The sequence below is a fragment of the Ovis canadensis genome, chromosome 4 (genome assembly GCF_042477335.2).
Source record: "Ovis canadensis isolate MfBH-ARS-UI-01 breed Bighorn chromosome 4, ARS-UI_OviCan_v2, whole genome shotgun sequence".
NCBI lineage: Eukaryota > Metazoa > Chordata > Mammalia > Artiodactyla > Bovidae > Ovis > Ovis canadensis.
In genome coordinates, this window is record NC_091248.1 from 32589073 (window position 1) to 32661161 (window position 72089).

Sequence of the window (72089 nt, forward strand, 5' to 3'; positions counted from 1 at the left end):
CAGGGTGACAGTATACAGCCTTGACATACTCCTTTTCCTATTTGGAACCAGTCTGTTGTTGCATGTCCAGTTCTAACTGTTGCTTCCTGACCTGCACATAGTTCTTATGAAAAAAGTATCATTTGATATCTCCACCTTCTATCTAAAGGAATTTTAGATGGATCAAAATGTCAGTGTTTTAAAAAACCTGTAAAACCTTTAAATCAAATATAATCAAATATTTGTCATATTGTAGCATAGGGGACGGAGAAGGCAATGACACCCCACTCCAGTGCTCTTGCCTGGAAGATTCCATTGATGGAAGAGCCTGGTAGGCTGCCGTCCATGGGTTCGCAAAGAGTCGGACACGGCTCTCATGCATTGGAGAAGGAAATGGCAACCCACTCCAATGTTCTTGCCTGGAGAATCCCAGGGATGGGGGAGCCTTGTGAGCGGCCATCTATGGGGTCGCACAGAGTCGGACATGACTGAAGCGACTTAGCAGCAGCAGCAGCAGCAGCAGAGGGGAGAATCTTTTTGTCCAACTGATAGAAGAAATCACAGAGGAAATAATAAATTGTTTTGAAGACAGTTCTTTTAAATCTCTCTGTATCAAAAATACCTAGTTTAAAAAATGAATGGAGTCATAAGGCACAGGACTAAGTAGTTACAAATTACTGTCAAGAAATAAAAACCTTTAAAAAGGTATAGCTCATATGACTTGATAACTATCATAATAAAACTCCAAACAGATTTAATAGGGCTTGCATATTTAATTTACTTAAAAATATATTAAAATGTAAATAAAATATGTGTTGCTTATAAATAAAATATAAATATAATAAGTATATCACATTAATCTAAAATTAAAATCTAATTAACAATGAAACTCCATTTTTATCTATTGTATGTGTGCATACACATGACTACGATAAAATTTGTTAAAATGCATCATCCAGGATTGGTTGAGCATAGCTCCTTCTGGCTATTATATAAGGTTTACTGTTGCCATAGACTGATTTTGTCTCCTCAAAATTTATGTGCTGAAACCTAATCCACAGTGTGATAGTACTTGGAGATGAAATCTTTTGGAGGCAATCAGAGTGGAGCCCTCTTAGATGGGAATAGTGCCCTACAAAAAAAGAGACCTCGGAGATCATGTGGGGATAGAGCAAAAAGATGGTCATCTATCAATCAGGAAGCAAACTCTCACGAGGCATGAAACTGCTGTTTGTTTTTTTTTTCTTTTTGGGTTCTCCCAGCCTCTAAAACATTGAGATAGAAATTTCATTTTAAAAATCACTCAGTCTAAGATATTCTGTCATATGGCAGCCTGAACAGACTAAGACAACTGTTAAAAACATGTCCATGAATGATATTCTCCATGGCAGCGTGGTTGGTAACAGCAAAAGTTACTCACCAAGGGAAGCAGCTGCCTTTGCTACTCTGATGATTATCCTGAACCATTCAGGCTAAGTTAATGGTGGCTACAACACAACTGTGTTGGCTTGTCATAATGCTTGCATTGTTGGCAAGTTTGCGGAGCTGAGGAGATTATCCTGGAAAGTGATCCCAAGCTGGTGAGATCTGTTTATATTTCCATCATTCATATGGTTCTGAGATTCTTTGGTTCACTTTACTGTTTGTGGCATTAGACAGATGCTTGCTGCGGATATCAAGGTGGTGGACAAGAAGGTTGCTGGTACTGGCAAGGTCACAAGGTTGGCCCAGAAAGTTCATGAAAGTGAAATGAATAACACCCGCCTTCCTGTCCCCGCCAGTTTTCATCAACTAGTGGAAGATTGGTTCCAGATTAGTTTCAGTTGGCCATTTAAGTTTCTTAGTGATAAAAATGCAGAATAAAACACTAGAAAGAAAGGGATTCTGCGTAGGCCATTTGTTTTGTCTCTCTTCCTATGTGTACATGTGAGTTTTAAATGATAGACTTTTTTTTTTTAGTTTATTTTTTACATGCGTTCCCAAACATGAACCCCCCCTCCCACCTCCCTCCCCATACCATCTCTGTGGGTCATCCCCATGCACCAGCCCCAAGCATGCTGTATCCTGCGTCAGACATAGACTAGTGATTCAATTCTTACATGACAGTATACATGTTGGAATGCCATTCTCCCAAATCATCCCACCCTCTCCCTCTCCCTCTGAGTCCAAAAGTCCGTTATACACATCAGTGTCTTTTTTCCTGTCTTGCATACAGGGTCGTCATTGCCATCTTTCTAAATTCCATATATATGTGTTAGTATACTGTATTGGTGTTTTTCTTTCTGGCTTACTTCACTCTGTATAATTGGCTCCAGTTTCATCCATCTCATCAGAACTGATTCAAATGAATTCTTTTTAACAGCTGAGTAATATTAAAATCCATAGTTATTTTTATTTTTAAATGGAGGACAATTGCTTTACAAAGTTGTGTTGGTTTCTGCAATACTGACCATGAATTGGCCATGAATATACACATATCCCCTCCTACTTGTACCTCGTTCCCACCCACCCACCCTCAACCTCACGCCTCTAGGTCATCACAGAGCACTAGGATGAACTTCCTGTGCCATTATATACAGTAACTTCCCTCTAGCCATCTATTTTACACATGGTAATGTATATTTCAATGCTACTCTTCATCCACACTTTTTAAATCAAATTAACTTCACAAAAATCTGTCCCACTACCTTAAGATTTATTAAAGAGAAGTTTAATGAGAAAAAATGGGGGGAAAATGATAATGCTCTTTAGAATGTGTTGACTACATTTATAAAATAATTCATCAGCATATTTCAAAATATCTAAAATCATAAATAGAATCTCACCGAGCAATCACATCTTAAGACAATAATGTTATGCAAAAAAATATGATAGTGCAATGAATTTTTTATTAAATATTTCATTTTTAAATAATTGTAGCTTTTCATGTAATTGTAAGAAATAGCACAGAGCAAGAGATTCTGTATAGCATTTACAGAAAGAGTACACAGCTTCCCCCAAAGAAAATGAAAACTGTAGTGTATTATACCAACAAGCATATCAGTATTGATAGAGTGCACTCATCTCACATGCTAGGAAAGAAATGCGCAAAATTCTCCAAGCCAGGCTTCAGCAATACGTGAACCGTGAACTTCCTGATGTTCAAGCTGGTTTTAGAAAAGGCAGAGGAACCAGAGATCAAACTGCCGACATCCACTGGATCATGGAAAAAGCAAGAGAGTTCCAGAAAAACATCTATTTCTGCTTTATTGACTATGCCAAAGCCTTTGACTGTGTGGATCACAATAAACTGTGAAAATTCTGAAAGAGATGGGAATACCAGACCACCTAACCTGCCTCTTGAGAAATCTGTATGCAGGTCAGGAAGCAACAGTTAGAACTGGACATGGAACAACAGACTGGTTCCAAATAAGGAAAAGGAGTACGTCAAGGCTGTATATTGTTACCCTGCTTATTTAACTTATATGCAGAGTACATCATGAGAAACACTGGACTGGAAGAAACACAAGCTGGAATCTAGATTGCCAGGAGAAATATCAATAACCTCAGATTTGCAGATGACACCACCCTTATGGCAGAAAGTGAAGAGCAGCTAAAAAGCCTCTTGATGAAAGTGAAAGAGGAGAGTGAAAAAGTTGGCTTAAAGCTCAACATTCATAAAACGAAGATCATGGCATCTGGTCCCATCATTTAATGGGAAATAGATGGGGAAACAGTGGAAACAGTGTCAGACTTTATTTTGGGGGCTCCAAAATCACTGCAGTTGGTGACTGCAGCCATGAAATTTAAAGACACTTACTCCTTGGAAGAAAAGTTATGACCAACCTAGATAGCATATTCAAAAGCAGGGACATTACTTTGCCGATGAAGGTCCATCTAGTCAAGGCTATGGTTTTTCCTGTGGTCATGTATGGATGTGAGAGTTGGACTGTGAAGAAGGCTGAGCGCCAAAGAATTGATGCGTTTGAACTGTGGTGTTGGAGAAGACTCTTGACAGTCCCTTGGACTGCAAGGAGATCCAACCAGTCCATTCTGAAGGAGATCACCCCTGGGATTTCTTTGGAGGGAATGATGCTGAAGCTGAAACTCCAGTACTTTGGCCACCTCATGCAAAGTGTTGACTCATTGGAAAAGACTCTGATGCTGGGAGGGATTGAGGGCAGGAGGAGAAGGGGACAACCGAGGATGAGATGGCTGGATGGCATCACGGACTCGATGGATGTGAGTCTGAGTGAATTCCGGGAGATGGTGATGAACAGGGAGGCCTGGCATGCTGCGGTTCATGAGGTCGCAAAGAGTAGGACAAGACTGACCGACTGAACTGAACTGAACTGAAATACAGAACACCCAGCTCCAGAAAGAGTCCTTAATTTTGTCCTTTTAAAATCACATCTGCTTCTTTCCCATCTTAACCTCTGTGTTCCTGTGTGCATGCTCAGTGGCTTCAGTTGTGTCCAGCTCTTTGCTACCCCTAAGGACTGTAGCCCACCAGGTTCCTTTGTCCATGGGATTCTCCAGGCAAGAATACTGGAATAGGTTGCCATTTTCTCCTCCAGTGAATCTTCCCAATCCCGGGATTGAATCCACATCTTTTGCTTCTCTTACATTGCCAGAAGATTCTTAACCCACTGAGCCAACTAGGAAACTTCTTCACCTCTGGGAACCATTTATATGTTTTCCATTTCTATAATTAAAAGAAAAATCAATAATACTATATAAAGATTGGATTTTTGTTTTCCATCACTGTTTTTACTTACCATAATTTTCTAGAGTTTCATTCAGATTGTTGCATGGACTGGTCTTTTGTTACTGTTGTTTAGGTCCCTAAGGCTCATTTATTTTGTTCATTTATTTTTCTAGTCTATTTTCTGTCTTTTGCTCCCATTAAACAGTTTTTTATTGTTCTGTCTTCCAGTTCATTATTTTTTCATCTGTCCTCTTCTTCTCCTATGCCATCTATTGAGTTTTAATTTTTATTATTGTATTCTTAGGTCTAAATTTTTTAATTTGGTTCCTCTTTATCTCTTTCTTTCTTTGCCCGGACTTTTTTTTTTTTTTTAATTTGCTTTAAGCATGTTCCTAGTTGCCCATTGAAGTATTTTTTTTTTATGATGGCAGTTTTAAAATTATCATCAAATAATGCTAACATTTCTGTCATTCCAGTGTTGACATCTGTTGACTGCCCATTTCCATTCTGTTTGAGTGTTTCCTGGTTCTTTATATCACAAGTGATTTTTCACCAAAACAGATTTTTTAGTATATGTTATAGCACTCTTGATTTTATTTAATATTGTTTTGGCTGCTTTCCTTTGACACCTCTGGCAGAAAGGGGATGAGGTACTGTCTTGTTGTTGTAGCTGGGGATCGAAGTTCAGGTTCCCACTCAGACTCCATTCACATCGTTATTACTGCTGGGCAGGAGTAGAGTTCTGATTCACCATCAACCTCCTAAAATACCTTTGTGGTTGAAAGTAGTTTTTCTTCATTACTGTTCCCAAGTGGCCTTTATGGACACCATACAGGGCTAATATCATTACTTCTGGGCACTAGTGATAGCCCTGAGTCTTCACCAAGAATCTTCTGATGCCACCCTAGGGGTGAAGGAGAATAGTGTCCTGTTACTCCTACACGAAGGTGTTAATCTTTTTTGTTTTTAAATTTATTTTTAATTAAAGAATAATTGCTGTACAATGTTGCGGTGGTTTCTACCATACATCAACATGAATCAATCATAGGTGTAGATATGTCCCTTCCCTCTTGAACCACTTTCCCACCTCCCACCCCTTCCCACTCCTCTAGGTTGTCACAAAGTACAGGGTTTAATCTGTCTGCATCATACAAGAAATTCCCACTGTTTGCCTAATCTACATAATAAAACTACTATATTACCCAGCAATCCTGTTACTGGAAATTTTCTGAGGAAAACCATAATTGGAAAAGACACAAGTACCCCAATGTTCACTGAAGGTGTTATTCTCACTGGGTTTGAGTTCCTTGTGCCATATAGAAAATTCCTACTGGTTATTTATTGTATATAAAAAATTAGGATACTATCCAACAATCCCATTACTGGACATATACCCTGAGGAAACCATAATCGGAAAAAACACATGTACCCCAGTGTTCATTGGAAGTGTTACTTAGGTGGCCTATGTGGTCTCCACTGGTTCCACAGGGTGAGGGCTCATTATCAGCCAGGAGGAATAAAATGGAATGAAAGTCCTTGGCTCCCTAGTTGGCTTTCTCTTACACCACACCAGCAAGAATATGGGAGTGAATCTGCTTAGCAGAAACAGGGTTTATAATCACTAATCTGAAACAATGATTATTGTCTAGAAGTATCTATCTTGCTAGACTGTTTTTCTTCTGGTAATTTTCACACACATTAGATTAAAATAAGTTCAAACTACTGATAACACAACAAGCTGTCCTGTGGGGAAATAGGATCTTGTACATTGCTGGTAGAAGAATTCTATTAATACAACCACATTTGAAAAGCCATGTGTCAATAACTAGTCAAGTTAATGTGTCATTTTCTAAAACCCAGCAACTCTACATCTGAGTATCTACCACAGAAAGAGGAAGGTGTACAAAGATGTTTATTGTCAGATTAAATATTTTAAAATATTAAAAAAATGGAAAAAGAATCATTCATATATAATGGAATGGTGTATTCTCCCAAAAGAAAATAATATACTAGTTAAAATGAATGAAGTAGGCTTACGCATCAACAACAGGAAGATATTGCAAAAACAATATTGAGTGAAAATAACCATTTATAAAAGATAAATATAATATTTTTGAACTTTTAAGATATACAAAGACTACATGATAATGTGTATATAAAATATATACATATAAGAATGATATATACTAACTTCATATATTCATTACATTTGGAAAAGAAATCAGGAGGAAGGTATGAGGGAGAGGTAGTGTTAAGTCATTCAGTTGTGTCCAACCTTTGTTACCCCATAGACTGTCACCTGCCCATGTCCTTTGTCCATGGGCTTCTCCATGCAACATTACTGGGGTGGGTTGCCATTCTCTTCTCCAGAGGATCTTCCTGACCCAGCGATCTAACCCAGGTCTCCTGCATTGCAGGCAGATTCTTTACCTTCTGAGCCACCAGGGAAGCCCATTCAGGGAAGTATGGGGTGGGAGGTAGGGCCTTGGCAATAGCTGTAACACTTTTTTTCTTAAAAATAAAAACTTTTGAAGAAAATATCAACATGAGAATTACAGTCAGAAGCCTCTTTGTTCAGTGCTAAAGAAATATCAGGCCATTTGTGAAGGAAAAATTCATTAAGGTGGCACAGTAGATGCAGCCTAGTAATACCTCTCTGTGACTTGCCACATCCTAGAGACATCTGCCCTTTGTTGCATTCAACACCCTTTTCAGAATAAGTAACCGTGACACTGCAGCTGGTGACTGCAACCATGAAATTACAAGACACTTGCTCCTTGGTAGAAAAGCTGTTAACAAACCTAGGCAGAATGCTGAAAGGCAGAGACATCACTTTGTTGGCAAAAATTCATCTAGTCAAATCTATAGTTTTTCCAGTATTCACGTATACAGATGTGAGAGTTTGATCATAAAGAAAGATGAGTGCTGAAGAATGTATATTTTTGAACAGTGGTGTTGGAGAAGATTCTTGAGAGTCTCTGGGACTGCAAGGAGATCCAACCAGTCAACCCTGAAGGAAATCAACCCTGAATTTTCAGTGGAAGGACTGATGCTGAAGCTGAAGCTCCAATAGTTTGGCCACCTGATGCAAAGAACTAATTCACTGGAAAAAACACTGATGCTGGGAAACATTAAGGGCAGGAGGACAAGTGGGAGTCAGAGCAATGAGATGGTTGGATGACATAATTGACTCTATGGACATAAGTTTGAGTGAATTTCAGGAGACAGTGAAGGACAGGGAAACCTGGTGTGCTGTAATCCATGGGATCGCAAAGAGTCATACATGACTGAAGGACTGAAAAACAATGATGCTGATGAATCTGAAGTATAGCAACATTGATCCCAAACACCATTTTGTTAAAAATATGTGTTTTGCAGATACAAATTTTAGAATTTTCCACATAAACAATAACTGAAGCTCATTATAATGAAATAAAGTATATGAAATTTTGATATTGAAAATCAGAAAACATTCTGCTAGGAAAACATTAGCAGGAAAGATGTTTTGTTGGGTACACTTTTAGTCCCTTAAGCTTGGACACTTAGATTGCTTCTATTGTTTCATTAATGCCAGTAATACATTAGGGTATATTTGTGGGTAGCCTTTCCTGAATTTTGGATTATTTGTTTAGTATTCTTCAAAGACAAATTATCGTGCTTGTGAGTAAAAAGCATTCTTTCTTAGACTTAAAAAAAAAAAAATCTAAATTTCTTTCCTGAAGCTAGTATAATGAGACATCCTGTGGAGCCTGGCAGGAAAAACTGCCAGTTTCAAAGACATAAGCATTTTCTACCATCTAAAAAGAAGATTGGAATTTACCTTTTCAAGCTAACAGCTTCTTTTTATATGGGGAGAATCATTTTATCAGGTCATTTAATCAATCCGATTTAAGTAAATACCCTCTATTGTCCTTGGAAAGGATTTGAGTTGTTTGAAAGAAATCAAACAAAGAATTTCTAAACGAATACTTTAAAAGTTTTACTTAGTGATGAAAATAGGTGACCATTTATCAGATAATTGTTGTTGTTTAATAGCTAAGTCTGATCCCATTCTTCCACCCCATGGACTGTAGCGCTCTAGGCTTCCCTGTTCTTCACTGTCTCCCTGAGTTTCATCAAACTCATGTCCGTTGAGTCAATGATGCCATCCAACCATCCCATTCTCTGATTCCCACTTGTCCTCCTGCTCTTGATCTTTCCTAGCATCAGTGTCTTTTCCAATGGATTAGCTCTTTAGAGTATTGGAGCTTCAGTCTTCAGCTTCAGTCCTTCCACTGAATATTCAGGGTTGATTTCCTTTTGGATTGACTGGTTTGATTTCCTTGCAGTCCAAGGAACTCTCGAGAGTCTTTTCCAGTACCACAGTTTGAAAGCATCAGTTCTTTGGTGCTCAGCTTTCTTTATGGTCCAACTGAGACATCTGTATATGACTATATACAGATGGGAAAACTATAGCTTTGACGACAGACCGTTGTCAGCAAAATGATGTCTCTGCTTTTTAATATGCTGTCTTGGTTTGTCATAGCTTTCCTTCCAAAGAGCAAATATCTTTTAATTTCATGGCTGTGGTCACTGTCTGCAATGACTTTGGATCTCAAGTAAAGAAAATCTGTCACTGTTTTCAGTTTTTCTCCTTCTATTTGCCATGAAGTGATGGGACCAGATACCATATCTTAGCTTTTTAATGTTGAGTTTTAAGCCAGCTTTTCCACTCTGATCTTTCACCCTTATCAAGAGGCTCTTTAGTTCAACATAATTAAGACTCTTCAGATAATACAAACAAATACCCACAGTTATTGTTGACAATCTGGATTTGAGCTGTCTTATTCTTGAACATTTTTGCTTATTCTTAAGGAATGAGATAATGCTGACAGGAGATTGCAGGGGAACTATCACAGGTAGGGTGGGTCAGGCTGATCAAGAAATTATGGCCAAGGACAAGGGACTATGAATCTATATGAACACAAGATGTGGTTTTACACTGCATACTTGAACTCTTGGAAACTGTACTCTCTGGCTATTGTAATTGTCCATGACAGATCAATAGGTAAACAGTTCCTTTTGAGTAGAGGGTAAGATTTGCCCTGGGGTGAGGGGAGTGGGGGAAGGATATACTTTCTGCTTATGAGCTTAGGGCAGGATCTTAGACTGGGCAAAGTGAGAATGGGGTTTGTTGGGGGAGAAATAAAATTTTTCTTTCTTTAGGATCAGAGGGTGAATATTTTTCTGAAATCCAAGGCTTTGGAACAATGATTAAAGAACCTAAATGTATATCAGAATCATCAGAGAGGAAAAATTTGCAAAACACTTGAGAAATTTATTTTCATATCACAGAGTAAGGCTTTTAGTTAAGGTTATATTTGTATCATTTTACATTATTGTTAAAGTATATTAAGGTACTTATTTTACTTGTCAGATTGTTTGTTTTTGTTCAAAATAGAATAAGACTGTCTATCCAATTTTGGAGTCCAGGCCTATTTCCCATTAATTAGTATGAGAAAAATCATATACTATTTCTCACAAATAAAAAATCAAGATGGAGTATAATACTTGTTTAAAATTAATCAGAGGACTGATAAACTATGAATTTAAAATTATATAGGGCTCAAATTTAATCTATAGATCCCTGAGAACTTATTTTGAAATTATGCCATTTTAAACAGTCTACAGTTTGTGCAGGAGTCATATGGCTCTAGGTTAATAGTGATTGTAGATGTGTCTCTAGAGTCCCATTGTTCTAGTATTGCTGTTTTAGAATATGCAAAATGATGATGAATATTGATGATGGAAATTATCTCTGAATTGCATGGTCTTACACATTATCACTAAGAGATATAGCAAATTAATATTCAATAAAGTTCCAAAATATCATGCTAATGAATTTCTTGATGGAAAAAATAATTTTCCCCTGAAAACATAATATATTTCTTGTGAACGTCTGCTTTTTGATTTTTCAGCCTAAAGATAGCAAATGGTTTTTTTAAACAAAGCCATCTCCAAAGCCAGTACTCCATGCCGTGACAAGGTGTGTTCTTTGATTCCACTCTACATAGCGCCATCTTTGGGGTAATATATCATGTAAGCACCTTTTTCTGGTGATGTATTACTCAGATGCATCATCAGCCAGATCAGTGTTTCTAATGATTTATAAGTCTACTAAATCATTAGAGTGAGGCGCAGCAATGATATAGTATTCAAAGCTTGTTCCAGATGGACAAGAAGGATTCATGAGCAAATGTTAGTGATCTGCAATGCAAAATCAGACAAAATAGGAAAAGAACAGTATGCTGAATAGCAGTTCCCTTATTCTTAAGGAAACATATCATTTTCAACTATTTAATCAATGATAATAACTGGCTAATGTATTCTTTGGTTTCATCATTTTTTTGTCTGAGTCAGTACATAGGAGAGATACTTTTAAATCCTGATGATCTGAAGTGATTAACAACAAATCTGAATGATTAGATTACCTAAAAACTACAATAAAAAGTGACAGAAATAGAGCCAACAATTTCCAGTGCCTGAAGACTGGGAAAATGTCTTTCACAAGCAATCTTAGGTTTTAGATTACGTAGTTTTGGTGCAACATTGCTTATATAGTACAGAGAAGACTGGTTTTAGGAGCTTTTAGGATGGTTAACATTTGAAAACATATTTTTTTATTAAAAAAACAATAAATGTACATTAACAGTAAAACAAAATTCACTGAATATAAAAAATACATAAGTAAAATTTCCCTTTCAATTCTTAATCTCATCCATTGTTTGAAAAAAATAAAGGAAATGGTGACTCACTCCACTATTCTTGCCTGGGAACCCATGGACCAAGGAGCCTAGTAGGCTACAGTCCACAGGGCCACAAAAGAGTTGGACAGGACATAATGACTAAATAACAAAATATTAATAAATAGCTAGTTTTGTATCTTTACAGATCAATGCATATTATGTATATTTTTACACATACCTAATATGTATAGCATTATGCTATATGTATATTTAGACAACATGGTTTAAACATGAAATATACTTTGTGAGAGGAGCTAATATATCTATAAAATGTAAGATACCATGAACTATCTATATGAGACCAAATACACTACATATTTTTAAAACTGTTATTCTGATAAACAATAGAAAAATATTTCATGTGAAATAGATCATACTTGTTAAATCTCAGAGAAATTAAGTTGAAATAAGTTCCTTTTTTTTCTTTCTTTCATTCTGTTTTTCTTTCCCTCCCTTAATAAAAATATCAGGACCTCAACTATAAATAATATGTTTAGGAGAGTTAGGAAATTTCTCTCTCAATTAATGAAAAATGCTAAAATAAATTCCTCAAGTAGAAATTATTATTATTAATATATCATTAAAATATTACTCAAAAGACACTGACTAATGATAAATATATATTGTAAACCCTAGGTCATAACCTCTAAGAGTTGGAAACAGCACACATTTTTTTCAAGAGTTGAATGGATAAACTGCAGACTTTCTTGCAGCTCAGTTGGTAAAGAATGTGCCTGCAAGGCAGGAGACCCAGGTTTGATTCCTGGGTTGGGAAAATCCCCTGGAGAATGAAATGGCAACCCACTCCAGTATTCTTGTTTGGAGAATCCCATGAACAGAGGAGCCTGTCAGGCTGGAGTTCATGGGGTCACAAGAGTTGGACACAACTTAGTGACTAAACCATATCAGTTCAGTTCAGTTCAGTCACTCAGTCATGTCTGACTCTTTGCGACCCCATGAAATGCAGCATGCCAGGCCTCCCTGTCCATCACCAACTCCCTGACTCCACCCAAACCCATGTCGGTGACGCCATCCAGCCATCTCATCCTCTGTTGTCTCTTCTCCTCCTACCCCTAATCCCTCCTAGCATCAGAGTCTTTTCCAATGAGTCAACTCTATCATGAGGTAGCCAAAGTATTGATGTTTCAGCTTTAGCATCATTCCTTCCAAAGAACACCCAGGACTGATCTCCTTTAGAATGGACTGGTTGGATCTCCTTGCAGTCCAAGGGACTCTCAAGAGTCTTCTCCAACACCACAGTTCAAAAGCATCAATTCTTCAGCGCTCAGCTTTCTTCACAGTCCAACTTTCACATCCATACATGACCAACAGAAAAACCATAGCCTTGACTAGATGGACCTTTGTTGGCAAAGTAATGTCTCTGCTTTTTAACATGCTATCTAGGTTGCTCATAACATATATATATATATATATGTATATAAAATAAAGTGCTATTAGCAGTAAAAAGGAATCAACTATTGATTAATATAATAACATATGCAAATTTTAAATGCTTTTACTAAATAAAGAAGCTAGACCTCAAAACTTACATACTGATAATTTGATTTTACATTCTGAAAAAATCAAAAAGGAAAATGAATGCACAGTTCCCAGTGATTAGAGGTAGAATGTTGGACTGAACAAATGAATGAATAAGGAAATGTGGGGCTTTTGGAACTCTTATGTATCATGTCTGGTATTGAAGGATACATGGTCCTACACATTCATCAAAACACACTGAGTGGTATACAGTGCCTAGTTAATGTTGTTGTATGTAAATTTAATAAAATGTCAACCAAGATTGGGGGAGTGGAGACCAAAATATATAAAATTATATATATAATTATATAAAATATATAAATTATAACACAAAGTATTTATATATTAATAAATTATAATGTGTGCATTAATAAAGTAATCCTAGCCAAATAATAATATGTAAATTAATAATATAATCACCTGAAGGAGTAAGAAAATAATCCAATTTACTTTGGAAAACAGTATTTTCATTGGAGGTTAAAAGACTAAATGCAAAATTCAATGTATATTAATGTTATACTCTGGTTAGTGAATGTGCCTTTTACAGAGGTATGAGTTAGAAATTCTGAAAGTGTTTTATGTCTATATTAGAATTGTACATATGGGTAAATATACTATAGATAATATAGCTAGGCATCTCATTGCTGGAGAAGAAAATTACAGATAAGGAAAAGGGGAAATGCAAGAACAAACCCTGTGTCATTGGATTGGAGTTGGAGGAATCAGCATGAAGTGATTTAATCACTAAAAATCTCAACATGTGTGTGTCTATCCATGGGTTATTATGCATGCATATATTTCCAAAAATTAGAACAGGACATGGAACAACAGACTGGTTCAAAATTGATGAAGGAGTACCTCAAGGCTGTATATTGTCACCCTGCTTATTTAACTCGTATGCAGAGTACATCATGCAAAATGCCAGCTGGACGAAGCATAAGCTGGAATCAAGATTGCCGGGAGAAATACCAATAACCTCAGATATGCAGATAAAATCACCCTTATGGCAGAAAGCAAAGAAGAACTAAAGAGCCTCTTGATGAAAGTGAAAGAGGAGAGTGAACAAGTTGGCTTAAACTCAACATTCAGAAAACTAAGATCATGGCTTCTGGTCCTATCACTTCATGGCAGATAGATGGGGAAACAATGGAAACAGTGTCAGACTTTATTTTTCTGGGCTCCTAAATCACTGCAGATGGTGACTTCAGCCATGAAATTAAAAGATGCTTGCTCCTTGGAAAAAAAGCTATGACCAAACTAGAAAACATATTTAAAAGGCCAATTAAGACAATTACTTTGCCAACAAAGGTCAGTCTAGTTAAAGCTATGTTTTTTCCAATATTCATGTATGGGTGTGAGAGTTGGACTATAAAGAAAGCTGAGTGCCAAAGAATTGATGCTTTTGAACTGTGGTGTTGGAGACAACTTTTGAGTCCCTTGGACTTCAAGGAGATCAACCAGTCCATCTTAAAGGGAATCAGTCCAGAATATTCATTGGAAGGAGTGATGCTGAGGCTGAAACTCCAATACTTTGGCCACCTGATGTGAAGAAGTGACTTAATTGAAAAGACCGTCATGCTGGGATAGATTGAAGGCAGGTGAAAGGGACGACAGAGGATGAGATGGTTGGATGGCATCACCGACTCAATAGACATGAGTTTGAGCAAGCTCTAGGAGTTGGTGATGGACAGGGAAGCCTGGCGTGCTGCAGTCCATGGGGTAGCAAAGAGTTAGACACAGCTGAGACTGAACTGATATTTCCAAGCTGTGGCTGCTCAGAGGTCCTTGAAACAGTGATGCCTCAATAACATGACACATCTTCAGCTCACACCTTAGTTTCTAAATACCATTATTCATTAAAAGAAACTAGGAATCTGAAGTTATAAGATGAGCCTAGAGCATTTTGTGATGCTACACGCATGCTAAGTTGTCTTAATTGTCCAACTCTTTGTCCAACTTAATTGTCCAACTCTTTGCAACCCTATGGACTGTAGCCACACCAGGCTCCCCTGTCCATGGCATTCTCAAGGCAAAAATACTGGAGTAGTTTGCCATGCTTTCCTCCAGGGGATCTTCCTGACCTAGGGATCAAACCCACATCTCTTATGTCTCCTGCATTAGGAGGCAGGTTCTTTACCACTAGTGCCATCTTTGGTGATGCTAGAAAACAGTAAAGACATTCAAAAAATGGGGATATGCTAAAAGGGTGCAGAAGCCAACATAAAAGAAATTTCAGTGTCCAAAGCTGAAATAAACTGGGTAACAAAGTTTTGGATTGCAACCCACACAGTAACATATATAATTATGTGTCTATACCAGATGGACATTCCTAGATAAATATTGGACATACTGTTAAATTGGATTTTAAGATAAATTGAAAAAAAATTTTAATTGAAAAATTTTAAATTTAAAACTGAAAAAATTTATATATGTATATTTCAGATATGCCTGGAACATACTTATACTAGCAATAAAAATTATCCATTCCTTAGCTTAAATTAAAATTTAAGGGTATCTTCACAATACAGATAGATGATAGATAGATAATAGAGATTCTCTTATGGAAGGCTTCTAATTAATGATTATGGAAAGATTAAGATAAATAGAAAACTGCCATTAGAACGTCATAGTAATATTTGTGTAAGGAAAGATCGACTGACGGCTGATAAAATTAGCATGTGAATGTTTGTGGAAAAACAAGATAGTTACATAGTCTCAAAATAACTCCCTCAATATACAAATGAGAAAACAAAGTAAATATGTCCAAGTCCTAACTTCAGGTACCTTTGAATATGACTATATTTTGATATACAGTTTTACGTATTTAATTAAATCTTTTGAGATGAGATTATCTTAAATTTAGGTTGCACCCTCCTTAAAGTGAGAGGGAAATAAAAGTCATTCACACAGTAAGGCCATATGAAGACAAACGGAGAGTGCAGTGATGTATCTACAAGGAAAACCTAAGACTGCTGGTCAGTCACCAGAAGCCAGGAAGCATGGAACAGATTCTCTGCCAGGGTTTCCAGAAGGAATAAATACTGCTAATGCCTTAATTTTGGCCTCCAAATGTAAGAGAATATATTTCTAACATTTTAAGCCCCCAAGTTTGTGGGAATTTGTTACAACAGCCTGACAAAACTTAATATACCAAATGATCAAGGTTGACATGACCAGTGAAGAGACATATTATTATCATGTACCCCATTAGGATATAATGAAAAGCAAGTATAACTGCCATGGTATTTTTGCCATAATGCATTAGTTCAAAGCAATATGAATGAACAACAGATAAACTCAATCTGAGATATATTTCACAAATTAATTCATCTGAAATATTAAAAACTGTTAAGGACAGGAAGGATAAGGAATGACTGATGTACTGTCACAGACTGTAGGAGACTAAGAAAACACAATGACTAAATTCAGTGTCACATTCTGGTTTGTATCTTGGACCAGAAAAGGACATAAATGAAAAAAATTCTTGATATCTGAATAGAGTTTGTAAATGAGTTGACAGTACTGTGCCAAATTTAGTGTCTTTGTTTTGATAATTATGACATGGATATGTAAGATGTCAACCTTATGGGAAGCTGGGTGAGATGTTTAAGAGAAGTCTCAATTATTTTTGCAGCTCTCCTAGAAGTGTAAAATTTTTTTAGAATAAGTATTTAAAAAATTCACTGATGAGACCCAAACAGAAATTTCATTTGGGTGTTACAGGGAGAAGTAAGACTAGCAAGTTGTATGAAGTGAATTGTGTTTCCCCAAATATATATGTTGCGACCCTAATCCCCAGTACCTCAGAATGTGACTGTGTTTAGAGATAGGGCCTTTAAAGAGGTAATTAAGTTAACATGAATTCATTTGAATGGGCCCCAACTCAAACTGACTGGTGACACCTTGATCATGGATTTTCAGCCTCCAGAACTGTGAGACAATACATTTCTGTTGTTCAACCTCCACCCTTACCCCAACCCCTGTAGGCAGTATTTTGTCAGGCAGACTTTGTAAATTAATACACAGAGAGAGTAAACTGTTGCTCCTGGTGGCTGTGGTGGAACTCTACAAGCTTTGAATAAGTTAACATCCCCCAATTTTAGATTCTTTATCTAAATATGAATAATAATAAATAATAATAATAAATAATAATAATAAATTCTTTGTTTAGCATGAAGGAAGAGTTGGAGTTCAGGACTTCAAGGGGAGGGGTGAACAGGAAGGGATATTATGGGAAATGGGAGATCAAAGTGTAGAAATGAAATAAAGGATAATCCCAATGAACTCCATGACTAAATAACATCCCTAAAAAGTTAACATCCCTAAAAGCTTGCATCAAAACCTAATTATAAATGCCCTTTCTGCCATCTGTAACTCAAGTTTCTTTTTGTTCTTTTATGAAACTGAAATCAAATATGCAATAAAGTATTAATAACAGCTTGGCCTCTAAAAGTTAGCTGATAAAAACCTTCAGATATTTGAATTTGGTTATCCAATTAATGTCAGTAAATCTTAAAGTATACAAAATTCAGAGTAAATAATATATGTTAAATAATGATTTTTCAGAAAAAAAGCAAAATTACAGCCCTCATATGTATAAATGAACACATGTTAAAGATTGTATTTAACTCATGAGGGAACCAGGCAGATATTATAACCAGTTTGAAAGAGAATCAAAAAATCAGAATATTTATAGATCAGAACAGTAAAATGAATATGAAAATGAAGAGAAAACTAGTTTTTCCATAGGGTGTAAATTGAATGAAACCGACAGGATAGAATTTGCATATCTGTCAGTTACATATGTAAGGAGTATTTAATCCTTCAAAGACAATGAAGGAATAGAATAAGATATCCATGTTCTCCAGACAATGTATACATGCTGTTTTGAAATGCAAGGTTTTTTCTACATATATAAACAGAGGTCTTAATGAGCTGCTTCTTCAAGAAGTTGAAATATTGGTATTTTGGGGCTAAGATATTTTAATGTAGCCATAGGTGAAGAAAGTAAAAATAATTCCCATGTTGCTGATTCCCATAACTTCCAAAGAACCCTCACAAAGTGGATTCTAACACTGAGTCAAAGTCCTGTCTTCTTCCTATAAAACACATAGTAACACTTAGACTCTTGGTGGTACAACCTTTATAGAGTCCTGTCGTCTGTTGTTAGTCTTATAGATACCTATAAGAAAGGCCTAAAACATCTATTTCTTCTTCATTGACTCTGCTACAGCTTTTGACTGTGGGAATCACAACAAACTGTAGAAAATTATTAAATAATGGGAATACCAGACTACCTGACATGCCTCCTGAGAAATTTGCATGCAGGTCAAGAGCAACAATTAAAACTGGACATGGAACAACAGACTGGTTCCAAATAGGAAAAGGAGTACGTCAAGGTTGTATATTGTCATCTTGCTTATTTAACCTATATGCAGAATACAAAATGCCAAATGCTGGACTAGGCGAAGCATAAGCTGGAATCAAGATTGCCAGCAGAAATATCAGTAACCTCAGATATTCAGATGACACCACCCTTATGTCAGAAAGCAAAAAGGAACTAAAGAGTCTCTTGATGAAAGTGAAAGAAGGGAGTAAAAAGCTGACTTCAAACTCAGCATTCAAAAAGCATAGATCATGGCCTCCAGTCCCATTATGTCATGGCAAATAGATGCAAAAACAATGAAAACAGTGACAGACTTTATTTTCTTGGACTTCAAAATCACTGAAGATAGTGACTACAGCCATGAAATTAAAAGATGCTTGCTCCTTGGAAGAAAAACTATGATAAGCCTGAACAGTGTATTAAAATACAGAGACATTACTTTGCCAACAAAGGTCCATATGGTTAAAGCTATGGTTTTTCCGGTAGTCATGTATGGATGTGAGAGTTGGACCATAAAGAAGGCTGAATGCTGAAGAATTGATGCTTTTGAACTACGGTGTTAGAGAAAACTCTTGAGAGTCCCTTGGACTGCAAGGAGATAAAACCAGTCAATCCTAAAGGAAATCAGTCCTGAATATTCACTGGAAGGACTGATGCTTAAGCTGAAACTCCAATACTTTGGCCACCTGATGCAAAGAACTGACTCACTGGAAAAGACCCTGATGCTGGGAAAGATTGAAGGCAGGAGGAGAAGGCTATGACAGTGGATGAGATGGTTGGATGACATCACCAACTCAATGGACATGAGTTTGAGCAAGCTCTGGGAGTTGGTGATGGACAGGGAAGCCTGGCGTGCTGCAGTCTATGAAGTCACAAAGAGTCAGACATGAATAAGCAATTGAACTGAACTGAAAATAGGCCTAATTTGAAACAATAAAGCGTGAAACTATATATAAAAAAATTATTTAACTAGAGATCAACACGTATGCTTGAACTATGAGCAACATTTAAAGTGAGTAAAAAGGATGCCTTGGGGAATAGATTCTAATGGGAAAGTTAAAATAATTATACTTTTTTGTGGGATGGGAAAAAGAGTAGATCTAACATAAATACATGAAAGAACATAGTAATACATTTCCCCCCATAGCTATTAAGAGCAGAAAGAAAATCAGTTCATTTTACTTATAAAAAATGTGTATTAGAACACATAGATATGTCCATGTTAATTTTTTAAATGTTTACAGAAGGGATTTATTGAATATCTTTTCCATGCTTTAGCATCGGAAAGACAATAGGTTCTCATTTATCCCAGGTGGCCTAAAAGTAAACAGAAAATGGACTAAAAAAATCAGAATCACTTGGAAAATTGTGTAAATATTGCAAAAATCCATCTCAGAATACTCAGCCTCAGTTTATCAGTAGTGAACCCTAGGAATCAAATGTTTACATTTTCAAATGTTTTTAATGTACTTTAGGTGTGGAAATCTATTTCACAATATATCCTCAACCTTTTTTTTTTTCTGACTTATTCTATTAACTATTCAGTGTTATTTGATTTAAATAACTGTCAGCAATATAAGTTCATGGGAACAGTGAAGTGAAAAAGGTAGAAATGTGTTAGTAATTCCTGGATTTTCAAGTTTCAGAAACCCATTACAATCCCAAGTGCAATATTTCTATTCCTGATATAGAAGATAAGGCTGTCTTAAGTCACATACCTTCTCCGGCTTTCATACACACTTTTACTCAAAGCAGGAGAAGGCACTTGATTAAAGATGTACCCAAAAATCCAGGTACAGCACCTAATACCTGGCAGTGTTTTGGAATATTTGCAATCTAGTTCTCTCTTGCTATGTTCGATTTTTACAATATTCTTATATTATTTATTAGCTTTAGCAAGTCATAATCATTTGTTTTTCATGGTCCCTCAGGATTCATTCACCTACTTTGCAGATAATGAAGTGGTTTGTTTCTGTTTTACCAATAGCTATCAGCATCCTGCATTTGAAATGTTTGTCAATATTCCTCTTTAAATACTGCTCTGAAAGTGATTTTTTTTTTAAGGATGTCTGCTATTATAGTTGCTATTTGATGAGCAAGTCATTGTGACAAATAAGAATTTTTATATCTCTGGTCTTACTCAAGAAATATCTTGTTTTAAAATACAGCAAGTGTATTACTGACCTGAGACACTGAATCTAACTGTAGAGTTTTCCTTTTTATATGTATTTAGGACAACAACATTATTGAAGAGAACTTTATTAACATAGTAAATGAGGAAGGCTTTTTCTGCCCCATTGTCTGTCGGACTCCCTTGAAAGATGGAAAGTAAAATGCGGCCAGAGAGACAGAAAAATTGAAAGGGAATGAGCAGTTCTGGCAACAGTAATAGAAAAGTATTCTGTGAAAATGGATTACAGGTTTATTATTAATATTAAAGCTGCAGTTCTAAATAAATGGTCACGATTTACAATAATCATTTACCACAATTACATTCATATACTTTGAAAATTTTTCCTTCTCCAGTAATCTCAGACTGGAGGGACTGAAGTTAACATTAAAATGAGAACAAACTCACACAAGGCCACACTGTCATTGTGAAAAACCGGGACTCAAATGAAATTCAATTGAATGGTTGCTATTGCTTTCAGAGAAGTGATTTCAACTCACATCTTCCCAGGAAATGAAGAATTCTTTGGTAAAGACTGAAATCTTAGCAAAAAAAAAAAAAAAAAAGAGAGAGAATCATATGTTCAGAATGGATTTTCTGGCTCTGAATTTTGTATCCTGGACTTGGAAGCAAAACAGAATCCATAGAAGCTAAAGACAGACTTGAGATGACTCTGAATGGACAGTAATTCACCTACTCTGAATATAAGTGAGGTACATAATCTAATTAAACCTCTGATCCCTCATACATAAGATAGTATTATTAATACCTACCTAAGCACAGAGTCGGACATAACTGAAGTGACTTAGCAACAGCAGCAGCAGCAAGCATCTATTAGAAGGAAGAAATGAGCTAATTGATGTTAAGTGCTTAGCCTAGTATCTGTATTACAATAAAAAATCATTTTATAGTAGCTATCATTAATATTTGTCAATACTCTCCTCCTTTCACTTTGCTGGAAATTTCCTAAAGTAAACAAACTTTCCAGAGTTTTGGGAAATTATCCCATCATATTGCTGCCTCACCATCCACTTTGCTAGCCGAGTGGTCCATGAGGGCCTTAAACTGACAACAATCTCCTCATGCAAGTGTATGTCCTAGATAAAGCTCAAGCAGTCATAAGTATGACACAAAATGTAAGTTCCAGATAAGACACCCCAACTCCTAAAGTTACCAGCCCCCAGATAACACCTGGTGGAGCTCACCAAAACTCCATTCTTTTTGGTTTGAATTAACCAATTCGGCCTTAGTTCTACAACTCCAAAGAATGTCATCCCCTGATAGTAATAAAGGACCCAGATCCTGCCACTCTCTTTACCTGCACCTTACCCATGTGACCCCTCAAGAGGCGCTTGCCATGTATACCTCCTCCAGGACCTGTGAATAAGAAACTTCTCCATCTCAATTTCTCCTGTGGTCTTTAGTTGAACTATGGTGGCTCACCATCTGCCACCTTGAGACATAACAAATGTAACATTTAACAAAATCATAATACTAACATACCAGCAAATAAAGCTATGCTTTGCTGGATGAATCGCCTGGGAAGCCCCACTGTTGAGATTGTATTGTCCATATGCTTACCTTGCATCTCCAGAAAAGCAGAAATCATTCACATTTAGGTTTATGTAGGACAGACTTTATTTTCTTGGGCTTCAAAATCACTGCAAATGATGACTGCAGGCATGATATTAAAATATGGTTGCTCCTTGGAAGAAAAACTATGACAAACCTAGACAGCGTATTAAAAACCAGAGACTTTGCAGACAAAGGTCCATCTAATCAAAGCTATGGTTTTTTCTAGTAGTCATGTACGAATGTGAGAGTTTGACCATAAAGAAGGCAAAGCACCAAAGAACTGATGCTTTTGAACTGTGGTGTTGGAGAAGAATCTTGAGAGTCTCTTGGACAGCATAGAGATCAAACCAGTCAATCCTAAAGGAAATCAACACTGAATATTCATTGGAAATACTGATGCTGAAGCTGAAGCTCCAATATTTTGGTCACCTGATGCGAAGAACCAGCTCACTGGAAAAGACTCTGTTGCTGGGAAAGATTGAGGACAAGAGGAGAAGGGGGTGGCAGAGGATAAGATGGTTGGATGGAGTCACCAACTCAGTGGATATGAGTCTGAGCATTGATGAAGCCCGGCATGCTGCAGTCCATGGTGTCACATAGAGTCGGACATGAGTTGGCTACTGAACAGAATCAGGAAAGTCATACTTAACAATAAGTATCTCTCAAAAATCTAAGTGGATTTTGATAAAAAAAATATTTTTAGATGTACAGAAAAACATGCCAACAACTATTAGAAAGAATTACATATAAAAAAGAAAGGAGTTCTCTTACAGAGTGAACGGATAGATTATTTATTTTCGTTAAATTATCTGGTGTATCTGTTTTTTAAACTGCCTTATCATAATTCAACAAAGTGGCTTAAAACAACATATTTATTCTGATGGTAGGTATGGGTTATGCGGGACTAAAATTAAGGTATTTTCAGGGCTGTGTGCCTTTTAGAAGTTCCAGGGGAGACTCCATTTACGTTTTTTTGTTTTCTTTTTTTTTTGCGGGGGGGCAGTGCGGGGGTAGGGGGTGGGAGGGGCGTTGTTGGCAGAATTTAGTTCCTTACAGCTATAGGAGTGAAGTTGCTGTTTTCCTGCTGTCAATAAACTGAAGGCTGTTCTGAGCTCTTAGAGGCCACTGGCATTCTTTAATTTATAGACCCCTTCTTTCGTCTTCAAAGCCACTAAAGGGAAAGAAGGAAACAAATCCATCTCACATTGCCTTTTTCCAACTCATTCTTCCATTCTCTTCCACTTTTAAGGATTTATGTGACTACACTGGGTCCATTTGTATAGACCAGGATCAGGATAATCTGCCTATTTAAAGGTCAACTGATAGCAACCTTGTTCTTCCCTGGTGGCTCAGATGGTAGAGTCTGCCTGCAATGAAGGAGACCTCAGTTTGATCCCTGGGTCAGGAAAATACCCTGAAGAAGAGACTGGCTACCCACTCCAGTACTTTTGCCTGGAGAATTCCATGGACTGAGAAGCCTGGTGGGCTACAGTAAATGGAGTCGCAAAGAGTCAAACAGGACTGAGCAACTAACACTTTCACTTCACTTTCAAGCAACCTTAATTTTATCTACCAGCTCAAATCCCTTTGTCAGGTAACTTAACATATTCACAGAATCTGGGGGATCAGGATGTGGACATATCTAGGCATTATTACACTGCCCGCTACAACAAGCTTTCTGAGAAAGAAAACTCAAATTTCGTATGTCCAACATTATCAATTTCCGTGTCTTTTTTTTCCCCCAATAGACTGTAAACTCTGAGAATAGAAGGATTATGCCTTTTATCTTGAGCCCTAAGGTTCAGTTTACAGCAGAGCACCAGGTATGTTTTCAATAAACATATGCTGAATGAATGATTAGTCGTGATGAAAATCCTATCTGTTCTGTTTAGTCTCAATGTGTTTTAAGGTTTCAAAAAGGCAAGAAATGAAGAAGTTATTTCTAAAATGTGTCCTACACACATTTATAGTTTTATACATTTTTACTTTACAACATAAAAATATTTATATGAGTATCAGCTATTAGCAATCAATTTGATAGCTTTCCTTTTAGGTACAGCTATACTTCACCTAAAATTAAAGATTTCGGAAGCTGTCTTTAGAAACTTCATAGTGACCAGTCTGTGTACACTATAAACAGTATTAAATTTTAGAAAAGGCAGGCAGATCTGACATGGTTAAAGTACTTTCACATCTATCTGGAACCACAAGTCTTCAATATGAAAGCACAGACCATGTGGTGGAACTCCTGACAAGCTGACAACTCATCCCTATTAATTTAATAGTTGAATGAACAACAGCTTAGAAATCAATGGTTACTTCCTTCCCTGTATTTTAAAATTCTGCTCCTCTGTAAGTGTTCGACATGGGGTTAAAACAGAATCTGAGCAGAAATACAATAGTCTAAGAGTCTTGTATTCTTTTTTAAGCCTTGGGCACAGCTGAGCAGGAAGTTTAGTTTCTTATAATGTTACAATATGTTACACAGTAGGTGCAGAAAAATTGCTATTTGAACTTACACTTAGATTCCATGAATGTTTCAATAGAGTTTTAAGGGCACGCCACCCAAATGTAACATGGTTGTTTACAAAATAAATGTATCAAAAAATATCCTTCTGATATACCAATAACTACTAGAAAAAACAATGGAAATAAATTATCTTCATTAGCAATGAAAATGTACATTTCCTAAGTACAACATGAGAAAATTACAATACGTTTTTAAAAAGGCATTTAATAATTTGTACGAGTAGAAAGATATAGTATGCTGATGAATGAAAATTTTCTCTTTCTTTGAATTCCAATTATCTCTAAATGGATTTACTGTTTTCATCTCTAATTTTATCTCCAAATCCACTTACAATATTCATCAAAATACCAAATTAATTTATTAATATCAGAAAATAATGTTAAATTTCAGCTGGAAGGATAAATAGGCAGTGATAAACAATAAAATATTTTAAAAATAATAACAATAAGAATGTAGTGGTACTATAAACTGTTAAAGTAGAATTAAATTTTCCAAAAATTAAGAGATTAGAAAAGGAGCATCAATTAATATAATTAAATACAAAATGCTAAAAGAGACGTGATCACGAAAACATTTGGTATATTACTAAGGTACAATTTTAAAACATTAAAAAGAATGATTCAGTAAATGGTGCTAGAAAATTTGGGGGGAAGGGTACGCTTATATCTTTATCTAGTGGCATACAGATAAAGCCGAGATAGAATAATGATTGAGGAAAGAATAGAAAAAAGCTGGGAGAAGGAAGGAAGAAAGGAAAATATTTAAAAGCAAATGCATGTGAGTATGTATATAATATAAAAGAGAAGGGATGTCAAAATCTTTAGTGACTGAAAAGAAAATGAATTCATAGTCCTCTAAACAGTCACGCTACTATGATACCTAGATCTTATTGTGTAATTTGATTTTTTTTTTTTTTCACAAAAATACAAGTTTGTTACTTAGTCTAAGAAATAAGTAGAGTTAAAATCTGGAGTGAAAAATATAAGAGATAAGCCTGAAATATCTTGCTATACCAAAAAACAGCTGAGCTCTCAGACTATTGGTATTATATATTGTGTTGGAAGAATGTAGGCGCCAGCATGAAGTAATTGCTGATGGCCAAAGAAGAGATTAATTGAGCATGCATATCAATAAGAATTATAATGGTAATAAATCACAATGCATCATATATAGTTTACTCCATGATATAATTATAATACTAAATGAAATGAAATATGAGTGGTTTTGATTTTTTTTTTTTTTTTGGTCACTAATAAGGAATGCCAGGGAAGCAAATTTCTATTTTAAATGTGTATATATATAAGAGCTAGAATCCCTTCCACCTTTCAAAATACAAGTTCTACTTCAGGGTAATCAAATAGTTGCTCAGGAGAAGTTTCTCTATACTGAAGTATTCCAATAAACAAATGAACAAGAAATAACTGAATTTGAATAGTATCATTTTGATATACATTCTAAATAAATCAGAGTAACTATTAATAAAGGTGATAATATTCCCCAAATCAATGTGCTTTTTAATGAAAGTACATAACATTAGCTATGAAGTTTTCTTCCTCAATATTCTTGCAAGTTTTCATAAGCATAAGAACATGGAAACCATAACAGGAAGATGCAGTGAGCAAACTCCTGATCATATGAGACTCTGTATAACAAATAACTTGGTTTCTTAAATAAAAATAAATTGCAGGGAAAAAAAATTAAAGAGATGGTGAGGAAATGTGTATGCTAAAAGAGTCTTAACTGTAAAAATAGAGTTTCCTTCAATCATTAATTGAATAAAAAATATAAAACATGTGAGCCAATTTGGGGTATTTTATATACTGGTTATTTGTTCAGTATATAAAACTGATTATATATTTCAGTTACAGAGCCAAGTGGGCCTTAGAAATCATTACTATGAACAAAGCTAGTGGAGGCAATGGAATTCCAGTCAAGCTGTTTCAAATTCTAAAAGAGGATGCTGTTAAAGCGCCAATATGCCAGCAAATTTAGAAAACTCAATAGTGGCCACAGGACTGGAAAAGGTCAGTTTTCCAGTGCCAAAGAATGCTCAAACTACTGTACAATTGTGCTTATTTCACATGCTAGTAAAGTAATGCTCAAAATCCTTTAGGCTAGGCATCAACAATATGTGAACCAAGAACTTCCAGGTATACAAGTGGGGTTTAGAAAAGGCAAAGGAGCCAGAATTCGAGTTGCCAACATCCATTGGATAACAGAAAAAGCAAGGGAATTCCAGAAAAACGTCTATTTCTGCTTCCTTGACTACACTAAAGCCTTTGACTCTGTGGATCACAACAAATTACGGAAAATTCTTAAAGAGATGGGAATACCAGACCCTCTTATCTGCCTCCTGAAAAACCTGTATCGAGGTCAAGAAGCAACAGTTAGAACTGGAATGGAAAAATGGATTTTTTCAAAACTGGGAAAGGAGTATGTCAAGGCTGCATATTATCACCCTGCTCATTTAACTTATATACAGAGTACATCATGCAAAATGTGGGTCTGGATGAATCACAAGCTAGAGTCAAGATTACCAGGAGAAATATCAACAACCTCAGGTATACAGATGATGCCACTCTAATAGAAGAAAGTGAAGAGGAACTAAAGAGCATCTTGATGAAGGTGAGAGAAGAGTGAAAAAGCTGGCTTAAAACTCAATATTCAAAAAACTAAGATCATGGCTGCAAGTCCCATCAATTCATGGTAAATAGATAGGGAAAAAGTGGAAATAGTGACAGATTTTCTTTACTTGGGCTCCAAAATCACTGTAGCCATAAAATGGTGACTGTAGTCATGAAATAAAAAGATACTTGCTCCTTGGAAAGAAAGGTATGACAAACCTAGACAGCATATTAAAAAGCAGAGATATTACTTTACCAACAAAGGTCCATATAGTCAAAGCTATGAATTTTCCAGTAGTCATGTATGGATGTGAGAGTTGGACCATAAAGAAGGCTGAATGCCAAACAACTGATGTTTTTTAATGGGGTGCTAGAGAAGACTCTTGAGAGTCCCTTGGACTGCAAGCAGATTAAACCAGTCAATCCTAAAGGAAATCAGTCCTGAATATTCATTAGAAGGATGGATGCTGAAGCTCCAATAATGTGGCTACCTGATGCAAAGAGATGACTCATTGGAAAAGACCCTGATGCTAGGAAAGATTGAGGGCAGGAGGAGAAGGCAGTGGCAAAGGATGAGATGGTTGGATGCTATCACTGACTCAATGGACATCAATTCAGTTCAGTTCAGTTCAGTTGCTCAGTCATGTCCAACTCTTTGTGACCCCATGAATCGCAGCATGCCAGGCCTCCTTGTCCATCACCAATTCCCAGAGTTTACCCAAATTCATGTCCATCGAGTCTATGATGCCATCCAGCCATCTCATCCTCTGTCATCCCCTTCTCCTCCTGCCCCCAATCCCTCCCAGCATCAGGGTCTTTTCCAATGAGTCAACTCTTCGCATGAGTTGCCCAAAAAGTATTGGAATTTCAGCCTCAGCATCAGTCCTTCCAATGAACACCCAGGACTTATCTCCTTTAGGATGGACTGGTTGGATCTCCTTGCAGTCCAACGGACTCTCAAGAGTCTTCTACAACACCACAGTTCAAAAGCATCAATTCTTTGGTGTTCAGCTCTCTTCACAGTCCAACTCTCACATCCATACATGGCAACTGGAAACACCATAGCCTTTACTGGACGGATCTTTGTTGGCAAAGTAATGTCTCTGCTTTTGAATGTGCTGTCTAGATTGGTCATAACTTTCTGTCCAAGGAGTAAGCATCTATTAATTTCATGGCTGCAATCACCATCTGCAGTGATTTTGGACCCCCCAAAATAAAGTCTGACACGGTTTCCACTGTTTCCCCATCTATTTGCCATGAAGTGATGGGACCAGATGCCATGATCTTAGTTTTTTGAACATTGAGCTTTAAGTCAACTTTTTCACTCTCCTCTTTCACTTCCATCAAGAGGCTTTTTAGTTCCTCTTCACTTTCTACCATAAGGGTGGTGTCATCTGCATATGTGAGGTTTTTGATAAGCTTGCAAAATCTCTGAGAGATAGTGAGGGACAGGGAAACCTGGCCTGCTGTATTCCATGGGATTTCAAAGAGTCATATACTCCTTAGTGACTGAACAGCAATGGGTATACAGAGGTTTGCTATTCTCTTTCTCTATTTTTATATGTTTGACACTTTCCATAATAAAATTTAAAAGATGAAAATGCTGTTTTTAAAATAAATATTATTCCTTTGTACTGAAGAGCAAAAAGATAAAGTAAAGGAATTTCATGTTTATTTAAATTACATGTTAGTTATTTAGTTTTTTGGTACTCAATTTTAAAACTTGAAACAAGTAATAGGATTCTAAATCTCTAGCAGAACTATCCTCCACTAAGAAACAGTCACAGTGAATCCATAAATAAGTACAGTTCCTCATTGGACTGGTAGACAGAATAATGGAAACTTTTCTTTTTCTTTTTAAGAAGAGAAAAGACAGGTTTACCCATATCAGATTTGCACTTTAAATGTATTTTTATTAGATTACAGTTACCGTGAATTGACATATATCAGATTTAAGGTCACAATTGTCATTACATTTGCCCTGGTATTTTTAGAGGCAAACAAAAATTGTCAGAAGAGACATTATGCTGACTGATACAGATAATAGAAAGCACTTCCTTATGTCATAGCTACAATTCACTATGAATGTGTTTGAAAGATGCAGTATGTCAAGTGTATACAATGTGGTAGAATCTATGTTTCTGACTAAGACATTTTATTGAAGATATCACTATGTGACTCTACTATCAGTTCTTCAGAAATAAGAGGAAATATGTGAGAACTACACTAGTAATGAGATTATGTAAGTCTAAAATAATGACAATTTTTGAGAGAATACGTCTTTAAGGTCAAATAGATGGCACTAGTCTTAAGTTCAGATCAGAGCTAGAATGTAATAGAAACACTAGAAATTATATCAGCTTTTTTTGCTATAGAAACAATAATGAAAACATCCTTATGTTTTCATGTTATAAGTATATTTTACATTGAGACAACATATGTTTAAGAAATAATATTCTTCAACAAGATGGGAGAGTAGGAGACTTTTATTGGGATGGGGGTCCAGATTTTGTTTATTTGAATAGCTTGTAGCCATCAGTATGTTTGATCCTGAGAGGCAAGCAAGGGAGAGAAAGTTCTTGGACCTATTTTAGAGCCTGAGACATCTAGACGGAGGGAGACTTATTTTTAAATATTTTATTTTCTAGAGTTTCCATATTATAGTTACCTTGATATTGACAAGGGAATATAATTAAATAAATCATATGCCTTCAAACCTTAATTTGGTCCCCAAAATTAATTTTGAATTTGGATAGTTAATTTTTGATTCCTGGAGCATATTATGGTGAATCGTTTAGTGTTTATTCAAATGATGTAGATTCTAAACAAAATGATAGAGATATCGAAACAACATTTCATCTTTATTAAATAACATTTGTATAAAAGAGAAAAAGGAGATAAATGAAAAAAATTTAAGTTAATCTAATTAAATCAGCATGTAGCTACAAATCCCTGATGGTAGATAAGTGACTAATTAGACACTTAAGATTAATGAAAATTTTCTCTTGTGTGAGATTAATTATAAAGGATGAGTGACCACTGAAGACGCTTTAAGCTATTATGATCTTTAGTATCTCTAAATCTAATTAAAACAAGAGGAAAATTATCTGAACCAGTCATGAAATATTTCACATGTTAAGATTTTTATGTTGCTGAAGATGTACCTCAAAGTAAGAATTAACTCTTTTACCCAAAGTATGGAATTGCCATGGATAAGCTAAGACAAGGCATGAATGTAGCTTGTATTGAGAAAAAATATTTTTAATGATTAATGGCTATATTCATAAAGAGCTGAAAACTAAGGTATAAATCAAATATTCCACATAGACTTTGAATTCAACACTAAATACTTCAATCATATAATTATTGTTTCAGTCACCAGCCTAAAGTAACTATCACTTAGAGATTCATTCAGAGACTAGCAACAGAAGCCAGGCAGAACAGTGACTCATGTATAGATGCAAGCCTAAATTTCTCATATAACGTGAATTTTGACAAAAGCACTCCACAGGAGGTCTGACAACTCCATTGTGTGATCAGAACCCAAGATTCTTTCCTTCTGCTTTACTCTCCTTCTTATTTCAGTTGCCAAGCTAAGATCCCATGGACTACAGCCCACCAGGCTCCACTGTCCATGGGGTTTTCCAGGCAAGAATACTGGAGTGAATCACCATTTCCTTCTCCAGAGGATTTTCCTGACCCAGGGATCATGTCCCTGTCTCCTACATTGGCAGGCTGGTTCTTTACCACTGAGCCACCAGGAAAACCTGCTACTCTCCTTAGCACTTGTTTTCTACCTTCAAGTTAGCCTCAAGTTACAAAATGTTTGGAATTCCAGGCACCACAGCTGAACTCAAGCAAAGAAACAGGAGGATGAAAAGTAACAGTCAGAGGGCTGATGCTAAGTGTATATCCCATCTAGAGGAACAAGTTCCTCTCTGTGCCTTTTGCTCATATCTCTTTCATCATCCAACTATACCTCCAAAGTAGTTAGCAGTATTTGCACACAGGGTCTTACTATTTTGTTATTGCCTTTGTTTTTAATTAAAGGAGGAGAAGATAATGGCTATCTAATAGTCAGCTAGCTGTATGTTTCTTTACTCTGAAAAGCACATAATTATTTGGTGTACCTACCAAACAATCAGTAGGTCAAAGAGTTCAAGTACCCATTACACTATCTCTAAAATTTTAATTTTGGCCATTACAATTTGGTACAAAGTGTCAAATATGTTTTTGTTCAAGTACTTAGAAAACTGGAGAAGGAAATGGCAACCCGCCCCAGTATTCTTGCCTAGAGAATTCTATAGACAGAGGAGCCTGGCAGGCTATAGTCCATGGAGTCACAGTCAGACATGACTGAGTGATTCACACATACACACACTTAGGAAAAGCTGTTAACATGATAGAAATGGCATTGGGAAGGCTAATTTTGTTTTTACTCTTTTTACCATTGACAGGAAGGTACGCAGCACAGTAAATTGTATTAAGGTACATGACTCTACCTTTATATGTCTGCTTCACTCAGTCACTGAATCCAGGGTTCCCAGGAAAGCCTTGGCCTCAAGAAAGTAGCTCTCTGAAGCTTAGGCAGACCCTGCAAAAGCTGAGAAATGGAAACTACACAATCCACAGCTAGGCAGAAAATCCTTTTGAAAGGGGAACACAGCAATACAATTCCATGTCTACCAAAATCCACCCTCCCAAATCCATCCCTCACCAGCATTCTCAGGCCAATTTTACTTTTCTGGTACTTTCTTGGTCACCGCAGAGTGTGTGTGTGTGTGTGTGTGTGTGTGTGTGTTTGTGTGTGTGTGTGTGTAAGTCACTTTAGTCATGTCGGACTCTACAACGTCATGGACTGCAGGCCACCAGGCTCCTTCCTCTATTCATGGGATTTCCCAGGCAAGAATAATGGAGTGGGTTGCTGTGCTCTCCTCCAGGGGATCTTCCCGACCCAGGGGTCAAACCTATGTCTCTTACATCTCCTGCACTTGCAGGTGGATTCTTTACCACTTGGGACACCTGGGAAGGCCCCCCACAATTAGCCAAGGGAGTACAAATAGGCACTGCCCTGGCTAAACTGGATCTCTCATATATTTCTCTCTCTCTTACATAACAATGTCCTCACCTCATTCCATTGAGACAAGTTAGGATCATCCTGGCCAAAGCCAATTAAGGAGAGAGTATTCCAGGGTCTTTAAGAGTAGATTTTTATTTTAAAAGAGAGAGAAAAAATGTTGAGGGAGAAAAAGAAAGAGGAAGGCATTTATCTTTCAGATTCAAACACCATCAGAGTAGGGATACAAAATAAAATAATGCTTCAGAACAAGGCAAAGATGACTATTTAGGATATTAAATGAATATATATCTGAGGCAGAGCAAAGGTACCAATCAAAATGGGTTCACATAAAATAGGAAGCCACTTCTGGGAAGAAAGATGTCATTAAGTGGAAAGGAATCTGTGGTAAGGCTCATTCACCTTGAATCTTATAGGAAAATCCATACCCAGATCATTTATTTCATTTCATTTCATTTTTTATTTATTGGAGTACAATTGCTGTACAACGTCATGTTAGTTTCTGCTGCAGTATATACATGAAGTGTTTCAGCTATATGTATACATATATTCCTTCCCTCTTGGACCTTCCTCCCACCCCATCCCCAACCATCTAGGTTATCACAGAGTACCTAGCTGAGCTCCTTGTGCTATACAGCAGGTTAAAGTTAAAAGCTTTTGCACAGCACAAAATCATAAACAAGATGAAAAGATAACCCTCCGAATGCAAGACCATTATTTGCAAGTGAAGCAACAAATTATTAATCTTCAAAATATACAAACAGCTCACGCAGCTCAATGTCAAAGAAACAAACAACCCAATCAAAAAATGTTCAGAAGACCAAAATAGACATCTCTCCAAAGAAGACATACAGATGGTCAAGAGGTATAAGAAAACATGCTCAACATCACTCTTTACTAAAGAAATGCAAATCAAAACTACAGTGAGGTATCATCTCACACTGGTCAGAATGGCCATCATCAAAAAATCTACAAACAGTAAATGCTGGAGAGGATGTGGAGAAAAGGGTGCCCTATTGCACTGTTGGTGAGAATGTAAAGTGATACAGCCACTATGGAGAACAACATGGAGATTCTTTAAAAATACTTAAAATAGAACTACCATATGACCCAGCAATCCCACTATTGGGCATATACCCTGAGAAAACCATAATTCAAAACAACACATGTAGCCCAATATCCACTGCAACACTATTAAAAACAGATCATTTGGTTTAGATGACAGTTTACCTGTATCTTAACTTCAGCTTCTGAATTGTAGTCTATATAATATCTGGTCTAGCATATTGCTTATTAATATCTGTTTCTTGAACTGGAATGAACAGGAGGCATTCTTGAGTGAATTCCCTCACTCAAACTTTACTTATTTAGAATCATCCTGTGGTAAAGAATATATTTCCACTTACAGATATCAGAAAATAGATATTCATGAGCAGAGATTCTCAGAGTAGAGTGAGCTAAACCAGATCCCAAATGGTAGTCAACACTGTTGGGGAGCCCCATTGCCTCCCAGATGACCCTGAGACTCCATTAGAAATGCATTCCATTTTGGTAGCTTATTATGCAAAATCCAAGTGAGTGAAAATTAATCCTCTAAGAAACTTGGACATTATTCTGTATTTCCAAAAAGTTACTTTGGATTCCTTATTTCCCATTTCCACAACTTGCAAAAATAACTAATTTTGCCCTGAACTATTGTTGTACCTATATACATGGACCAAATTCACCTTTACTCCTTTCTCCTAAATATGTCTCCCCAGGTTTTCTTCATAGCTACAATCCTCTCAATCTCCTCCTTGGCCAGGGCAGTCAGTCTAATCAATTCCCCTTGGATTAGGCACTATTGAGCCATGTCCACTCAAGAGACAGCTGGTAATTCTCAGCTTCCTTCTCTCAGCATCATTGAGCAAAGCTGTTCTTACAGGTTGGACAAACTTATCCACATGAAACTGTGAGGCCCTGGGTGGTAAGATAATCACATTTCTTCTTCTTTTGAGCTTATCACCTGATCTCTGGCAGCCCTCCCTCTCATTCCAATTTCAGATTTAAAACCTAACATGTTACTGTGTCCTTAACTATGGTGCATATCCTACCATAGTAAATTTACCCCTGTTCTTAAATCTCAAATTAGGTTTTAAACTTCTTTAAAGGAAATTTTGTGCAAGGTGAGAATTTAGGAAACAGAAATTACATAAAGACTGAGAGGTTAATCATTTTTAACTCATACATCTATAAAGATAAATCTCTAAAGTTCAGCCTTTTATTTTCCCTGTTAGTCCCCAGACTCACCTGAATGGCTTCTGGAAAACTAATTTAAAGAGCCATATCATGCTATAGGTCATATTGATTTCCTTCACATGAGTGTTAACACACATTAGAGAATTTCCACCCAGAGAGAAACAGGCTAATCATTATAACATGTCCAGTGAAAATTCACATGTTGATGGAAATAATATTTAGAAAATGAGGAAATCTGAACTCCAGTCTGATTCTAACTAGATGTGGCACATTCTATAATATTTCTGGACTCCTGGTTTCTCATATGACAAATAAGGAGATTTAACAAAATTATTTCAAACGTCTTTTCTGAATCTAAAATTGTAGATTCTGTTCTATGGGACATTCTTGTATCAGATCATTAATACATTATGATAATTTCATTGGGCAATGTTTCCTGCTAAGTAACTATTTGCATATCACAGGAGGATGTCCAGGATTTTGTGGAATCAGAACTAATTTTGTTTCCCACAATGCAAAGACAATTGTTTCTATAATTAGATGACTTCCATGTTATTGCAAATAAAAGCATTACAAATTCAAAGTTTGAACGGTACTAAATAAATTAAATATTATGTTTTTAAAAGTTTATCCTCAGATTTCTTCCCAACTTTCTTAAATCTATTTTTTGCTCAGTGGGCAAGACAGGTAAACACATCTTGTTGGTTGAAGAAACAATATACACAGGAGAATATTAACATGCAACTACCCTTGAGGCAAATCCAAAATGATAAGGTAGATTTGAACAATATCTCACCACCAATTAAAAAATGTAAAAAGTCTGCTTCTTTTTTTCTATTTAGATATGATTTTTTTAAATGTCCAACTTCAAAAATATTTATGGGTATCACTGTACTTGATTAACTTAAACTGATGAAAAATGAGAAGAAAGTCCACTGTCATCTATTTTTGGGACATAAGAAACTTTAAAAATGATAATCTAAAACCACTATCTTAGAATAAGAAGTTTTCCAGGGAAGCAGTAGAAATTCTGATAGAAGTCTAGAAATTAGAATTTTTTCATTATTTCCTAACAACTTTTCCATGTTGATACTTATTATATGCCTAACTAGTGAACCAGTGAAGTTGCTCAGTCGTGTCCGACTCTGCTATCCCATGGACTGTAGCCTACCAGGCTCCTCCATCCATGGAATTTTCCATGCAAGAGTACTAGAGTGGATTACCATTTCCTTCTGCAGGGGATCTTCCCGACCCAGGAATCAAACCCAGGTCTCCCACATTGCAGGCAGATGCTTTACTGCCTGAGCTACCAGGGAAGCCCTATTATATGCCTAGCACTGTGCTTATTGTTATGAGAGCATGAAATCTCATTAGAGATTATATTTTCATGACCCATTCTACAATTTAAAAGATTACATTCTGACTGGTGTGAAGTGGTACCTCATTGTGGTTTTGATTTGCATTTCTCTAATAATGAGTGATGTTGAGCATATTTTCATGTGTTTGTTAGCCATCCGTATGTCTTCTTTGGAGAAATGTCTATTTAGTTCTTTGGCCCATTTTTTGATTGGGTCGTTTACTTTTCTGGAATTGAGCTGCATAAGTTGCTTCTATATTTTTGAGATTAGTTGTTTGTTAGTTGCTTTATTTGCTATTATTTTCTCCCATTCAGAAGGCTGTCTTTTCACCTTGCTTATATTTTCCTTTGTTGTGCAGAAGCTTTTAATTAGATCCCATTTGTTTATTTTTGCTTTTATTTCCAGAAATCTGGGGGGTGGATCATAGAGGATCCTGCTGTGATTTATGTCAGAGAGTGTTTTGCCTATGTTCTCCTCTAGGAGTTTTATAGTTTCTGGTCTTACATTTAGATCTTTAATCCATTTGAGTTTATTTTTGTGTGCGGTGTTAGAAAGTGATCTAGTTTCATTCGTTTACAAGTGGTTGACCAGTTTTCCCAGCACCACTTGTTAAAGAGATTGCCTTTACTCCATTGTATATTCTTGCCTCCTTTGTCAAAGATAAGGTGTCCATAGGTGTCTGGATTTGTCTCTGGGCTTTCTATTTTGTTCCATTGATCTATATTTCTGTCTTGGTGCCAGTACCATACTGTCTTGATGACTGTGGCTTTGTAGTAGAGCCTGAAGTCAGGCAAGTTGATTCCTCCAGTTCCATTCTTCTTTCTCAAGATTGCTTTGGCTATTTGAGGTTTTTGGTATTTCCATACAAATCTTGAAATTATTTGTTCTAGTTCTGTGAAAAATATCGCTGGTAGCTTGATAGGGATTGCATTGAATTTGTAGATTGCTATGGGTCGTATACTCATTTTCACTATATTGATTCTTCCGATATATGAATATGGTATATTTCTTCATCTATTAGTGTCCTCTTTGATTTCTTTCATCAGTGTTTTAAAGTTTTCTATGTATAGGTCTTTAGTTTCTTTAGGTAGATATATTCCTAAATATTTTATTCTTTTCATCTGCAATCCAATAGTCTGCAAGCAATAAATGCTGGAGAGGGTGTGGAGAAAAGGGAACCCTCGTACACTGTTGGTGGGAATGCAAACTAGTACAGCCACTATGGAGAACAGTGTGGAGATTCCTTAAAAAATTGCAAATAGAACTGCCTTATGACCCAGCAATCCCACTGCTGGGCATACACACTGAGGAAACCAGAATTGAAAGAGACACATGTACCCCAATGTTCATTGCAGCACTGTTTATAATAGCCAGGACATGGAAACAACCTAGATGTCCATCGGCAGAGGAATGGATAAGAAAGCTGTGGTGCATTTACACAATGGAGTATTACTCAGCCATTAAGAAGAATACATTTGAATCAGTTCTAATGAGATGGATGAAACTGGAGTCAATTATACAGAGTGAAGTAAGCCAGAAAGAAAAACACCAATACAGAATACTAACAAATATATATGGAATTTAGAAAGATGGCAATGATGACCCTATGCGAGACAGCAAAAGAGACACAGATGTGTAGAGAGGACTTTTAGACTATGAGGGAGAGGGAGAGGGTGGGATGATTTGGGAGAATGGCATTGAAACATGTATACTATCATGTAAGAAATGAATTGCCAGTCTATGTCAGATGCAGGATACAGTATGCTTGGGGCTGGTGCACGGGGATGACCCAGAGAGATGTTATGGGGAGGGAGGTGGGAGGGGGGGTTCATGTTTGGGAACGCATGTACACCCATGGTGGATTCATGTCAATGTATGGCAAAACTAATACAGTATTGTAAAGTAAAATAAAGTAAAAATAAAAATTAAAAAAATAAAAGATTACAGTATCTTTATGTTATACATCTTAATATAATATTCTGATAAACATTTTATATTATATTCCCTATTTACATTTGATAATATTAATCAGGCAGAACAACAGGTCCTTATACTTTTATATGGGCTTCCCATTGGTTCAGCAGTAAAGACTTTGCCTGCAATGTAGGAGCTGGGTGTTCAATCCCTGGGTCAGGAAGATTCCCTGGAAAAGAAAATGGCAACCCACTCCAGTATTCTTGCCTGGGAAACCCCATGGATAGAGGAACCTGGAGAGCTCCATGAAGTCGCAAGAGTCAGATACCACTTAGCAACAACAGCAGGAGCAGCAGTTGATCCTTTTTCCTTTGTTAACTCATTTTTAAACCTATTCAATGGCAAAGTTTTACTTAAAGTTACAGTCAAGGACTTTAGTGAACTGCATCCATTTTAACCTGCTGAGTTTATCACATCTTAGAAGATGACATTTTATAATTGCTGATGAAACCAGGCATGATGAGTTATACTGATAGTGCATAAAGCGTATGATCAGTAAAATGAAACAGTTTACTGAAAATGCGTATAAAGAAACCCTTCTTAAAATTAATATTGCTTTCATTCACTTTCAAACCAGCCATCCATGTTTATTACTACCCTAGCAAGAAAAACCCAAGGACTGACAAAATATAAGGTATATTTTAACCTTAGTTCTACATGCTCAGTGCTGAAAATGGCTTTATTAAAATACACACAAATGCATAGATACACATTGAGTTTTTGATTTGTTGACGTTTTGATGTTTCTATTTATCCAGTTTTGATTAAATCACAATAAGCTTCTCTCAAATCTACTGTAATATAAATAATACTTTTCAAATCATGCCAACAAAACAGTTCAGGGAAAAATTAATATTAGGCACCAAAAATGAAAGTATAGCTTAACTTGGTTATTGATATAAGATTTTATGGGTCTTAAAGATTTAGAAATAATTTTAGCTGTTATTACACAGAATACTTCTATGACTTCACAGGTTAATATTACCATCTTCTGCTATAGAAAACACTACTAGCCAAGTTATTAAGGCCCGCTGAGCAAATGTCGTGAAAGTTTAATGTGGTATAAACATCACTTCATACACAGAAATTGATTCCTTTAAATATATGAATATAGTAGTGAATTATACATGTAGGTTCAGCCTTAATTCTTCTTGTACAGCTTGAAATGCCATAGTTTATTAAGATTAACATTACAAAATGTTTAACTTGGCTCCCCTGAGTACATAGGGAATGACATTAGAAAATAGCCATTAAAGCCATCAACAGCTTTTACATTTAGCAACTACTCTGTTGATTTTCAACAACTACAGCTTATCATCAGGGTTTTTTAGAATGAAATATTAGGAGATGAGCTTGTGTGCCTAACAAATTTTCCTAAATTTAAAAATGTATTAATTAATATTTAAAACAGCATCAGGCTGGTTAAACAAATAACTGTTGCATAGGGCTGTATTTTTCTATGTGTGCATGAATTTCAGTTAAGTCAGTCAGCTAATTTAAATCTTCTGATTTCTACTATGGAAGAAACATTGTTATTAATCAATTACAGTTCAATTAAAAAAATAAAGAAACTAATAAAAATCACTGTACCAAGTACTGAGGTAGTAGGATAAGGTGAATGCAAAAGAGAGAAGAAATCTTTAAAAAATATATAGAAAATATATTTCCTTCTACAGCCTTTAAAGTACATATTCATTGTACATATTCATATTTATTTGAGTAAATGTTTGAGTATTTAAGTACTTAATGAGACATTCATGTGAAACAAAGAAAAGAAAAGAATTTCATGGTAATATTTTAATAAATGGAATTAAATGTCATTTAAGCATAGTTTATTCTTGGTACTGAAGGGTTATTCAATAAAGGGATAAACCGAGCCAAACTGCTTAAAAGGAAACTGCGTTGTAAACGAGTTGAGTTCTATTTCTTCTGAATTTAATATGACTGAGACAAACATTCTAAAATCCTGTGCTTTGTGTGATCTGCTGCCACATTTTTTTTTTAATCACCTATTGGAGGAGAAGACATTCCAAATTAATGTAACAAAATACATTCAGTTTAGTTCATTATACCTGCCCCTTTAGATCACAACAGAGTGTTGTCTTCTGCTCAGGGTTCTATGCAAGCCATCTTGTTTCACTTTCAGAAGCAGGTCATTATTTCCCTTCATCTGTGGATCAACTGATTCACCTAATTTTCTATCATTTTCAAACACCAATGCCATTTTATATCTTAACCAATCCTAGATCTGATATTTTTATTTTCTTCAAGTCTTATTAATTCTACAGTTATTGAATGCAAGTCTGCGAATTAAAGCATTGCTGTATTTTTTTCACAACTCTGCATTTAGACATATTTTCATGCTTCAAACAATTAACCATATTTCCCAGGTGACTTTACTTAAGCAGGGAGATGAGAGGAATTATACAAGCATCTGGGATTCTGCCACACCTGACAAATTTTATTAATGATTAAGAGTCTCATCTCAGTTTATTAAAAAGTAATCACTTATCTGCAGCTACACAGCAATCACTGGTGAACTTAACAGGAGTTCAACATCCATAATACATCTTCATTCTTTCTACTTAAGAGAGAAAAATATTTTAAGTGAAAATTATGACTGCTTTTAACACTCAAAAAAGAGAGAAGCATTTGCCTTTGAAAATAATTTATGAACATCAAAGAATGAGTAATCTCTATATATTATTAGCATATCATTAGTTGTTAAAATTTATGAGCAATATTTCTATTTTTTTAAGTTTGCTAGCTATGCAAAAAACCAACTGGGCAAACATAAGTAAATTAATTTTCTGAACCTCAGTTTCCTCATCTGTAATAAAAATAATATCAACCTGTAAGAATTTGTATGTTACAAACAAGATTATCAATATATCAGAAACATTAAAGTCTTTATTATATATATATAAAAAAGAGAGAGAAGCAAGTGAAAAATTTTACATTTTGGAAATCCTATTTTTATTAGAATTAAGTATTTTTTAAAAATTATATAAGTGAGAAACAGTTAAATATTTTGCAAAAACCTACAAATTGAAGAATGACAACTTTCCATAAACTTGGAAGGAGTCTATAAATGCAATTCAGAAAATAAGATAGCAAAAGATTAAGAGAATACTGATTTGCTCTTTTTCTCCTCGCTTTTATAGCTAATTAATCAAACATAAATATGTATTTATTAACAAAAAAATATATAGAGTAACAGTATAAACACAAGCCACACACCTTTGCTCCCTTGAGCCCACTACCAGGCTTTATTTTACTCTCTTCCTTAATGTCCACTAGTATATGTATTGAACCTTTGAAATAAAAGCAAGAAGTGTGTCAATTAAGATAAAATTTGACTTAACAAATGCTCAATGGAAAGTGCCTTAAGCAATACAACAGCCATTTTCCTACATTTCAAGAATCTCCAAGTGGGTCAGTTCCAGAGTATGTAGTAATTCATTGATGTTAATGTGAACCTAGCTCTTTCTTTTACATCATCTCTCTGCTCTACATTTTTCAGTGCATCAGAAGTGTGTCCTACTGAGTCACAGCAGGTCTGTCTCATCTCTGGATATCACATTCTCACATGACAGCAACCACAGAAAGAAGAGAGAGACAAGCCATGGTTTATCTTACTTCATTGTTTAGCAGAAAGAAAAATATTCCTCAGTAGTCACCCAGAAGACTTCACTTTACTCTCATTGGTGAAAACTGGGTCATATGCTCACCTCAAAATTAACCACTGGTAAAGGTGAATAGGTCAACTCTAATTGCTTCACTCAAAGTTTATCCCCTACCACTTGAGGAGGTCATGCCTTTAATGAAAATATTGCTGCAAACTTAAAGCAGCATGAACATACATACAAAACAGAAGAATGACTGTTGGATAGACCACATAACATGTTTACCACCAGAGCTACGTGGTTTAAATTCTCATGTCCAAACTTATTTGGGAAAGTACAAAAGCAAGGATGGAGAGCTGGTAAAGATGGCATGCAAGGTGAATGGAAAATGAATTTTCCAAATACATATTATGATAATGATGAAATCATTATCAAAAATAAAGTTTCACCATGATTGGTCCTTCTATCAAAGGTTATCCCACATCGGGAATGACATGCATGCTTGGGGAAGCTGAAGCTCCAATACTTTGGTCATCTGACGTGAGATTGTTGGATGGTATCACCAACCTGATGGACATGAGTTTGAGCAAACTCCAGAAGATAGTGAAGAACAGGGAAACCTGGTGTGCTGCAGTCCATGGGATCACAAAGACTCAGATGTGACTTAGCGACATGAACAACTGAACAACATGGGGAAGGAGGAAATAGAATACTATTTTTAAGAACATATATCATACAGCTATTTTTAAGAGCAGCTATCATACTACTGGGGCTTCCCCTGGTGGTTCAGAGGCAGGAGACCCAGCTTTCCATCCTTGAGTCAAGAACATCCCTTGAAGAAGGAAATGGCAACCCCTCCAGTATTCTTGCCTAGAGAATTACAAAGACAGACAAGCATAGGCTGCAAAGAGTTAGATACAACTAGTAACTAACACTTTATTCTTTACCACTGAGCCATGTGGGAAGCCCAGAAAAGAACAGAATGGGAATGACTAGAGATCTCTTCAAGAAAATTAGAGATACCAAGGGAATATTTCATGCAAAGATGGGCTCCATAAAGGACAGAAATGGTATGGACCTAACAGAAGCAGAAGATATTAAGAAGAGGTGGCAAGAATACACAGAAGAATTGTACAAAAAAGATCTTCATGATCCAGATAATCACAGTGGTGTGATCACTCATCTAGAGTCAGACATCCTGGAATGTGAAGTCAAATGGGCCTTAGAAAGCATCACTATGAACAAAGCTAGTGTAGGTGATGGAATTCCAGTTGAGCTCTTTCAACTCCTGAAAGATGATGCTGTCAAAGTGCTGCACTCAATATGCCAGCAAATTTGGAAAACTCAGCAGTGGCCACAGGACTGGGAAAAGTCAGTTTTCATTCCAATTCCATAGAAAAGCAATGCCAAAGAATGCTCAAACTACCTCACAAATGCACTCATCTCACACACTAGAAAAGTAATGCTCAAAATTCTCCAGGCCAAGTTCAACAATATGTGAATCGTGAACTTCCTGATGTTCAAGCTGGTTTTAGAAAAGGCAGAGGAACCAGAGACCAAATTGCCAACATCTGCTGGATCATGGAAAAGGCAAGAGAGTTCCAGAAAAATATCTATTTCTGCTTCATTGACTATGCCAAAGCCTTTGACTGTGTGGATCACAATAAACTGTGGAAAATTCTGAAAGAGATGGGAATACCAGACCACCTAACTTGCCTCTTGAGAAATCTGTGTGCAGGTCAGGAAGCAACAGCTAGAACTGGACATGGAACCACAGACTGGTTCCAAATAGGAGAAGGAGCATGTCAAGGCTATATATTGTCACCCTGCTTATTTGGCTTCTATGCAGAGTACATCATGATAAATGGTGGGCTAGAAAAAACACAAGCTGGAATCAAGATTGCCAGGAGAAATATCAATCACCTCAGATATGCAGATGACACCACCCTTATGGCAGAAAGTAAAGAGGGACTAAAGAGGCTCTTGATGAAAGTGAAAGTGGAGAGTGAAAAAGTTGGCTTAAAGCTCAACATTCAGAAAACAAAGATCATGACATCTGGTCCCATCACTTCATGGGAAATAGATGGGGAAACAGTGGAAACAGTGTCAGACTTTATTTTGGGGGCTCCAAAATCACTGCAGATGGTGACTGCAGCCATGAAATTAAAAGACACTTACTCCTTGGAAGGAAAGTTATGACCAACCTAGATAGCATATTCAAAAGCAAAGATATTACTTTGCTGACTAAGGTCCATCTAATCAAGGCTATGGTTTTTCCTGTGGTCATGTATGGATGTGAGAGTTGGACTGTGAAGAAGGCTGAGTGCCAAATAATTGTTGCTTTTGAACTGTGGTGTTGGAGAAGATTCTTGAGAGTCCCTTGGACTGGAGATCCAACCAGTCCATTCTGAAGGAGATCAGCCCTGGGATTTCTTTGGAAGGAATGATGCTAAAGCTGAAACTCCAGCACTTTGGCCACTTCATGTGAAGAGTTGACTCATTGGAAAAGACTCTGATGCTGGGAGGGATTGGGGGCAGGAGGAGAAGGGGACGACCGAGGATGAGATGGCTGGATGGCAACACTGATTCGATAGATGTGAGTCTGAGTGAACTCTGGGAGATGGTGATGGACAGGGAGGCCTGGCGTGTTGCGATTCATGGAGTTGCAAAGAGTTAGACACGACTGAGCGGCTGAACTGAACTGAACACTTTATTACATTGCTAACTGTCTGTAGGTAAATGGAACCTCAATAATTTTTCAGCACTTAATTCCATCCTATTTTGTCTAGCCTATTCATTTCTTAGAGCTTGAATACAGGCTCCTCTCAGTAGCAGGATATCATTATTCTGATCCTGACCAACATTTAGAGGTTACCCCTTTCCTATGTGCCTTGCAGATCCTGCCGACTATGACAGTTGTCTTACTGATTCCGTTCAGAGTCTGCATTTTTTGCTGAACCGAGGGTAGGAAAGGGGCAATCTGGGAGGCTAGAAGAAGACTCAAGGAGCCATATGAACTGAAAACACATTTATTCTGTCTTAGCTAGCATGGCAGCCATAACACAGCCTTTCTCCTTGCTGACAGAGCAGCAATAGCAGCAGCCATAACATAACCATCAGTTCAGTTCAGTTCATATTTTTCTGGAATGCTCTTGCTTTTTTGAGTGACTACTCAGTTGTGTCCGACTCTTTGTGACCCCATGAACCACAGCATGCCAGGCCTCCCTGTCCATCACGACCTCCTGGAGTTTACTCAAACTCAAATCTGTCGAGTTGGTGATGCCATCCAGCCATCTCACCCTCTGTCTTCTCCTTCTCCTCCTGTACCCAATCCCTCCCAGCATCAGGGTCTTTTCAAATGAGTCAACTCTTCACATGAGGTGGCCAAAGTATTGGAGTTTCAGCTTTAGCATCAGTCCTTCCAATGAACACCAGACTGGTCTCCATGAACAATGGACTGGTTGGACTTCCTTGCAGTCCAAGGGACTCTCAAGAGTCTTCTCCAACACCACAGTTCAAAAGCATCAATTCTTCTGTGCTCAGCTTTCTTCACTGTCCAACTATGATATCCATACATGACCACTAGAAATAACATAACCTAGACTAGATGGACCTTTGTTGGCAAAATGATGTCTCTACTTTTGAATATGCTATCTAGGTTGGTCATAACTTTCCTTCCAAGGAGTAAGAATCTTTTAATTTCATGGCTGCAATCACCATCTGCAGTGATTTTGGAGCCCCCAAAATAAAGTCTGACACTGTTTCCACTGTTTCCCCATCTATTTGCCATGAAGTGATGGGACCAGATGTCATGATCTTTGTTTTCTGAATGTTGAGCTTTAAGCCAACTTTTTCACTCTCCACTTTCACTTTCATCAAGAGCCTCTTTAGTCCCTCTTTACTTTCTGCCATAAGGGTGGTGTCATCTGCATATCTGAGGTGATTGATATTTCTCCTGGCAATCTTGATTCCAGCTTGTGTTTTTTCTAGCCCACCATTTATCATGATGTACTCTGCATAGAAGTTAAATAAGCAGGGTGACAATATACAGCCTTGATGTTCTCCTTCTCCTATTAGGAACAAGTCTGTGGTTCCATGGCCAGTTTTAACTGTTGCTTTCTGACCTGCATATAGGTTTCTCAAGAGACAGGTCAGGTGGTCTGGTATGCCCATCTCTTGAAGAATTTTCCACTGTGATCCACACAGTCAAAGGCTTTGGCATAGTCAATGAAGCAGAAATAGATATTTTTCTGGAACTCTCTTGCCTTTTCCATGATCCAGCAGATGTTGGCAATTTGGTCTCTGGTTCCTCTGCCTTTTCTAAAACCAGCTTGAACATCAGGAAGTTCACGATTCACATATTGTTGAACTTGGCCTGGAGAATTTTGAGCATTACTTTTCTAGTGTGTGAGATGAGTGCATTTGTGAGGTAGTTTGAGCATTCTTTGGCATTGCTTTTCTATGGAATTGGAATGAAAACTGACTTTTCCCAGTCCTGTGGCCACTGCTGAGTTTTCCAAATTTGCTGGCATATTGAGTGCAGCACTTTGACAGCATCATCTTTCAGGAGTTGAAAGAGCTCAACTGGAATTCCATCACCTACACTAGCTTTGTTCATAGTGATGCTTTCTAAGGCCCATTTGACTTCACATTCCAGGATGTCTGGCTCTAGGTGAGTGATCACACCACTGTGATTATCTGGGTCATGAAGATCTTTTTTGTAGAGTTCTTCTGTGTATTCTTGCCACCTCTTCTTAATATCTTCTGCTTCTGTTAAGTCCTTTTCTGTCCTTTATGGAGCCCATATTTGCATGAAATTTTCCCTTGGCATTTATAATTTTCTTGAAGAGATTTCTAGTCTTTCCCATTCTGTTGTTTTCCTCTATTTCTTTGCATTGATCTCTGAGGAAGGCTTTCTTATCTCCCTTGCTATTCTTTGGAAATCAGCATTCAGATGCTTACATCTTTCCCTTTCTCCATTGTTTTTCATTTGTCTTCTTTTTACAGCTATTTGTAAGGCCTCCTCAGACAGCCATTTTGCTTTTTTGCATTTATTTTCTATGGCGATGGTCTTGATCCCTGTCTCCTGTACAATGTCATGAACCTCCATCCATAGTTCATCAGGCACTCTATCTATCAGATCTAGTCCCTTAAATCTATTTCTCACTTCTACTGTATTATCATAAGGGATTTGATTTAAGTCATACCTGAATGGTCTAGTGGTTTTCCCTGCTTTCTTCAATTTCAGTCTGAATTTGGCAATAAGGAGTTCATGATCTGAACCACAGTCAGTTCCTGGTCTTGTTTTTGCTGACTGCATAGAGCTTCTCCATCTTTGGCTGTAAAGAATATAATCAATCTGATTTTGGTGTTGACCATCTGGTGATGTCCATGTGTAGAGTCTTCTCTTGTGTTCTTGGAAGAGGGTGTTTGCTATGACCAGTGCGTTCTCTTGGCAAAACTCTATTAGCCTTTGCCCTGCTTCATTCTGCATTCCAAGCCAAATTTTCTGGTTACTCCAGGTGTTTCTTGACTTCCTATTTTTGCATTCCAGTCCCCTAGAATGAAAATGACATCTTTTTTGGGTGTTAATTCTAAAAGGTCTTGTAGGTCTTCACAGAACCATTCAACTTCAGCTTCTTCAACATTACTGTTTGGGGCATAGGCTCAGATTACCGTGATATTGAATGGTTTGCCTTGAAAATGAACAGAGATCATTCTGTCGTTTTCGAAATTGCATCCAAGTACTGCATTTCAGACTCTTGTTTATCATGATGGCTACTCCATTTCTTCTAAGGGATTCCTGCCCACAGTAGTAGATATAATGGTCATCTGGGTTAAATTCACCCATTCCCATCCATTTTAGTTCGCTGATTCCTAAAATGTTGACATTCAGTCTTGCCATCTCCTGTTTGACCACCTCCAACTTGACTTGATTCATGAACCTAACATTCCAGATTCCTATGCAATATTTCTCTTTACGGCATCGGATCTTGTTTCTATCACCAGTCACATCCAGAACTGGGTATTGTTTTTGCTTTGGCTCCATCCCTTCATTCTCTCTGGAGTTATTTCTCCACTGATCTCCAGTAGCATATTGGGCACCTACTGACCTGGGGAGTTCCTCTTTCAGTATCCTATCATTTTGCCTTTCCATACTGTTCATGGGGTTCTCAAGGCAAGAATACTGAAGTGGTATGCCATTCCCTTCTCCAGTGGACCACAGTCTGTCAAACCTCTCCACCATGTCCCATCCATCTTGGATGGCCCCACATGGCATGGCATAGATTCATTGAGTTAGACAAGGCTGTGGTCCGTGTGATTAGATTAGCTAGATTTCTGTGAGTATGGTTTCATTGTCTCTGCCCTCTGATGCCCTCTCACAAAACCTAACATCTTACTTGGGTTTCTCTTACCTTGGTCATGGGGTATCTCTTCATGGCTGCTCCAGCAACGCACAGCCACTGCTCCTTACCTTGGATGAGGAGTATCTCCTCACGGCTGCCCCTCCTGACCTTGAACGTGGAGTAGCTTCTCTCGGCCTTCCCGCACCCGTGCAGCCGCCCCTCCTTGGACATGGGGCTGCTCCTGCAACATAACCATAACATAGCCATAATGAAGCCATAACATAACCTCATATAACATAACCATGATGTCACTCCAGTGCAGCCCCAATGCAGCAGCAGCCAGGGTTTCATGGTGAAACTCCTACAAGGAAATGGCACAAAGTAACCTATGAGCAGGTGAGTACCTTGAAACATGCATGAAAGTGAAAGTGAAAGTGAAGTCGCTCAGTCGTGTCCGACTCTTTGCGACCCCATGGACTGTAGCCCACCAGACTCCTCCATCCATGGGATTCTCCAGGAAAGAATACTGGAGTGATACATATGCAGTGCTAGAAATGATCTCACCACCGTGCCAAGTCATTGTTTACAGATCATAGGGCGAGAGGGCATGAGAGCATGGGGCAAGAGGGCCTGACTGGTTCCATCTTATTAATTTCCAGACACTATGCTTGTCCACCTTTAACTTTTTAAAATTGTGCTAAAATATACACAACATAAAATGTGTGATTTTAACCATTTTTAGGTGTAACATTCAGTGGCACTAAGTAGATTCATATCTGCAACCACCACCACTATTCATCCTCATAACTATTTTCAGCTTGCATGACTGAAATTTTTTACCATTTAAAAATAACTTCTAATCCCCTTTCCTGTCCCCCTAACAACCACTATTTTTTTTTCTATCTCTATAAGTTGGACTACTCTAGAAACCCTCATAAAGTGAATTCATACAAAATTTGTCACTTTCTGTCTTGTTTCTTTCACTTAGCATAATGTCTCTGAGGTTCATCTATATTATAGCATATGTAAGAATTTCCTTCTTTTTGAGGCTAATAATATTCCATTATGTGTGTGTGTGTGTGTGTGTGTGTGTGTGTGTGTGTATCATATGCTTTACCCTCTGAGCCACCAGGGAAGCCCATACATACATTGGATTACATATATATCAAATGGCTCAAAGAAAGAAAATATTTTATCTTTTTAGAATATTTGCTGTTCCTTGTCCAATCACTCAGGTGTGTCTGACTTCTTGTGACCACATGGACAGCAGCATTCCAGGCTTCCCTGTTTTTCACTGTCTCCCAGAGTTTGCCCAAACTCATGTCCATTGAACCAATGATGCCAGCTAAATATCTCATTCTCTGACTCCCACTTCTCCTCCTGCTTTCAATCTTTCCCAGCTTCAGGGTCTTTTCCAATGAGTCAGCTCTTCCTAGCAGGGGCCAAAATTTGGAGCTTCAGCTTCATCCCTTCCAATGAATATTCAGGGTTGATTTCCCTTAGGATTGAGTAGTTTGATCTCCTTTCAGTCCAAGGAACTCTCAAGAGTCTTCCCCAGAACCACAGTTCAAAGGATCAATTTTTCCGTACAAGCCTTTTTTATTGTCCAGCTCTCACATCTGTACATGACTACTGGAAAAACCATAGCTTTGACTAGATGGACCTTTGTTGGCAAAGTGATGTCTCTGTTTTTTAACATGCTATGTGTAAGTTTGTTTTAATTTTTCTTCCAAGGAGCAAGCATCTTTTAATTCATGATGTGGTCACTGTCCGCAGTGATTTTGGAGCCCCAAAAAATAAAGTCTGTCAATGTTTCCACTGTTTCAGCATCTATTTACCATGAAGTGATGAGAATGGAAATCATGACCTTGATTTTTTGACTCTTGAGTTTTAAGCCAGGTTTTTCACTCTCCTATTTAACCTTCATCAAGAGACTCTTTAGTTGCTATTTGATTTCTGTCATTAGGATAGTATCACCTGCATATCTGAGGTTATTGGCATTTCTCTGGCATCTTGATTCCAACTTGAGCTTCATCCAGCCTGGCATTTCGCATCATGTACTCTGCACAGGAGTTCAATAAGCAAGGTGACAATATACAGCCTTGACATACTCCTTTCCCAGTTTGGAATCAGTCCGTTGTTCCATGTGTGGTTCTAACTTTTGCTTCTTGCCATGCATACAGGTTTCTCAAAAGGCAGGTAAAGTGGCCTGATATTCACAGATCTTTTAAGAAATTTTCCGTTTGTTGTGTTCCACACAATCAAAGGCTCTAGTGTAATCAATGAAGCAGATATTTTTTTCTGAAACTGCCTTGATTTTTCTATGATCTGATGGGATATTGGCAATTTGATCTCTGGTTCTTCTGCCTTTTTAAAATCCAGCTTGTACATGTGGAATTTCTCAGTTCATGTAATGTTGAATCCTAGCTTGAGGGATTTTGTGTGTTACCTTGCTAGCTTGTGAAATGAGTGCAATGTGTGGTAGTTTGAACCTTCTTTGGCATTGTCCTTCTTTGGATTTGGAATGAAAACTGATCTTTTCTAGTCCTGTGGCCATTGCTGAGTTTTCCAAATTTGCTGGAATATTGAGTACAGCATTTTAACAGCATTACTTTTTAGGACCTGAAATAGCTCAGCTGGAATTCCATCACCTCCACTGGCTTTGTTTGGAGTAAAGCTGCCTAAAGCCCACTTGAGTTCGCACTCCAGGAAGTCTGGCTCTAGGTGAGTGATCACACCATGGGGGTTTTCTGGCTCATTAAGACCTTTTTTGTATAGTTCTATTGTGTATTCTCACCACCTCTTCTTAATATCATCTGTGTCTGTTATTGTGCCCATGTTCACATGAAATATTCCTTTAGTATCTCTAATTTTCTTGAAGATATCTCTAGTCTTTCCCATTCTATTGTTTTCTTCTATTTCTTTTCATTGTTCATTTAAGGTTTTCTTATCTCTCCTTGGAATTCTTTGGAACTCTGCATTCAGATGGATATAACTTTCTTTTTTTCCTTTGCCCCTCACTTTTCTTGTTTTCTCAGCTATTTGTAAGGCCTTCTCAACAACCATTTTGCCTCTTTTGCATTTCTTTTCCTTGGGAGTGATTTTGATCACTGCCTCCGCACAGTGTTATGAACCTTTGTCCCTATTCTTCAGGCACTCTGTCTATCTAATCCCTTGAACATATTTGTCACTTCTACTGTATCCTCAAAACAGATTTGGTTTCTATCATACCTTAAAGGCCTAGTGATTTTTCCTACTTTCTTCAATTTAAGTCTGAATTTTGCAATGAGTTCATGATCTCAGCCACAGTCAGCTCCTGATCTTATTTTTACTGACTGTTTAGAGCTTCTCCATCTTTGGCTGCAAAGAATATAATCTGTTTTTGGTGTTGACTATCTGGTGATATCCATGTGTAGAGTTGTCCATTGCCACGTATATGTATATATATTTTTTGAATACTTGCCTGAATATGCAATTTAATAGAATTTTGGTTACTGTTTCTAGTCTGTTGATACTGGTAATCATATCCTGCTAGTTGAACTGTATCTTACCTTCATTTACCAGACCTTTTGGTAAATATAAATTTAATCAACTGTACTATTTTCTTCTGTCAGACACAAATAAGATAGGCAGAGCTAGAGGTTTGATGTTAGGAACCTGTTGTGGTGGTTTTCTTATGATAAGTGATACCATAAGAATCTTGTATACATGTACAATGAATCCTGTACATTTAATCACATCTTTGATAGTCATATTGCATGATTGTGTGCATTTCTGGCAACTTAATCAAGTGGCAAATACTCTCAACAGCAGCATCAGTAAGGAACAAGGAGTTATTGCTAAAGACAACCATCATTTTCTTACACTGCGATCAAAAGAATCTTGTAACTTTTGAAGCTTTGTGGGGAAGAAAATAAATTACTGCTTAGAAATGTAAGGCCTTGTTTCAAACCTAATGTGTTAGTCCCTCTAAAATATGTAAGAACAGATGTTTAAACTCAAAAATCAAAAAATAATATTAGATTTCTTTTATTTCCCCTCTAAAAATAAAGACAAAGTCTGAGTTAAATAAATCACTTCTATATAGCATTCGAAGACTTCATGATTAGCTTACTGTTATACTGAATAACAGTAGTAATTGGAGAAGAACTGATGAAGAATCTACTTTTCTTCAACTTGATTTGCTTAGCAAATGATGATATGGGTATATTAGAGCTCAGTTTCCAAGATGTGTGGTGAAAAGCAGACCTTGAAATAGCAAGTGTCACTTAGCTTAAATACACTAATATATTCCAATAGCAAAACACACCAAAATGTATTATTAATAAGTACTTATATGCAATTTTTTTTGTTTCATCTGAGATCCAAAGACAGTAGGCACCATCTACTTTCATATTTCAAAATGGTATGCCAGACCCTTTAGGGTAGATTTTCAAAGGAATTGATTGAAAACTATTGTTGTAATCTTTAGATGACTATTTACTTTCAACCTATAAATGAGATTGGTAAAGAGACCGAGAAAGGAAGGATAGGTAATGTAATTCTTTTGAAAACCTGTGATAATTTTTTTGAATTTATTTAAAAAGTAAGAGTCTGGCTGAAGCAAAACATACCAGCATATTAGAGGGGCAGTTAAAAACCTCACATGGAAAAGATACAATACAGAATTGTTCTTTCAAAGAAAGGCATCTAAAAGAGAAAGAATAACTCTGTAGACAGATGCTGTGCAGTCTACTCAAAACTGGTTGTCCAGAGGATATTGGAGGCTCGCTTGCCAAGAGGATGATATATGTGGAAATTACAAAGCTCCTTCTCCCTCAAGAAATAAAATGCCAAATGTAGTATACCACTGGAAGGTTAAATGAGATTTCCCTGCTCATTGCTTCTTATTCTTCTCCCCATGCTCAATGCTGATATGTCAGAACTACAATTAGCAAGCTAGGAGGAAGTGTATGAGTGGATTTTAAGAGAACGAGTAATCTGATCACTTTTCCTGTGGCAGTCTTATTGCAAGCAGCTGGTTCAAACTGAGAAGGGGATTAAAATTAAAATAAAGGCTATGAGGTGGGGAGGTAGTGTTAGCCACTTAGTCATGTCTGACTCTTTGCAGCCCCATGAACTGTAGCTCACCAGGCTCCTCTGTCTATGGGATTCTCCAGGCAAGAATACTGGGGTGGGTAGCCATTCCTTTCTCCAGGAGATCTTCCCAATCCAGGGGTCAGACCCAGGTCTCCCACATTGCAGGCGGATTCTTTACTCTCTGAATCACCAGGATTGATAATTACACTAAACCAGATATTATTATTGAACAGAATATTTGACTTAAAGTGATGGGAGAACTTTTTATTATTTGAGAGTGATGTATAAGTTATGTTGCGTATTAATTCCATATCTAGAGCCAAAGAGTGAATTAACCAATCAGAGTGGGTCTTATTGGACAATGAACATATGGGCACAGGTTTGTTTGCCCACATATGGGCATTTGTTTCCACTTATGACACAGGTACTAGGTCTTCCTAAAATAAGTGTATGTGGATAAAAATGGAATCAATTTAAAGATAAGCATTTAGTAAATTACAGTACAGATGATGAGATTGACAAAGATTGTGAAAATTATGTTCAAATAACTGAAGTGTGAAAAATGTAGTTGATGAAATATATATTCTTATCTGGATCACATTTTCAGCACATGTGAAATGAAATTATTTTCACCCCCAAGTCTGTTCTTGTTGCCCTATTTCTTAGCTTGAATTATTTCCATGTATCCAGTCTAACGGTGATACTTCTCTGCTCCTTCCCATTACTATCGCCCATTCATTGAGCTAATAATCCATAATTTTATCTTTTTCTATGTTCATACTATATTTGATCTCTATCTGTATTTATGACATTCTCATGATAATGTCACTAGAACATGCACATCATTTACATATTCATTTTCATTTCCATTTCTACATCTTTAGCTTACCACCATTATTTTATTTAAACTAATTATCAAAAACCTTCTCTCTCATTTCTTTGTAATTCATATCATTTCTCTAAGCTACTCTCACTCTGTCCGCAGAGTTGTCATATAAAACAATTCATATCACATAACTTTCTAGATTAAAAAGTCTTTATCAATTTTTCATTGTCTATAAGATAGAACTATAACTCTTAGTATGGTAAATGGTGTCTCATACTGTAGCCCTGAACTAAGTGTCCAACATCATCATTTTCTTCACACAAATCCTAATTTGGCACTCAGGCACACAAGGTTTTGTAATAATAATTTACCTTTGAAAAATTGTTACTTCTGACAGAATTGCCTCTCTTCTCTATTTGTTAAATTCCTGCTTCCCCTTTATGATGTAACTCACTTATCATCCCTCTAAAAAACCTTTCCAAATTCCTAAAAGCACATTTAATTTTTCATTTTTCTACAACACCAGTTAGTTCTTTATTATAGAATACTCTGCAGTGTATTGTGCGATTTACATATATTTCCCCTTTTATTACTGTAGATTTAGTCTTATTCATGACAGGCAATTCAATATATCTTTTCAGATCTAATGTTCTGTGGTCAAGAAGACCTGGGTTAAGGGCAGAAAGTATGTGGCTTTCAGGTAAATGTCAGGTGAATGAATGAATAAATTAATTAAATGAGCTGAGAACTATCCCATACATCAATCTATTCTTTATCCCAAGAAATCCTTCTCTTTTCAAAGTACTAGTACAGTGAAGGCCTTAATCCCTTTTATTTTTTTTAATTGAATCTCACTTAGTGTATAGAGATGAAAAATGAATTTAAGATGATGCTAAAAAAGTCCATTTTGTGCTCTTTTGTAAAATACTACTTGTTAAATGAGTGAATTGAACTACACAATGTATAGTCCCTCCCACTTCCCAGTCTTTGACCTCAAGAGGCATGTCTTTGCTTTGTGGTAGGCTTATGTTTAACCATGCCTTATAAAAATTTTATGACATCATTAAAACTATAATTGTGCATCATCTAATTATGTCATTAACACATACAAATTATGTGATTAGAGCCATTTACATTAAACATGCAATTAAATCAAATTATGCTAATAGGCAAATGCAGGATAATTAACTAAAATTAATTTTAAAAGCAGAGAAATTAACTCAGATAAACTACATTCACATATTGTTACATATTTAGAAATAAGCAAGTAAATATTCTTGTTTTACCTGTACTAGTTCATGCCCTAATCAACATGTTTCCCTACCTTCTCCTTCCCTCTCCAATTCAAGCTAAATATAACAGAGTTGTGGGTCCAGAATACAGATCCAAGACATTTCTCCTGTGCTCAAAATCTTCAGTAGGTCTTTTCTTTGATAGGGACAATCCGTACTTCTAATCTTTAAGAGTAGGATTGACCTGACTTTCAATGAGTCTAGTGAATTATCAGATCTGAGGGTGGTTTGGTGAAACCTCGGAAGTCTTGGTTGGTTGCAGAGGTTAGGGTACTCTTGTGTGGATTCTTCCCTCTAATTTTTGTCATTAGACTTAAACTCCTTGAAGATGGAGTCAAAAGTCTTGCACATCCTTGGCAGTCTGGAAGATTAACTTTTCTATAATTACTGCTCTAAAAATTGTTTGAATAATTCCATCATTTATGTCATCTTATTTTGGGGAACTGTTGATTTTCTTTTTCACTGACAATTGAGATCTTCATGATTTTTCTCATCCCAAGTAATTTTGGATTGTAGCCTGGTCATTCTGAGAATTACATTATGAGAATAAGGTGCTGTATTAATCTTATGGTCGATGTTGACAATTTTCTCTATTGATGGGCAATTAACCTGTAGATCAGGATGGTTTGCTAGGCATCAGGCTACAGATTCTAACTCCCTTCTGTGCAGTGATTGCAAAATCATTTCAGTTTTCATAGTTTGGCAATGCTGTTCCGATTAGTCCCTTATATGTACACTAAGTGGTTCATCAGACATCTGCATAAAGTCTGCATATTAGTTCAATCTTAGGATCTTTAATATCTAACCTAGATTTAAGTCCAAAAAGGTATAAATTGGAGTGAACCCAGAAGTTCATTAACAGTTTTTTTGCATCATTAACTTTTTGAAATTATGCTGTCATTCTGATAATTTGTTTCCCTGTTACTCTTTTCTTCCCTGAAATTCCTCTGGCTAGAAATTGTTCACTTGCACAACTGTGTCATGCCCAAGGCCACGTGACAGGAGAACAGACAGTAACAAACAAAAAGCATGTCTGCCCTCTTGGAAATACAGCTTCATCATATAGAAGCAGTTTCCACACCCTCAGAGTTTGGGATCCTGCAGAATCCCACTTACTGGTGTCGCAGTTGTCACCATAAAATTACTCTGGGCCCAGGATGTAAAGCAATAGAGAAAAAAGAGTGAGACAAAAACAAAACACAGTGTTTACCTCTACTTTTTCTGTACTTAGGAGTTCCCTTTACCATCCCTTGAGTCAGAACTAAAAGATTTCTCCCAAGGTTCTAACTTTATCACAGTTCTCAGATCCATATATCTGAGAACACTGATGGTAAACTCAGTGTTGGTCCAGTGGCAAATCAAGTTTTGGTGTCCTTCTTCAATCTACATCCTTCTGATTATTTTTTCAGAGTTCTCAAATAGCAATCAATTAATTAATCAAATTAATTGATAAAATGAGTAAAATGAGTAAAATTGATAAATAGAGTAAAATGTTATATAGCATCTAAATTCAGAGACTGTAGTGATTGAAAAATCCCAATAAAATTGTGGATAATAGTACATAGATAAATTACTTCCAGGGCAATTTTATGGAAAATAGAATTCCAAAATTGACTGAATAATAAATATAAAACATAGTAATGTCTAGCTTATTTATAATTTTAATCAATAGTTTTAAAAAATCTTTCCCCCAAAGCATAAAAGTTTGAAGATAAATAGGTAAATTTTACCAAATCTTCAACAAATTGTCCAAAATCTAGGCAGAACCTGAGGACTTCTAAACTTTTATACTAAGATTTTCTTACTTTAATATCAGAACAGGACATGGCAAAAATGCAAAATGCAAAATGTAGCCCAAATTCACTTGTGTCGTAGTTGAAGAAATCCACCTAAATATTACAAGTCACATCCAAGTTGTGTATTTAAAGATATTATGGCCAAGTAAAATTTAACCCTTGAACTGCAAAGATTATTTAAACTTAGAAAATTTAATAATATAATTCATGTTTTTAACAGAGTAAAGGAGAAAATTCCTTTACTTATTTTGAAGGATGCAGAAAAACCACCAAACACAGATAATAAAATCTCTTAGAAAAACAGGAATAGAAAAAAAACTTCTTTAGCTTGATAATTGGCATCTACTCAAAACCTAGAGTAAACATCATATTTAAAGTCAAGAAGAAATATATGTTAGCTTATTATGTTACATATATCCCATCCTTTTATTACTAGTTTACATATGAAATACTAAGTGTACATAAAGAAACTTTTTGGGTCTCTTTTAAAATAAGAAGTTTTCTATCCTGTTTCCAGTTTTTTTTTTTTTTTAACAAATTCCCTAGTTTCTACACAGAAATTTCTCTTTGCTGGATTTAAGGAATAACATTTTATAACACAGTCCATGCTGTTTTTGTAATACTGCATGGGGCTCTATGTCATTTAATGAGGCATTTCTCTTCATCAATCTGAGAAACTGAAATGTTTTCATGCTGTGCAGAAAGATGAGAAATTTATAGAATATGCTTGACTAAAAAATTTCTCTATTTTTATCTCTATATAAATCAATAGATTTGAGAAGTTGATGATATACTTAGTGTTTAGCTCACATTTTGCTTATAAGGATTTAGATAGGCTATTGAGAAAAGTATTCACATGCTATTAAATTTGAGAAATTATTCTAATTATATAGATTTCCTTTCTCCTCTGCCAGTCTCAAAAGGGAAGAACAAATAAATTGACTATTGAATCCTACACAGACTTTAGTGCTTTAATTTTAAATATCTTCCTCATGGATATTATCTACATGATGGAAAACACGTTAGCAGGAAAATATAGGACAGTGTAGTCACACATCTCATTGTCTCAGACCACAAAAAAGAAAAAGACAACCAAGTCTGGCAGATATAGTTCTGGATTATACAGTGCAATTAAATCAGCTGTGTAGTAATGACAATCATATTGAGCTAAATTCCTTTTAATGTCATATTCATCTGTTCATGAATGGAAAGAGTGCTAATGTGGGAAATAATATTACATTTGTTTCATTCATTTTTGCTTGCTGATGAAGCTTTATTTCATCATATCTTTAACTTCTCTGTCTAGTTCCTTATAGCTGTGTTATAAGGGAGCACAGGCTAAGACAGGCAAAATACTATCATTTCAAATGTTGGCCCTTTTATACCTGATTCAAATGACTTCAAAAAGCATCTCTGTTCATAGATGGGTAGGAATACAGTTGGGAGCTGGATCACAATGTATTTCCTTATTTTCTATGATGGAACATGTGAAATAAACTGTGTATAACTTAGGTCTCTTATGAAACAATCAAAATACAAAGGCAAAATATATTCCAGATACACAAAACCAGCAAGCAGACAGTGAATTTTTAAATAGCGTCCATTTTGTTAAATTTCTACATTGTGTCTTAAGCAGAGGCAACAAGGTTATAAGCTTTAGTAGTCAGTTAAGCCAAAAATGCTAGTTTTGGTCAAATGATTCACTCATCATCATTAGAGTACATATGCAAGGAATTTGGTCATTGTGTTCCCAGCTGGCAGCTTTTACTAACATCTGGGTTATTAACATCAGAATCAGCAATCTAGAGAATTGTTCCTTCTAACACATCCAGCTAATCCTGGACCCAAATTAGTTCTCTTCCAAATCCACCTGCAGTTAAGATGTACCAGTCAAGTGGATTCCCCTTGTACAGAATTCTTTGATTTAAAAGTAAGTGTATATTAGCATTAAATATTCCAGAAGAATCCAGGCCTGACTTTCTGTCTGCAGACAACTCTCAGTATCATGTTCTTGGAAAGTGAAAATCAAGATGCAAAATTTCACTTATCAGAGAGAAAATTCAATGAATATTCAGAGATTCTCACCAGTACTTAACTGAAGCTATTGGAAAGATGGGACATTTTCCTTATAGTTGAGACAAGCAATCGCATCTTGAGAAGTATCTTATCATAAATATTTGGACAGTTGTTTAACTGTTTGCTTGTATAGAATACGCTCATAGCAAGTTTAAATGGAAGTTTTGCTATATTGTTTGAGTCGCTTGACTTGAAGATGGTTACTGCCTTTTTCTTTAATCTAGATTGAGAAAATTTTTACAATGTAGTGAAAAGGGTCTAAACCCTCTTCTGATCTTATAAATTGTTTACAAATTATTAAGATAGTTTAAAGTCAGAACATTTTAAAATTTAATTTCTCAAATGGATTAAGATTTTGTTGATTCTTTGTGCTAAACTCCCTGAGGAAATTGATTACTCTGTGACACATTTGTACATAATTTGAGATTCTGGGTGATCCTACCATAAACCAGTGTGGGTTTTATTTCTAGTTTTACAACATGGTTTGCATCATTGCCATTTTCTCTGATCCCACATCCCTTACATCACAATGTGTGTGTGTGTTTCTTTTCCCACTGAACACTGATTGTGGTTTAAGCACACTTTTGATCAAACTAAACTTCATGCTATTTCTGTTGGATTTCAATTCATGCATATTGTGTTTTGAGAAAAGTATCTTACATTTTTCTCACAGTAATTAAACCAATTGCAGTACATTTGTATCACAGAATTCTTGTCATTCATTAGAAAATCTATTCAAGTGAATATTTGTTTATCTAGAACTATAACCAAGAAAAACAATTAAGCAAGAGCGTGAGGTAGGAAACACTAAAGATAGCATAACTGTATGTGCTCCCATGATTGTGTTATATGAAATATATATATATGCATGTGTGTATGCATACATATATGTTACATTTATGTGTGTGTATATTCACAGTCTTTCCTGACAATAAGGATATTCACCAACACGTTGGCAATAATTATCCTTGAGTGGTGGAATCATGGACGCTTAACTCAATATTTCATCTTAATTTAATTTTCAAAATGTCTCTAATGGAATTAATTCTTAATATGAAAATTGATAAAGTAATTTAATTTTTCCTAAAGCTGCTTTATCCTAGTCTTTGTGGATCTTTCATATAGACTTAAAAGATCTCTCTTTTATTCTCTAAAGGAATTTTATGCACTTATCATAGCAGTATAAATGTTTCCTGGCTGATTCCACCTTTAGTTGTGAGCCTCTGAAGAGTGGGGGTTGTGATAAAATCATACCTGTATTCCCTAGTATTAGTACAGTGCTTGACTCATAATGGCACTAATCACAGTTTTCAGAAAGAATGAATGAATAAATCATCAAGCAAAGTTTGACCAAATGCATAAGATGAGAACTGAAATTATTCTGATTAATTCTAATTATCAAAAACTACTTCAAGTTGAGCTAAATGCCACAGGTATGTAATGCATTTCTACCTTTGAAATTAAAATTGTTCATCCAGAACCATACACACTGTGAGCCCTCAATTAGTATTGATTGAGATAATTCTATGAGAAGCATGAGTTAGGCCAGTGAATGATGCAGAGAATCTTAATTCAGATCATGTTTCTAAATGATAACCAAAGCTTCAAGTGAATCTGTTAGGTGGCAATTCTATTCAGAGAAGAAAATGGGGGCTTAGTTTTTAAGTCATTTATTACTTATAGACTAGTCTAAATTAGGAAAATCTGCAGTATAATTTGAAATATCCTTATATTTCATTCTACTATCATAACACAAAACCATAGAAGATTTTACATGCTTAAAATAATAATTGTAATAACAATAATATATACTACATTAGATCTCCTAATTATAGTTATTTATATATATTGAAAGTTTAAAATAGGATATTTCTTTCATTCTTTATAAAGCTTAATCCTGGCAAATGTAATATTAAGTTGGTACAAAAGTAACTGTAGTTTCAGACCATGAATTTTAAATCATTATAACTAAGCTCCAACATATCTTTATTAATCAAAATAAGAACCATTATGATCAACACACTTTTGCCAATGAGAAATGTTTGTTTATTTCTGTAACATAAAAATCCGTGCTTCAGGATTCCGTGAATTCTTGGAAAGCAGTTTCTGCCTCTTGCTTATTGAGGAAGCATTTCCTCTGCAAAAAGTTGTTGAGATGCTTGAAACAGTGGTAGTCTGTGGGTGAGAGGTCAGATGAATATGGTGGATAAGGCAAAACTTTTTAGCCCAAATAGTTCAACTTTTGAAGTGCTGGTTGCACAATGTGTGGTTAGGTACTGTTGTGGAAAAGAACTGGGCAATTGGGCCCTTTCTGTTGAGCAATACTGGTTGCAGGCATTGCAGTTTTTGGTGTATCTCATTGATTTTCTGAGCATACTTCTCAGATGTAATGGTTTCACCAGGATTCAGAAAATTGTAGTGGATTAGACTGGCAGCAGATCACCAAACAGTGACCATGACCATTTTTGGATGCAAGTTTTAGCTTTGGGAAGTGCTTTGGAGCTTCTTCTCAGTCCAACCACTAAGCTGATCATTGCCAATTGTTGTATAAAATCCACTTTTCATTATACATCACAATCTGATTGAGAAATGGTTCATTATTGTTCAGTAGAATAACAGAAGACAACACTTCAAAAAGACGATTTTTGAAACTGGAGCCAATTATACAGAGTGAAGTAAGCCAGAAAGAAAAACACCAATACAGTATACTAACACATATATATGGAATTTAGAAAGATGGTAATGATAACCCTGTATGTGAGACAGCAAAAGAGACACAGATGTATAGAACGGACTTTTGGACTCTGTGGGAGAGGGAGAGGGTGGGATGATTTGGGAGAACGGCATTGAAACACGTATACTATCATGTAAGAAACGAATCGCCAGTCTATGTTCGATACAGGATACAGGATGCTTGGGGATGGTGCACGGGGATGATCCAGAGAGATGATATGGGGTGGGAGGTGGGAGGGGGGTTCAGGATTGGGAACTCATGTACACCCGTGGTGGATTCATGTCAATGTATGGCAAAACCAATACAGTATTGTAAAGCAAAATAAAGTAAAAATAAAAATTAAGAAAATAAAAATAAATAAATAAAAATTTTCAGTCAGCTCATAAGGCACTCACTTATTGAGATTTTTAACCTTTCCTATTTGCTTCCAATGCTGAATGACTATAAAATGGGGGACGCTGAGTTCGTGAACAACTTCTTGTGCAGTTGTAAGGGATCAGTTTTGATGAGTTCTCTCAATTGGGCATTGTCAACGTACAAAGGCTGGCCACTACTCTCCTCATATTGAAGACTCTAGCCTCCTTTGCAAAACTTCTTGAACCACCACTGCACTGCACTGTACCACTACACTGTTCATTAGAAGTTCCTGGGCCAAATGCTTTATTGATGTTGTGTTGTTTCCACTGCTTTATGATCAATTTTGAACCCGGATAAAAAGATCACTCATATTTCCTTTTTGTCTAACATCATTTCTATAGTTTAAAATCAATATGAAATAAACAGAAAGTAATAAATCATTAGCAAATACATAAAATGAGAAATGCACATGAAAATGATGTATAATATAAGAGCATTCATTTAAGAATTTATTCCAATATTAAATGGCAAAGTTCAACACAACAAGGCAAAACCAAATTACTTTCACACCAAAATAATACTAAATATATTTCATCAATTTGTTTGATTAGGGCCATGCTAACTAATTTACATCCAAGGTCAGGAGCAGCGGCTATGAGAAAATACCCCACGTCCAAGGTAAGGAGTGGTGGCTGCACTTTGCTGGAGCAGCCGTGAAGAGATACCCCATGTCTAAGGTAAGACAAACCCAAGTAAGACACTAGGCGCTAAGAGAGGGCATCAGAGGGCAGACACAATGAAACCATACTCACAGAAAACTAGTCAGTCTGATCACATGGACCACAGCCCTGTCTAACTCAATGATTCTAAGCCATGCCATGTGGGACCACCCAAGACGGACGGGACATGGTAGAGAGGTTTGACAGAATGTAGTCCACTGGAGAAGGGAATGGCAAACCAGTTCAGTATTCTTGCCTTGAATACCACATGACCAATATGAAAAGAAAAAATGATAGGATACTGAAAGGGGAACTCCCCAGGTCGGTAAGTGCCCAATATGCTACTGGAGATCAGTGGAGAAATAAATCCAGAAAGAATGAAGTGATGGAGCCAAAGCAAAAATGAAACCCAGTTGTCGATGTGATCGGTGATAGAAGCAAGGTCTGATGCAGTAACAAGCAATATTGCATAGGAACCTGGAATGTTAAGTCCATGAATTAAGACAAATTGGAAGTGGTCAAACAGGAGATGGCAAGATGGAACGTCTACATTTTAGGAATCAGCAAACTAAAATGGACTGGAATGGGTGAATTTAACTCAGGTCACCATTATATCTACTACTGTGGGCAGGAATCCCTTAGAAGAAATGGACCAGCCATCATAGTCAACAAAAGAATCCGAAATGCAGTGCTTGGATGCAATCTTTGAAATGACAGAATGATCTCTGTTGGTTTCCAAGGCAAACCATTCAATATCACAGTAATACAAATCTATGTCCTGACCAGTAACCCTGAAGGTGAAGTTGAACAGTTCTGTGAAGACTTACAAGACCTTTTAGAACTAACAGCCAAAAAAAGGTGTCCTTTTCATTATAGGGGATTGGAATGCAAAAGTAGAAAGCCAAGAAACACCTGGAGTAACAGGCAAATTTGGCCTTGGAGTAAGGAATGAAACAGGGCAAAAGCTAATAGAGTTTTGCCAAGAGAATGCACTGGTCATAGCAAACACCCTCTTCCAACAACACAAGAAAAGACTCTACACATGGAGATCACCAGATGGTCAACACCAAAATCAGATTGATTATATTCTTTGCAGCCAAAGATGGAGAAGCTCTATGCATTCAACAAAAAAGACTGGGAGCTGACTGTGGCTCAGATCATGAACTCCTTATTGACAAATTCAGACTTAAATTGAAGAAAGAGGGGAAAACCACTAGACCATGCAGGTATGACTAAATCAAATTGCTTATAATTATACAGCGGAAGTGAGAAGTAGGTTTAAGAGACTAGATCTAATACACAGAATGCCTGCTAAACTATGGATGGAGGTTCATGACATTGTACAGGAGACAGGGAGTAAAACCATCCCCAAGAGAAATAAATGTGAAAAAGCAAAATGGCTGTCTTAGGAGGCCTTACAAATAACTGTGAAAAGAAGAGAAATGAAAAGCAAAGGAGAAAAGGAAAGATATACACATTTGAACGCAGAGTTCCAAAGAATTGCAAGGAGAGATAAGAAAGCCTTCCTCAGTAATAAATGCAAAGAAATAGAGGAAAACAATAGATTGGGAAAGACTAGAGATCTCTTCAAGAAAATTAGAGTTACCAAGGGAATATTTCATGCAAAGATGGGCTCAATAAAGGACAGAAATGGTATGGACCTAACAGAAGCAGAAGATATTAAGAAGAGGTGGCAAGAATACACAGAAGAACTGTCCAAAAAAGATGTTCATGACCCAGATAATCACAATGGTGTGATCTCTCACCTAGAGCCTGACATCCAGGAATGTGAAGTCAAGTGGGCCTTAGGAAGCATCACTATGAACAAAGTTAGTGGAGGTGATGGAATTCCAGTTGAGCTATTTCAAATCCTAAAAGATGATGCTGTGAAAGTGCTGCACTCAATATGCCAGCAAATTGGAAAAGTCAGCAGTGGCCACAGGACTGGAATCAGTTTTCATTCCAATCCCAAAGAGAGGCAAGGCCAAAGGATGCTCAAACTGCCGTGCAATTGCACTCATCTCACACACTAGTAAAGTAATGCTCAAAATTCTCTAAGCCAGCCTTCAACATATGTGAACCTGAACTTCCAGATATTCCAGCTGATTTTACCAAAGGTAGAGGAAATAGAGATCAAATTGCCAACATAAATTGGATCATTGAAAAAGGAGGAGAATTCCATAAAAACACCTATTTCTGCTTTATTGACTATTCCAAAGCCTTTGACTGTGGGGATCACAATAAACTGTGGAAAATTAGAAAGAGATGGGAATACCAGACCCCCTGACCTGCCTTTTGAGAAACCTATATGCTGGCCAGGAAGCAACAGTTAGCACTGGACATGGAACAACAGACTGATTCCAAACAGGAAAAGGAGTACGTCAAGCCTGTATGTTGTCACCCTGCTTATTTAACTTATAGGCAGAATATATCATGAGAAACTTTGGGCTGGAAGAAGCACAAGCTGGAATCAAGATTGCCGGGAGAAATATCAGTCACCTCAGGTATGCAGATGACACCACCCTTACGGCAGAAAATGAAGAAGAACTAAGGAGTCTATTAATGAAAGTGAAAGAGAAGAGTGAAAAAGTTGTCTTAAAGCTCAACATTCAGAAAACTAAGATCATGGCATCTGTTCCCTTTACTTCATGGCAAATAGATGAGGAACAGTGAAATCAGTGGCTGATTTTAATTTTGGGGGGCTTCAAAATAACTGCAGATGGTGACTGCAGGCATGAAATTAAAAGATGCTTATTCCTTGCAAAGAAAGTTATGACCAACCTAGACAGCATATTAAAAAACAGAGACTTTATTTTGTCAACAAAAGTCCATCTAGTCAAGGCTATGGTTTTCTAATAGTCTTGTATGGATGTGAGAGTTGGACCACGAACAAAGCTGAAAGCCAAAGAATTGATACTTTCCAACTGTGATGTTAGAGAAGACTCTTGAGAGTCCCTTAGACTGCAAGGATATTCAGCCAGTCCTTCCAAAGTAGGGCAGTCCTGCGTGTTTATTGGAAGGAGTGATGTTGATGCTGTAACTCCGATACTTTGGCCACCTCATGCAAAGAATTGACTTATTTGAAAAGGCCCTGATGCTAGGAAAGATTGAGGGCAGGAGGAGAAGGGGACTACAGAGGATGAGATGGTTGGATGGCATCATAGACTCAATGGATATGAGTTTGAGGAAGCTCTGGGAGATGGTGATGGACAGGGAAGCCTGGCATGTTGAAGTTCATGGGGTTGCAAAGAGTCGGATGTGACTGAGTGACTGAACTGAAATGAACTAATTTACATGGTCTTTTGATCATCTTAACAACAAACTGTGAGTAGTTATTATATCATGCACATTTTACAAATAAGGAAACTGTTACAAGAAATATTACCTCTTCAGGATCACAACAACTGGTCTTTATTACAGAGGCTGCCTGACATCAGTTTCTGTGCTTATAAAAGCAATGCTAAAGTGAGAAAAATTATCATGGCCAGAAAAATAAAATTCTCTACATGATAGAAAATAATTTTTTGTGCCACATGTCAAGTAGTAAATGTTTTATATAGTTAGAAATTCTCTACATTTTTAAATTATTTATGTCAAAATTACCTGAATCAAGACTAATACAAGATAATAATAAGGAATAATTAAATGATGTCTGATAGGTATTGTTGATTCCTTGTCAGAAAACAACATATAAAATATGAAAGGTATTAAGCTAAAATACTTATTTCAAGATGGGAAACACTGGTAAATGTTTAAGAGTATTTTTCCAAGGTAACAAAGATAATGCATACCCTAAATGAAATAAAAATTATATGGTATGTATCATAGATTTTTTTTCAGATTCTTGTATTATCATACTCAGAGAATTCTGGTCCACCAGAGATAGTGTCTGAAAAATAAAGAAAATAACTATCACTATATGTTTATAAAATGAAATAAAATTCATCTTGGGAATGGAGCCTATAATACAAAGCCAAGATCAAAGGCACTATTATTATTTTACTAGATTAAAAAAAAAACTGCAACCAGGAAACTTTCATATCATAAAAGAAAGGTGAAATAAGATCTCAGGCACTAGAAATGGAACTGTATTAATAAGGCTCCAATGACAGAACCTTAGTACCTTAATGCTGTTCAGACTCAGCATCAAAGAATGTTTGAACAATCCCAGCTGCTCTCTTCATTAGCTAAGAGAAATATAACAGTAGTCCTTGCCTAAAATCTTAAAAAGAAAGCCATGTATTTGTTAGTAATAGTTTTAAATATTCCCAAATATTATGGGTCTCAGGTGAATCTCAAGGCATTGATAATATCGTGCTTTGTTTGAGTGAATGTTAGTTCACACACCAGATGGAGAAAGAGGGTGATAACAGGCAGTGGAATCTCTTAGAATTTACTTCTGATAGGGCTGTAAGCCAAGAGGAATTTGACTTAATGTACTGCAATACACAACACCACCTGTAATCTGGTGAACCTCTTCAGAAACCTGAAAACATCTCCCTTTCCTAAGAGAAATGATTACATATATTTTATAAAAATTGCTATTTGTACCCTAAATATTTTTGACAGTTGAATACATTCCATAGGTCTGTGTTAAAATAATAAATGTGAGAAATGAGGTAAAGAAACATAACATAGGGAAAGTACTGAATTAAATTGACATATCCATATACTAAAAAGGTATGCAGCCTACACAAATCTGTTTAAAATCATTTAATAACATGAGAAAATACTCATAAATTCCAAATGAAATCCTCTGTAATTTCTTAGAGGTTTCCAATTTCATCATTAATCCTAGAAGTTAGCCTCGTCATTATGGTACCCTTTTATCTTTCTCAAAAAACATATAAAAGTCATTAGAAGATAAATTATATCACCATGAAAGTGAAAGTATTAGTCGCTCAGTCATGTCTGACTCTGTGACCCCATGGCATGTAGCCTACCAGGTTCCTCTGTCCATGGGATTTTTCAGGCAAGAATACTAGAGTGGATAGCCATTCCCTTCTCCAGGGAATCTTCATGATCTGGGGATTAAACCTGGGTTTCCTGCATTGCAGGCAGATTCTTTACTGTCTGACCCACTGGGAGAGCTCTATATCATCATAGAGGGCAACAAAGAGGAACTGAAAGGTAAACTTTGGACATTTAGTTATTTCACTTTCAAAATTACTTAACCCTACACATCTGTCTTCAAATGGGCAGTATTTAGATGCATGTGTCAGCTGAATTATAAATTTTCACCAGTCACAGGATTTCAAGTTTGTTAATAAATCCATGAAAAATTTATATTTATTAATGCCTTAACTATTAAACACATGAAAACCTCAAAATGTACAGGAAAATTTCATTTGTTTTCTGTTCACACAATTTCTGATAGGAGCAAATGTATATTAATATACAACAATGGTATTCTGGAAGAAGCTAACTAGCCGCAGGTAAACTCAACATTATTAAAAGTCTTGCTCTTAGTTTAGCAGTCCTGACCTTTGATTTTGCTAGTATTTTGTAGTGTATGCTGACTCTCATTTCATGTTCACAAAATTCTTTTGAAATCAGTGTTGACGATCACTGTCAATAAATTCATTACAAGAAAAATAAAGTTGTTACATGGACTTAACATTTTTGTTATTCTGACTAGTAAATTCTCTCTTTGAAGACAAACAGAAATCCTATTTGGACTTCTCAGGTGGTGCCAGTGGTAAAGAATCTGCCTACCAATGTAGGAGATGCAAGAGATGTGGGTTCAACCCATGAGTCGGGGAGATCCCCTAGAGTAGGAAATGGCACCCCACTCCAGTATTCTTGTTTGAAAAATTTCATGGACAGAGGAAACTAGTGGGCTACAGTCCACAGGGCCGCAAAGAGTTGTACATGACTGTGAACTAAGCACACACACACACATACACACACACACAGGAATCTTATTCATCATGTGATGGCTTGAAACATGATTCCAGTGCAGCTGTCCCAGACAGCCTGGTGTCTCCCACTCACCACAAAGGGCCAAAGCTGAGAAGACTTCCAGAACTCAAGGCTTTGATGGAACATCTGCCAATGGCATTGCTTAGAAGAATGGACATAATCAAAATGAATTTTCTAGCTTCATTTATCTCCTTATTTTTCCTTACTAATGAAGCATCTCTCAACAAACACTCATATACAAATTTATCTGAACTCTTGAGATGTGTTAATATAATCAGTCTACTCTATATATTTATGTTTAGAGCCATTAAGTATTGTATTTTAGAAAGAAAATATTTGCAAAGAAAATCTGACCTAATTAAAAATTTACAACAATAACATGTAGTTTCTGCAGTTGAATAAGCTACTTTCTGAGTGTTTTAATCAATTCAAACATTCAAGCCTTTCCCTTTGTTGCTATGCTTTGTTTAATACAGATCCAATTTTTATTTTGTTTTTGTTTTGATAAGTCCTGCTCTTTTGTTCATTTTCATTAACAATATCATTTACTTTTCCAGTCTCCACATTTTTCTTAATGATTTCAGAATAATCTACTGCAGCTCTCAACTTTGCCTTTTGTTTCCAGTTTTCCTTTTAAACCTGAATTCCATGTCAATGCAATGGGATCTTTAGTTGAGGACAGAACCACATTGGGCTCTGATGTAACTGCGTTATGTTCAAAACAACGGTTGCAGCCATTTGATCCCCATTCATCCTGAAGCCTGATTCTCAGTTCTGGCACAAAAATGGAGCCCCCTTTGCTCACCGCCAGAGCCTGTTGTCTGATAGTATATTAGACAGAGATTATGGCTCAAAGGGAGAGCTGTGTAACAATAATGTTACAATTGGACCATGGAGATATCTAATGACCATTTCAAGGAGTCCTACTAAGTGTACTTAATGAAGCCGCAGGTTTCTCCAGGAATATCTGAACTTGGACCATTTGCCTCTGAATGCTACTGATGGTCTGAATTCGCTATATCTCTTTCGCCTTAGCCTAACATTGCATCTATTGTTGGTAAGTCAACTCTGTAGTGACACTTAAGAAATTAAATCATGAAATCCTTGAATGAATGCAGCCAAGGGGACTGGTTGAAATACTTGAGATCAAGTAAAAACTACTAAAATACTAGACATCAGATTGAATCTGATACTTTTCCCTTCAATAAGAAACTCTCTCCTTATGTGTTAACTGCCACTTTGTGAAAAGATGAGTGATAATATCAAGTATCAACAAAAGACCATTTGTTTTTTCCTGTCTAACTCAATTATTAAATGATCCGTTACAAGATTGCTTTTTATTCTCTCATAGCAGGTGTTTCAGACTCAGATAATGAGCCTTATGGCGCAGGAATTTCATCTTTAATTCCAGTTAAAAGCTGGACTCCCACCCAGTTGGGCAGAAGGGTGAATATGCTAATTGACAGTGACTCAAACTGGATGAGGAGCATTGGTGAGTCATTCACGACTTAATGCTGAGCTTCCTATAACCAGTAGACTATTTTAGCAATTTTAAGAGAATAGTCTAAGAAAGTGTACTCCTGCTGATACTCAAATGACAATTCAAGTGGTAAAAGAAAGATTTTGACTATTTGTGGACAGTGCCAGAATATCTTAATTAAAAGGGAAACATTCAGATGTTTTTGGCTTCTGGACTTCTATGAAGAAAGCATCTGGTTAGCAAAATTTGTTTCACTCTTCATCTGAGTGTTGAGGCAACATAGTACAATTGTTTTCTAAACAAGACACTGTGATCATACTGGTCGGGGATGATGAATTTTAATAAGAACATTTTATTAAAATATATAAATATTGTATTAAAAATATTTGTTAAAAGAGAGTGATTCTAGCAATTTAAAAATTCCTACAGCATGATGGCCAGAAAACTCATCTGGGCTACTTTAACACTTCTTTTGGATAATATAGGCTATTGTACAGAATAAAAGAAGAAAAATGTAAAAAATAATTTCCATAAGAGAGACATTACTAAATAACCAAATATCCTCTGAGACAAAGTGGGAAAGAAATTTACCTACAAGCAAATATCTTTGAGCTAAAAGTATGGTGACTGAGAGGGAAAGCAGAAAGCAGGAAAGAGGAAGGAAGAGATAAGAGTGAAGAGTTATGCTTTTAAATTCCTTCAAAGAAAATTATCATTTAATTATTAAGCCCACAAAATATTTCCAAAGTTTTCTTAAACTTTAGAAACATAGTCCTAGGTTTTTGGACTTCCTAATTTTGCTCAGTTGTCTTCCTTTTTCCTTCATAATGCTTCAGATAAAATCCTGAGTTGTAACTGCAAAACATTACATTCTATGGGAACTTTAGTATGGGTTCACCATGACTTACGGTTTGTTGTTTTTGTTTAGTTGCTAAATTGTGTCTGACTCTTTTGTGATCCATGTGGACTGTAGCCTGCCAGGTTCCTCTGTCGATGGGATTTCTCCTGTAAGCATACTGGAGTGGGTTGACATTTCCTTCTCCAGGAAAACCTCCAAACCCAAGGATCAAACACACATCTCTTCCATTGGCAAGGGTGTACTTGGTAAAGAACACTGAGCCTCCAATGGGTTTCCCAAGTGGCTCAGTGGTAAAGAATCCACTTGCCAATACAGGAGACAGAGAGACACAGGTTTGATTCTTCAGCTGGGAAGATCCCCTGGAGGAAAAAATGGCAACCTAGTCTACTATTTTTGCCAAGTAAATCCCATGGACACAAGAGCCTGGCGGGCTGCAGGGCATAGGGTTGCAAAGAGCTGGACATGACTGAGCACACATACACTAGGGAAAACCCAGATTTATGGTTTATGTTGTTTTACATAATACTTCCATTCTCAGAAAACTATTGAGAGCTACCTTTCAGAATAAAACCAATATGACTCAAGAGGGCACAATTCACTTTACCTCTTTTATATAAGTGATGCATATTTTAAACTTCGATCACTCCAGAAAAATCTTTATGATAGAAACTGTAAATAATCTTTAGCTTGCACCGGGGCCACAAAAATAATAATTAAATGGCAACAACATTTAGAGAAAATAGTAGAGACTTCTAAAACTATCTATTGTGTCAGTAAAACTTATTTTTATCAATTAATGGTTTGACTTATCTGTCACTGTATGCTGAGGAAATGAAATATTAAATAACATACTATACTTCAGGACATAGAAAAAATAACAAACATTATATGATATCCACAATGTTTGCTTTATCCTAAACATTTGCTTAAAAGCAAGCATCATATATTCTTCTTTTTCATATTCCACATATTGCATATTGATTTATAATGTTTTCTGAATGAATAAATTATTCCAAATTATTTTATGTATTTTTTTCTTAATTGTACAGCCTTTT